General features: G+C 41.8%; 1 protein-coding gene across 1 annotated transcript; it reads left to right on the top strand.

Moving 5' to 3' along the window:
- The first annotated feature begins 616 nt into the window (after nt 1-616).
- NUAK1 (NUAK family kinase 1) lies at nt 617-47,651 on the top strand. Its single transcript, XM_036400897.2, has 7 exons — nt 617-979; nt 23,821-23,941; nt 34,033-34,184; nt 35,499-35,564; nt 41,934-42,053; nt 42,356-42,488; nt 43,564-47,651. Exons 1-7 carry the CDS (start codon nt 683-685, stop codon nt 44,715-44,717), a joined length of 2,043 nt encoding a protein of 680 aa, XP_036256790.1. The 5' UTR covers nt 617-682; the 3' UTR covers nt 44,718-47,651.
- The last annotated feature ends 24,438 nt before the right edge of the window (nt 47,652-72,089 follow it).

The following is a 72,089-nucleotide window of genomic DNA, read 5'->3' on the forward strand; positions in this document are numbered from 1 at the left end:
GGAGCAGGCCAACAGCGCCTGCCCATGCCAAGGACAGGCGGCACCTGGGTGTGACTGAGTTTTTCTGCCAGCTCCACCAACATGGAAACCCGACAGGAAACCCTCGCCCGCTTCGTGAATGGGGAAAATTAGAGGTTTTCTGGAAAAACTTTCCAGACTTGTATTTGGTGTAGGCTTTCTCGAGCCCCTGCCCGTCGTCCCTGCAGGTGCACATACCCCGCGGGGCCGGGGCCGGGGCCGGGGCCGGGGCCGGGGCCGGGGCCGGGGCCGGTGCTCCGCCTCGCCTCAGCCCGGCCCCGCGGGGCCCAGGGGCTCAGCCCGGGGCCGCGGCGGCGCGGGGCTCGGCCCCGCTGAGGCGCCTTCCAGCGGCCCGGGAGAGCCGCGGCGCAACCTCCGTGCCCCCGGCGGCCAAAGCAGTGCCCCTAGCAACAATCCCCGCCGCTGCCACCCCCGCCGCCTCCGCGGCTCTCGGGGCGGAGCGGGGCGGGCCGGGCGGAGGAGCCGCCCCACGCCGATGCCGCCGCCGGGGCGGGCGGCGGGGAAGGGGCGGAGAGCGGGGGCGCCGCCACCGCCCCCCGGCCCGCCCCGCCCGCCGCGCCCCGTGGTGCCGGCGCGGGCGCGGGGCCGAGGCAGAGGCGGTGAGGCCGGCGGCGCGTTCGTACCGCGCCCGCCGCCGCCGGGCATGGAGGGCGCCGAGGCGGCCGCCCGCGCCAGCAGTAGTTCCAGCTCCAGCCCCGCGCAGCCCCCCTGCTCCTCCTGCGGCCCCGGCCCACCCGGTGGCGAGGCGGCTGCGGCGGCCATGGAGGAGCCGGTCCGGGCGGCTCCGTCCCCGGAGGTAACGGCGGCGAGGAAGCAGCAGGGGGTGAAACGGCATCACCACAAGCACAACCTGAAGCATCGCTACGAGCTGCAGGAGACCTTGGGCAAAGGCACCTATGGCAAAGTCAAGCGGGCCATCGAGAGGTTCTCTGGCAGAGTGGTAAGGCAACAGAGCGGCTTCTCTCTGCCTCTTTCTCTTATATATACAGGTGTATATATAAGATCATATTCCAGCGCCGATTTCGAAACAGAGCTGGCCGGGTGCATCCGTCCTGTGTACGGGGCCGGCGGGTGGTGCCAAGGCGGGGACCCGCGCAGCATCCCACCCGTGCCTGCGGTCCGCGGCTTTGTTCAACCCTGCAGAGAGACTTTCATCTGAGAGGAGTGGTAGAGGCATTGTAGTAGCGCATTGGTACATTTTGGAGAGATGTATTATTATTGGAAAATTAGGGTGACTTATTTTTTTTTCTGGGGTTTTTTTCTTGTTTGTTTTGGTTTGGGGTTTTTTTGGGGGTTTTTTTGGGTTTTTTTTTGGTTTTTTTTTTTTTGTTTGGTTGGTTGGTTGGTTTTGTTGTTGTTGGTTTTTTGTTGGTTTTTTGTTTTTTTTAACACGCGTGTCCACTATGAATAGTTTTTTGTCCAGTGGAAATTCACGTTTTGGAGAAACCTGTCACATCCCCTGGCTAACCAGCACTGCTCACAAAGTACTGTCAGAAGGGAAAACGTTTGCTTCTCTGTTAAAAATGCTGTGATTCACTCATACTTCTCTGAGCTGAACTTTGCTGACACCTAAAAAAATTGCAGGGACTGCAGCCCACCCCATTGTTTTTTATGATCCATTTCACCACTCTGGTGCTGGCTGGCTTGAGACTTCAAGCAGCCTGGGGATTGTCCATCAATAACTCAGCTTCAGCATTTCCTCACTGGTGCAGTGCTCTAGCTGGGCGCAGAAATGCAATTGAAGCAATGTACACGTTAGTCAGAATTATTGTCATTTTTCCTTCCCAGAAATACGTAACTATCCACAGAGGGCAGGGGAATGAGAGGTGGGCATTTTTGTGTTAAAGAGATAGGGTTTTTTTTACAGAGGTCTTTGTCCTGAAGTGCACTATATGAGGTTTTCACTGGACTTCATCTAAAAGCGAGGCATTTCCCTGGTGATGTTACATTTACCTTTCCCTTTTGGTTGCTGGGGAGCTCAGCACGAACCCAGAGGCAGAAGGATCTGTAAAAGAAAATGAAATTTCAGATGCTATGACTTTAATAAGGAACACTTTGCAACTGAATATCTTTGTGTCGACAGTGAAAATGAGAGTTCCGGACAAGTTGTAGTCATATCATATATGCTTTCAGTTTATTAGCTCATTTGGAGGCTGGCTAAAGAGAAACCAGAGATGGACATCTCTGCACATGCTCACTCTAAGTCCATGATTTTTAAAGTTTGCTGTCTTGGCTGTTTTAGGACTTCAGGCTTACAAAAGCTTCAGGGCTATATTATATGCTAACTATTATTTTTTAAGTAGATTAGTTTTGAATTGCATTATGTAATGTAGTAAATAAGCAAATAAGTTGAAAACATCTCTTTTCAAGGAGTTGAGAAATAAACAAAAAAAGGGTGGCAGTAATGTACCATGAGATTTGGCTTTGGAAAGAGCTCTCACAGAGGAACGGATGTAGAGTAGATAGATGTGTGTCTCATCTAACTTAACAACACGCTAGGTCTTTCCATATTTTGCTAACTGCCAAGCTCTTCAGCTGCACAGTTAGAGGATACTTTGATGTTGTTGTTAACTGAATTTGTATGGCCCATGCCATCTTGAAATGGAGAGAGTGAAAATCAGAATACCTATGCAATCTTAAATGCAATAAAAATATATCATTTGCTGTATCAGCTGGTATGTAGAAGCTGAACAAGTCCTTACCAGGGTGTGAGTTTTTTACTGGAGTAATGCAAGCCTTGGCGTGTGGCACTCCGTAATTATTGACTAGTCTGCAGGCGAGCTCTGGTGTAACGTGTCTATTTGAACTGTAACATCTGTGAGTGTATGTAAAATATCCAGAGTTTGTCTGCTTGCAGAGTAAAAGCTAGTTGTCAGAAATCCAGCCAGATCTCGGTGAATGGAAAATGCTTCTTGTTTTCTGACAGTTCCCTTGTCTGGCTGTTACTGATCACTGTGAACATTGATTCCTTTCCATGGGTGAGATAAGAGAACTGACTGGAGATGACTGATCAGAGAGGGGCAGTTTTTCTTTGCTTTTTCCACCCCTCTTTCTCTTCCCTTTCCCCTTCTCAATTCTTTTTAGGGGCAGTGTTTGTGTTATCCATGAGCAGGTTGGACCAGCTGCTGCCGTGTCCAGCAGGGGATGCGATGTGGCCGGCACTGTCTGTTGCACCATGTCCAATGCCAATCCTATTGCAACCAGCAGCAAGAGTCCTAAGGGTGCTCTTGTGCAGGCTGTTTGCTTCCTACCTTGTTACTGGTTTAGCTGATCACCACTTTCTTTACTCAGTGGTAAGCAGGTATTTGAAGCTGAATGGTAACAGATTGCAAAGCTGGACCTTGTGTTCCCATTCATCAGTGTTGTTCAAGCAATTCTTCTGTTTAGCCTTTCCACTTCTCTTGTCTGTCAAGAATTTCTTTAGCTGTATGGAATTTAATAAAGAGGTTTACATGAATAGCCAGGCTTTTAATATGGAGCACAATCTTTGAATTTGATGTCATCTGTATAAACAGAGCTCAGAAATGAAATAAACTGTTAGGTTTGGGTAAATAAAGTAAAACCAAGGTGAGAAGACAGTTCAGTGTGAAGTACAGATGTGCTTTAATGCTATGCCATTGGAAATCAGTAGCAGGATTTCTGTTGACTTAAATGAAATTGGTATTTGGCATATGTTAGCAGGTTACAGGTTTATTCAAATTGTTATTCCTCTTAACTTTAACTTTGTTGTCTGTAATGCAGTGGGACATGATCATAAAGTTTCCTGCCATAAAGCTCCAGGGTAGATTGTATGATACATTTGGTTTGTTACTGGAAACAACTTAGGTGAATTTGTGCATTAGTTACCACAGTGACTACAGACAGTATTGCATGCTGCATGGAGCAGTTAAAATATTGCCCAGTATATGATGTATGAGGTGCCTAATTTTGCCAGCAAGGTTTCTTCATTAGTGCTGTCTCAGTATACACAGTTGTAACTTTCGACATTTTAAATTTAAGGCACCTGTTAGCAACACTCATGTTTCTGTGGGTGTTTTTTCCACTTGTCATCTTGCACATGTTAAACCAAAGAACGGAACTTTTGTTAGTGTTATGTATTCAATGTTTGTTAGCCAAGAAATCCAGTTATGCTTATTTCAGCCTTATTTAAGGTGCGTATTGACCACCTCTGGCTGATTCTGTGCATGGTGCATGAAGATGGTAAATGCTGCTGGATTCTTCTTTGGGTAAATGATTCCACTGGAGTAAATAGTCATTAGATTACAGATAGGTGTTTTCTGTTTGCCGTTTGCAAAAGCCAGGAAGTTTGTCTCCCTTTCTCTCCCTAGCCTGCACTTGGGAGGTGATGGGGAGTAGCTGCAGGAGCCTGCCTCCCCTCCTCCTTTATACCTCTCTTTCTGCCTGAGCCACGACATCTTTTCTTCCTCCTCACCAGCAGGTGGAGGAAGCACTATTCTCCTCCAGCCGTTCCGGAAAGGAAATTATTTTGGGAATTGATGACAAGCAGCAGCCCAGCATGAAGAACAGGCACATGGTGCATATTTGGACAGCCATGTTATGTGTGGTGGCTGCCGTGTGTTATTTATCTCTTTTGCATAATAAGTGCAGGTAGAAGGATGTTGCCAAATGAAATTGGTTCCTGGATCAAAATCTTGTAAAAAACCCTCAAACTTCAGAGCAACCAAATTTTTTATTTACAACTGCAGTGCAAATCTTCACTTTGAAACAGGTCTGCTTCTTGACGAGTTTGAAGGGTTGCACAGGGTCTTTGAAACCTGGAACAGCAACAGATTACGTGAAAGGAGGACTTTTGCTTTGCTGATTGTATTTCTCCATATCATGACAAAACCAAAATGTGAATATCAACAATGATGGCTCTGTCATGTCAGTAATTAAGGCCTTGTTGGGCATACAACCATTTTTTTGGAGTGTGGTTTTTAAAAGTTCCTTATAACAGGATAAAAGTGTGCTCATGGGTCACTGAGGGCAGTGAAAACCAGGTGAAACATTTGTTCTCTCACCTATGCTGCCAATATCACAGAAAATGTGAGTATCCCTCTGATGCATGTGATTTTTTTATCTTTAACAATATATTTCCATTTTTTCCCCTGAGAAATTCTTCAGTTAGCACTTGGGTCACTGCTTCATATTGATTTTTATCTTGGTTGCTCGGTTTGCATCTTCTGCAGGATAATGTCCAAATCTGACACAGAATCTGTTTATTTCTTTTGAGGTTCTTTGTTGCTCTTACTAAGACATCTTCCTTTGTGGCAGACACAGGAATAAGTATATACACAATGTTGATGTGATGTGAAGTGTCTGTACAGTACTTTGCTTAGCAGGCTCCTGATTCATGAATGTGGCTTCCACAGCTCTAATAATACACTTCAATTATAGTAACAATAGCTTGTGTTACTACCCCATTTTATGCATGAGAAATGAAAAACTTGCCAATTAAAGCCAAAATCAGCAGAAGTTTCAGCTAGTTTTGAGTGCACAACCAAGTACCTGATTTGTCCAGACACGTAGACCATCTAACATCAAGGTCCTGTGGATGACACCCTCCTCTTGCAGCACTCAGCCTGTCCTGCCTCCTGGCCTCTCTCTTTACCCGGGGCTTTTGTCCCTGTGTGACATCCAGCTTTGGTCTTCATTCCTGGCCCTTTTGTACTCCGCTGCCTCCCACTTTGTTGTGCATGCCAGCGCGATGACCCGCGCAGGGTGTGCGGCTTTGCTCCCTGCCCCCGGCAGCTGCCAGCAGGATCTGTGCAGCCTGTGGTGGCTGCTGTGGGCGCCTCTTCTGCCATGCTCACAGGGGCCAGAGGTTCTTCAGGGCAAAAGGGATTCTTGCAAAATATGTAGCCTAAATCTTATGCATGTACGTATTATTTATTTATTTAAGATGTTCAGCCTGAGTTCCTTTAGGGACTCGTAATGTGACTAAATCTGGACGGTGTTTTCATGGTGCTGAAGGCATGTTAGTGAAACTCGGGTCATCCTCTGCATGCATGGAAATTCTAGATCTGGAATGAATAGAAGTTGGAAAGAGTATATGGGCTTGAAAACAGTTTTGCTGTTAATTTGTTATTTTTTCCGCCCTTAACTATTAGATATGTTCTGAGATTGTGGTTAAAAAAAAAGCAGCAAATGGAAAGAAAACCACTGGAATTATTCTAATGTGATTCACAGTGAATATTGTGGGCTTTGTTACCATAGGAGTTACTACCTGGTTGTATCAAATTGCTGCAGTCTTCATATAAACACTTGGATAATTGAAATGCCAAAGAAGACCTTAACATTAAGGGGTGCAGACAGAAATAACTGATTACAGCATGAAGGTCATCAGGAGAAAGACACTAAAACAGATTACTAGTTTTCTGCACTGAGAATTTCTGTTGGAGAAGCAGATTTGTTCAGGGAAGTATGGGTCAGTGGTATGAAAGTCTGAATTAATGACTAGCCAGTAAGGGGTCATCTGAATATATTAGTTTGTCAAGTATTTTCCTAAATTAAAGAACAGCATGCTCTTTGAGCTTTGAGTAAAGATCAAGTGATATTTTCTCAATGATGTTGCACTTCCTTACAGGTGAAGAAATTAAAAGTTTCTAAGAGACTGTTGCCTTATTTTTTTTCTTCTGGATTTGATTGAGCAATTTTGGGCCGATAATTAACTTCCCTATGTCTCAGTGTATTCCTTTCTGGAAGGGTTAATATGGGAAACTTAGACTAATGAACAGGGCACATTTTGGCTTGATGCATACATAGTGTGATTCCCTCTACATGTGAAATTTCACAACAGAATTTGAGCCAATGTTTTTAATGCAGCTTTCAGCTAAAAACACTATAAAATGCCTAAGTGTTTTTACAAATGGTTTCACAGCACCACGTGCTAGGTAACACAAGAGAATGGAAATTGCTTGTACAAAGTCTTTCATTAAATATTGCTAAAATGTACTGCATTTTTTAGTGGCATGTGTTCTAAAAATTATTATTAGTTTTTTAGGAACCGCAGTGTGGATTTGCCATGTGGAGACAGTTACTGTATATACTGTAGTTCGGGGTCATGCATGTTGAATGAAACTGTGTGGAATGTGCAGTTCCTGTGAACAATTGTTTATTCTTTACAGAACTGTAATTGTAGTTAGTCTGTGTTTTGTCTGGTAAATAAGTAACTGGAGAGCCTCTGCTGGAGTGAGGAATTGGGAGGAGGCACCCAGTGGCCATAGCAGTGCCAAGGAAGAATGACAAATGCATGGGTTGAAAACCAGCTCTGGATATATCAGCCCTGAATACCAGCAGGTGAACATGTGTATAGCCACGATTATCCAAATGTAGAGCCTATGGGACATGTTTTCAAAAGCTGTGTACCAGGCATTTAGAAACTGGTTGATGACCTTTGGTTTGACATGGGCATCTGCCTGGTTCTAGTCTCTCCCTCCTGTATGCACTCATGTACCCTCTATCTACATGAACTGGGATGCTGATGTCAAAGCACCTCCTCTTGCTTGCAACTGTGCTCCTCTCAGCAAGGCATTGTTCTCCTTACTGATGTCATTTATGTTTTCCTCTAAAAAGCGGGACCAAACAATGCTTTCTGCTACAGCTCTGAAGGATTCTCTGAAGCTAGAGGTGCAGGTTTGCCTCCAGGCATGGGGTGGGATAGGAGCATGGATAGCAAAAGCCATTGGTGGCTCCTCAGTGTGCTGGCCAGAGCCTTAGCAGTTCCTGACCTGGGCTAGGCTGGAGGCAACCAGTGTCCATCTCGGGTGTTCTGTGTTGATGGTTTGCACACCATCAGTGATGGGCACATTGGCATGGGAATCTCTGACCTACAAGAGCATGTCCTTCTTGCCTCCTCCCTAAATTGCCCAGGTATGCACCAGACACTTTATAGAAAAACCTCGTCATTAGCACTGATGGGTCGATGCACTTAAGATAGTTGATATGTCAGAGGAAATGTCTCAGATAAAAAGGTCTCCAACTAAATATGTAAATGATATTTGTCAGTGTTTCCCTCAAATATCTTCCAGCAGATGTGAGTACCATGTGTATCCATTTAATAAACTAAACTCAAAATAATTTCCACTTTGCTAGATATATAAAGAATAGCTGGGGAGGGTGGGGAGCAAACTACAAAGCAAGGTAAAAACTGCATATGTGTGTTGTTATATTTGATGACCAATTCATTAAAGCCATAAGTATATCCAGGCTTTCAATAGTGTTCTCCTGCTGTTGCTTCCTGTACTCCCTGGCTACAAAATCAGTCTCTATGGCTGTCATTCGTCTTACCCACATGAAAGACTTTGAGCATCTGCAAGTTATGATTTGAGAAGTATCTGCTTTTAAACAGAATATATTTTATCACCGTGTCTTCACAGGCAGCATTGTATGTTGTATAAATTAGGGGATCCTAGACCTTTGAACACTCAAAGGCTGGGTGAGGTACTCCGTGTGTGTACTGTGTCTGGCCATGCCCCTCAAACATCCTGGACCCACACCAAAAATGCCGCATGTTTAGTAGATGTGGAGGCCCTCCTGTAACCTTTACTGTGTGCTGCAAAGCATGGAGGGGGCAAGGTTGTAACCATCCCTTGATCTTCCATGGTTCTTGTACTCTTATTTGAGCTCCACAATTTCTCTATTTTCAACTACAGACCATGGGCCAATCCTCAATTCAGTCTGTTAAACTATTGCATGGTATAAGCTCATTGTGTCCCTCAGCTCTCCAAAGACGTATGGAACTTCCTTAGCTCTGATGGTTTATGAGCCAGCAGTCCTTAAGGCTGCCATTGGTCCATGATGTGATGGAAGTCCTGGGTCTTGCTCAAGTATGGACTTTTCCAGGCTCTATGCTTACCAGTGTAGGAGATAAAGGAACCACCCCTTGAAATATTTTATTCACTTGAAAAAAACCCAGTCACGGGGCAGCTGTGGGACAATGGGTTAGCATGGCTGGCCTGTGTGAAACCATCCTGGCCAGTTGTAGATGAATGTGAAAATCACAAAATAAATGCATGTCTTGTTTTTTATAAATATTAAGAAAACTGCAGCTGAGATTGCTGAGCTTAACATGCTCCTAATGTAACTCTTACTTTCTGGATTCCTCCTCAGCCTTCCCTTCTCACTGTCAGCATTTCCCACTTCACCTCACCACACCTTCAGCATGGTGCCTGAGAGCGCTTGCTGCTGGGTCCGGCTACCTCTGTGACAAAGCATTGGTGTTTGGCAGGCTGTGCTTCCCCTGTTGCCGCGCCTTCCTGGGGAACATTGGTGATCCCAGAGCCCCTCGGCGACTCTGGTGCAGCAGTCACCTGTGGGATGACTTAAGGCTGGAGCAGTGTCTTTGTTCTGAGGTCTGGCTGCTTGATGGACTTGCAATTATCTTAATGTCTGGCTGGGCCATGGAGCTGAGTCAGCGTGTTTGGCCTTGAGCAGCACTGCTTCAGAATGAAGACACTAGTTAAGGGACATTAGGCTTAAAAAATAATAATTTATTGTTCCTGTGAAAAGATACCAAGTTCAGGGACTAAATTTAGGTATTCCTTGGTAGATCAGAAAAATTGGGGTCCTGCTGTTGCTGGGGTCCTGTCAAAGCTTTCATATCATGATTCCTGTACACAATAAGGCATTTAATCTCTGATGGTATTTCTAATCTCTATTAAATGCCTGATGGTGAAAGATATCTCCTTTTATTTGAGGTACATGTGTTATTTTAAAAATGAGTGTGAATATTTTTTTAATCACGAAAGATAGCAATAGAGGTTGGGTAGAAATACTTCTTTGAGCTGTGTGGTAACTAAGCAAGTGTTTCTTTTTGTTTAACGGTGCTTTGTTGTTGACACAAAAAGGTTAAGTCTTTTGCACACAAGTCTGACAGGGGAAGACAGCAAAGCATTTGTTAAAGAAATAGCTTCCAAGGCATGTGTTCAGAGCTGTCACTTATTTGCATATTTTTGCCACTCTGCACAAATCAAACATTATGGCTACGCCAGCAGAGTACAGCTCAGGAAGGAGGAGCAAAGGTGCCTGGAGATGCCTGGGGACAGCTAGCGCAGTGGATTTGGCAGGGCAGAGCTGAGAGGTGTTGTTTTGGTGTGAGGAAATAAAATAGCCTTTGGGACAAGAAGAGGGGAGAGTGCAACCTTCCCATTTGGTATGTGCTCTAATGCCATGTGGTCTGGAACCTGCAAAATTCCTGTAAATACCTGCTGGAGGCAATGCAGGCTTAGCTGACTTGTGTAGGGATGTAACTGAGAGATGTTCACATTGGCCTCTTGGGAAGATACCTTTTTAATCAGGACTATACATGAGCAATAGCATCCTTCATGCTACTTCCTTTTTCATGTTTTTATTCTCTTCAGGGCACCAAAATGAGGTGAAACAATTAAATAGTGATCTGTGGGTTTAAGCTCCAATTCTTGTAGGAGCCAGCTGTTACAGCCATGCTTTGGGCTTCCAGGAGGGTGAGTGGTTTCCCTGAGGTTCATCCAGAAACTCTGCGGTGGAGCCATGGGGAGAGAGCTGAGGTCAACCACAGCTCCAGCACTGTGCTGAGCCATTCCTTGTGTGGGTATAACCATCTCAGGAAAATTGCTCTTAAAATTAACATCCTCTTCCATGGTTTCAGTCACACTTTGAAGGCATGGTGCCAATTTTTCAAAAACCCACCATCCCTTGTGCCTTGGAGACAGCTCTCACTGTTGATCACCACCTGATACAACTCAGTCGCCATTGTGTCAGCACAGCCTGGGAGGAATGAGGGCCTTTAGGCTGGACTCTGCAGTGCTTTTGCACCCAGGCCAGAGACTAGCCATCCTTTTCAACTATGGGTTTTTTTTTCTGTGTACAGGTTGAGAGTTTTCTACCAGTGTTTCAGTAAAACAAAGTATTCCTCCATTCTGTCTGGCATTGTTTTATGTAAATGTGGTCTAAGGGAACCTGTGATAGGCCTTGTTTTGGGTTATGCATTGCTCACAAGGAATTCATCAGGGAGAAGGATTTCATGCTGTACTTCAACCTCCTTCAAGCCTTTCTTAGATGAAAGGAAAACTCTGCAACCGTGAATGTAACTGGTTATCATTATTGGATGTCATTACTCACTCATTCTGAGCGTAAGCCAAAAAAATTGCATCCCCTGTGATGTATGTGGGTAAAATGCTGCTCTCAGTTGTGTTAACACTTGTAAGCTGAAGAGTAGAGTTTGGCCCTTTGTTTTAATTGAAATATTTGTTTAACACAGGCAAGGACTAAACAATACACTTGAAAGCGATTTGTGTTATTGTCTGTAGAGCAGAGCTTGTATTTTATGAACTGGCTCATCATAAAGACAGCATAAATCATGTAGAGCATTCTCATTTGCCTTTTCTTTCTTTCTTTCTCTTTTTTTTCTTTTAGCAGATGGGGCTTGTAGAGTAGAGTTGCAGTCAAATGTCTGCTCCATGATATTTTAGTTGAACTGTGTGAGTCCATTAAACAAATGTAATGGATTTTTGGAAAGAAGAACTGCATGTTTCAAACCAAATGTTTTACATAGAGAACATCTGGTTAGCTCTGGATGTTTGTATGTAGAGCACATCAGACAGCAGCTGTAGTGAGTTCATCTGGGAGGTTGCCTGGGATGTAGTTGTAGGATATGACAGTTCAGTTGTTATGGGGAATAATTCCTATGAAGTATTGCCATAAATTGAATGCTTGGCACAAACAGCTGTATTTTTGTTTTACTGCACACCCAAGTTATTCTTATCTACCCAGCAAAACTCTAGATGCTGTTTAAATAACCCAGTAAAAGCTGGCACTTCAGAGCTGTATTAGAGCATGCCCAAGGAGGGGAAATGAAGCTTGCTCTGTGTTCAGGGAAGCACTATGGATTTCTGCCGTGGGCAGTGCAGCACGAGTGAGCAATAAATGCAGTATGTGCAAATGGTTTGTGGGGCTGAGTTGGAAACGATCAGTGTTCCACTGGTGTTGTGTGGTGTTTCTTTGAGCAACGTGAATATGCCAAACTGGTGAAATGCATATAATTAGCCTGACATTAGAGTTTATTAGGGCTACTGGAAGAACTTTAACCTGGGTAAATTAATAAGTCTGCTTTTATTTCACAGCATCAGAAATAATATATTTCCAGGAAATGTAGAAAAATGTCTTATTTGGGAGTTGGTTCTTAAATTATTTTTGCAGTTCAACTGAGGAATACGTAGTTCAAATGAGATTAAAGTTGTAATTTCCAGAGCAGCAATGCAGCTTCCCCTTTCAGGATTGTTTAACTAAAAAGTTAAACAAAGTGGGTTAGGCAGTCTCTTGGTCTGGTCCCTTGTGGACAGCAATTCACATTATGCAGCACTGCTTTAATAGTCCTGCTTGGTCTGACATGATTTGTGGTATTTGCTGAGATGAGTTTCTGGATCGAGCAGCATGAAAGGGAATTGCTCCTCACTCTGAGGAAGGGGGTATGTCCAAGTGTGTGCGAAGGTCACTGGCAGGGTGAAGTGGGAAGCCTGGGCTGCTGTTGTTACACTACCTAACAGCTTAGCTTCTGGCAAGGGGATCCCAGAAACATGGGTTCTAACTCTCTCATGTTCAACTGACTCCAGCCAAAACACACGCCAAAAAAGGTGTTTGTGCATGTTGAAGAAGGGAGCAACAGTCTTGGAGCTCATAGGGTCTGGGGGAGTTCTTAGGCAAAGCTTTCCATCCTGAAAAATAATTGCATTGTGCTTTTTCCCCTCCAAAGTTGAGTTTCCTCATAACTGCTTAGAAAAACTGTTTGCAGTTGTGAACTCCTCTTCTAGCAGGGAAAGCTGGAATTATGCATTTAAGGCTACAGAATAGCTAGATGGCCTGCCACTTAATTGTAGGAAAGTGTAATTCATTCCTCACCCTCTCACATTCATTCCAAGCCCAGCTGGCTGCAGGGAGCAAGAGTGTTCCCGTTCCTGTTTTACTCTCTCTCTCCTGAGCCATTAGGGTGGCCCTGGTAATTAACTTTCAATAAACAGAAAGGAACAACAGGAGGTTCCTCTACCTTCAGGGGTGTAAATATTTCTCAGAAATCAGAGACGGATGGGGAAGAAATCTTAGCAAACTCCTTTCCTCCCACTGTAGTAATTCCACCACATTCCGTCATAAATTCTAAGACGATCCCTTCCCAGAAGGAACCATTAAATAGGTAATGTCCAGGCAGAACAATGTAATACTGAAGCAGTGTGTTAACAAAAACAAATTTAATATTGCAAAGCGATCTGTAAGCCCTGGAGCAAAATAATCTGGGTGAGGCTTTGATACATGATTGCCAATCTTTTTGTATTCCAAGAGTATTTTTCCAGATAGGATATGGATTTATGGTTTGTTAGATTCCCACCAGGAAGTGGTGTTTATATTTTGATCCACCTTAGATCAGTTTAGGAAAGTGTACTAGATACAGGTGCTTCTTATATTTCCTTGTCATTAACCCTTCCAACTGTGCTGTTTAAACACATCTGTGCACCCTCCATCATATAATATCTGTGGCCCACGGTCTTTGCATAATGAATTCTTGCTCATCAATGTAAATCAAAAAGACTAAAGTCTATAAATTCAGCTTTAAAAATCTCTTCACACTTAAAAATTCCGTTCTGTTAATTAGGAATCTCAGGTGGTCAAACAGTATGGTTTTTGGCTTTAATGAGTGTTGTGGTGCATGAAAGTACAGACATTTCTTTTAAAAAATACTTTTCCCAAGTTTTTTCCTTGTACTACTGTAATTCTCATGGTGAAACAGCACTTCTCTTTTTTCTCTGAAGGACTGTAGGACCAGAGAGCAAAATCAAAAGATCCCCACAATACCGGCTGACTTCACATTTGTGGTGGAAGAGGCATTGTAAAGATGTGCAAAGCTCTCAGTGGTTCTGAGGTTTCTCTGAACTCACAGAAGCTTCAGTGAACAAGAGAGAATAATCCAAGTTACATTTATTTATCCACAACTTTCTCAAGCAGAATGTACCAATAAATGAAAATGTGCTGTGAGATGGCTTCTTGGGAAAAAATGGTTCTAAGAGTTCAAACAATGTCTAACCCTCTTCCTTGATTAATGTGAATTACAGCCTTGCACTGATGTAGTACCTTTCACCTAAACCTGCAAAATCACTTCAGAGACTCTGGTAACAGCTGAGGTTACCATTATTTAGCAGCACATTGTAACAGTTTGCAGCAGTTGCTTAGAGGGTGTGAATAACCCCATTTCCAATTTAAATTGGAATTTTAATTGGAGGAATTACAGGAGTAATTTTCAAACTGGAACTAGATCCAGGCACCAGGGCTTTATACCTGTCTTCTTAAGAAAATCATAAAGGGCTTTTTTTATGACACAGCCAAGATCTTGGTTTTATGTTTCATCCCCAAATTGATGCCTTGAACAGTGTGCACTCCTACTTTGGAGGATTACTTCTGTGTGGTTCACTGCTTATTCACAATGAAAAAACAACATTGAATTAAAGTTCCTCTCTGCTGCCTCAGGTTAGCATTTTGCATTACATCAGCAGCTGTGGTAGCTGTGAGATCAAGCCCCAAAATTACTGTGAAATCTATCTTCCAGGTTTTGGAGAGTGGATCTGTAATACCCATGTAACACTGAGAATAGTGAACTTGGGGCTTGTGAATTCTTTCAGTCCTCTTTATCCTGACTTGCCAGTAATTTAATTAGTGCTAAACAGTCTGCACACAGACTTGCAGAAATTAAAAGACTGACTGACACAGGATTCTCTTTCAGTGACTTTTCCTCTTGCTTATGTGCTGGATAGAGCTGTGCTGTGTTTGGAAGTTGATCAATAATGATTGCACAATTCTAACCTCATTTAAACTATGATATAAACAGACATGATAGAAACGGATGCTACCAGTTTTTTTCCTACTTAAAAGTGAAGTCAGCTTTTTTTTTTCTGTTTTTTTCCCCCCCTCCTTTTTCCCCCTTTTTGGTTCCAACAAAATTGTAACCTGGAAGAAAAGCAATTAGACTTTGTGAAATCCCAACTCAGTGTAGTATTTGGCTTTGGTAGTTGTGGAAGCCAAAAATAAACATCTGCTTGGCAACTTCACTAGAAGTTAACTGTAAATGCAGTTTTCATCTTTTGAGTGAATGTGGCATTCAGTGCTGGTTAACATCTCTTAAGGAGAATGATCCATAGTTGAGGCTGTAAAGCATTTTTTTTTCTTTTTAATTACAGTTATGAACATCCATTGCCTTGGGGAAATCCCCTACCCCAGTTTCTTTCCAGACCTAATTTCTTATGAGCCAAAGCATGAACTTTGCATGAAAGTTTGAAAGTAGTTGGATGGGATATTTGTGAGTTATTAGACATTGGAAAGGAGATGGTCTTCCATCAATCTGTGCATGATATGGAGTTACATTTAGAAGTGTATTAGAGAAAATGTAAGCAGTCCCACTCTTTTCTCCAGGAGGGTGAAGTCTGCACGTGACAGGGACTCTCCCAGGATGCCACACCAGCCTTAGGCTCCAGTTCTGATAGGACACAGCTGCAAGCATCTTTAATAACCTGGTCATGTAAGGTCTTTGTTTTTCAACAAATCTTCTGCAACCTCTGCTCCTACCACAGCAAATTTGTTGTACTGTGGGTTAGGGAGGATTGAAGTGAATGCAGATTTGTGGTAGCATGCTATTGGGACAGTGGGGAGGGGTGAGAAGGAGCAACTTGAGGCATCACTAAGGGAAACACATCATTATTGTTAGGGATGGTGGTTATTTGTAGGATCTTTCTTCTAGGACTGAACAGTGCTATGACTTAGGACTTCAGTAATGTGGTGTAAAAATCTTCTGGGAAGGGAGAAGTTTTTTGGTATATTTCTGACATACATTTCTTTGAGGCAAGGATTCTCAGCATTAAATGAAGAAAGGTCTGCCAGGGAAATTTGTCAGAGAATGCATGGTGTAAATGTGCCAGACTTTTTAGACATAGCTGAGGGTAGTGGGTACCAGACAATGAAGGGATGCAAATTTCCCAGTTAGGCAGTAGTTACTCAAAAAATGTGCTCACAAATCCTGATAACAAGCACCGTATGTGGGGGTGAGGAAAGAAGTGGAGGAAGGGTGTTGTATATTCCTTCTGTCACCCACTTTATATATGTACAGTATAAGTGTGTTCATCTGATACCTTCTACTGTTCATAAAAACTTGATTCCACAAACATCTTTCTCTGTGAATAAAGGGGGAACTAGAGAGAATATGTAATCCCCTTGCTAAGTGTTCGTGAATAGTTAATTTCTCTTCTCCACTTGGCGAATCATTGTTTATGATATGATAGCAGCAACTATATCCAGCAGAACCTGAAAAGGAAAATTAAACCTGAGGTAATCATACCTTCATTCTCCCAGAGACAGCAGCACATTGTCCCTCAGCTTATGCAAATAGAATTTTTATTTAGCATTTATCACACTGACTCAGGACTTCTAGTGCCTTGGCACAAGAGTGAGTTTCTCTACAAGTAGTGACATCAGCTTTGGTTTTTCGAAATATAATCTGTCTGGTACATTGTGAAGAGGGGAATGAAACAGGGAGACGCTGATGTTTGCTGTATGCTGTTACCATGCACAGTGAGGCAGCTGTAAAAAATACCTTCATGTCCCACAAGCACATGGACCTGAGAGGTGCATCGAAGCACGTGCATCATTGCCCTTTATGTGTGCAGCTGCTGGCTGGCAACAACAGTAATGATGTTTTGTTCTTGGTAACATCCAGGACATGAACAAACATGGTGGAACAAAGTAATGAGCAGAAGCTGAGATTTAAATCAGCAAAGGCTCACTTGGGTGCAGATGGCACCGGTTACTGCTTTGAGCAACTCTCCCAATTACTGCACAGTTTGCCAGCATATCAAACAATGGAGTGGGGCTGCTGATAAATAATTAATAAGGATTTTGTTGAATGCTTGTCTCCCAGGCAGTATCACCATGGAGATGATCTGGCTTTTAGGATGTGAAAACTAACAATCTCTGAAACAATGGCATTGTGTCAACCTTACTCTTTCCCTGAAAGGGAGAGCTCTGAGAGATGTGTTAGCAGATTGCACAACATCAGGCACTAATTTTGCTTACACTCACAGTGGCCTTTTGTCAACTTTTCAGTGACTGCATGAAATGTTTTCTACGACCATGCAGAAGCTTGTTCTTAGAATTACATGTCCTGCATGATGCTTTTTAGTACTGCATCTGGCCCAGGGCTGGAATCTCAAGGTAACTTTTTTTTCAGCAAATGGCCACGGCAAAGGTATGATCATGTGGTAGGAGGATTACAAAAAGAAGTCTTTATAAGTGTACCTTTTCAGAACCCTTTGGATGCTTCGTTTTCCCCTTTTCAGAACCCTTTGGATCCTTCTTCCCACCTGGAAGGTCCAGAGGCCAATTAGACAGTTATTCAGCCCACCCCCTGCCTTTCCTTTTTCTCCTTTGTGCAACCTCTGGAAGTGCCATTTCAATGCAACTGCATTATCAGCATTCCCCTCCTTATCATTTGATTGCAGCCACCTCAGGGACCACATAATTTTGTAGCTTTGTTTCTTTTCCTCTTGGGTTGGTGATGTCTGGGCTAAGAGCCATAGGCACAGGCTCCCCTGGAAAAAACATTATATGGTGCCAGACTTTCTTACTTGGCTCTTTGGAGCTGAAGAAAGAACAATGTACCTTTTCTCTCCCCACCCCTGAACATCCTCTGCTCTCCCTTTCTCTTCCTCCCCTGGTTGATCAACCTATTCTTTACCTCCACACCCCATTGGCACTTGGCACATTGCACTTCCCACCTTCGAATCTCAAAGAAAGGAAGCAGAGCTGTGAAACTGGCTGGCCTCACCCACTTCCTATTGCTGGGTAGGGATGAATTCAGTTCACAGCTTTCAGAAAGAAGAGTTTTATGTGTATTTAACCTTCCCCTCCCTCTTCACCCAAAGAAAATGTTTGTAAATAATTTTCTTTAAGCGTCTTTTCTGACATATTGCTCAGTGGCAACAAGCTGGTTTCCCTTTCTCAGGGAACTTCGCTCTCTGTCCTGATGGTGGTTTATTGACTCTCCATAATAGTATTGCTAGAGCCCATTGGAATTTGTTTGAGCATGGATGGTATGTACAAGTGCTGGAACCAGCTTAAAAGTCACAGCCTCCCTCGGTGGAAAAAACCAGTTCATATCTCACTATGGTCCTAAAAATAGCCTTGGTAGATAATAGAGAGTGGAAGATAGTTTTCAATGGGTCTGAATGTACTGCATGCAGAAATTGCTGTGGAAGGGTCAGTGGTTTGTGGCATTTAAGTAGTCAGGCTCAGCTACAGCACTCACCAACTTAAAAATCTGTGACTGCACTGTGGCTAGTTCTATCTTAATTTATATTCACACAACTCAGCTGGAAATGAGGCAAACTTAGGTTCATTAGACTAAAACAAACACATGAACCAACTTCCCGAAATCAATTAAAACAGATTTTCACTTTGATGAAAACACAGCTTTTTTTTTTGCTCAGCTGTAAATGATGATGCCAGCAGAGACTCAGTGGACATGAGACATGGAGATTTGATATGGAAATGGGCACCTATTGCCATGCCCTTTGCCAGATATTTGGACCTGGAGATACTTTTTTGTACACAGTGGTCTTGATCAGGCTCTGTAAAAATAAATTCTACCTGTTTTGCTCTGCTAAGCAGCCAAGAAGCTTGAAAAGGAAGAAGGACATTTCTCTCACAGATACGACTGAATGTGCAGAAATGTTTGCAACTGTCGTACTTTTGAAGTATTTATAGTTCAATTCCAGTTATTTGTATGAAACAAAAGCAAAGAAGCATGAAGTGTATTGGAAAATACTTTATAATCTCTCTACACCAGTTCAGGGAGTGAGTATAACTCCTCTTTCCAGCAAATGGAAACCAGTAATTTATTGGAGCCTTGAAGAAAACAATTTATTTCTCTACGATTCCTGCCCAGCACACTCTGCAAGCTGACTCATGGAGGGATGGGAAGCCAAAAGTTCTGCTCCCTCTTTTCTATCTGTTTCTGGAAGGCAGAGCAGCAGTGAAGCTGGGGCTGTGCTTGTGCAGAGCAGTTTGGAGGTGCCTGGTTGTATTAGAGGTTCACACCCCCTGCCTGTACCATGCCTGTACCAGATTTTGGGGAGGGTATTCTCTTTACCTCCTTCTGAGCAGAGACTGGTACCAGAACTGGCGGTGCAGGTGGAGGCAGTTTCATCCCATGTCTGATGGTCTTTCTCTCCCCCTGACTCGTGTGTGGGACCATGCAGCCATCAGAGCCGCAGAAGATACTGGGGATGGTTTTGGTGCACACAGCCAGTAATGATCCCCAGAGGGAAACTTTGCATGGCCTAGTTTTGAGCTGTGACCTTGGTGCTCATGCATGTATTTAACTTAGCATGTGTGAGCTGTCCCACAAAAATCAATGGCCTGCTCACATGTGTGAAGTTAGGCATGTGCTAAAGTGTTTTGCCAGATTGGATACTGTGTCTATAGGGGCTTTGGGTGAACTTGAACCTGTTTTGTTGGGGTGAGAGGCTTTAGATTTCATGATTAGGAATCTGATACGTTACTCTCTCTGAGTGCAAGGTCTTGGAGTTATCTGAAATTCTCATTAAGACAAGAAGCTAGGAAAAATACAAATTCCTCCACTAGTAATGTTACTAAAAATACTATAATTAAATTATCTAAGTCTTAAACCCAGTAAAATATATTGAAAAGTGTGGTAGAGGTATAAGTAGAGTGTTTTGAGAGTACCAAAGGGACTAACAGCACTTTCTCTGCAGATATTGAGCAGGAATATTTGGAGTAGTTAATGTAGCTGATGTAAAAAGCGTGTTGCTTTTTCTGTACTCTTGATTCATAGGCTGTAACCCTTAATAAATTTTGATGTTGCTCACAGTGAAGCCACTGCTTTCAGAGAAGCAAGAAAGCAGGCTACAAAGAAAGAAAGAAAGAAAGAAATGAGCCTTAAGAATGAACAAACAAGTTCTTTCATAAGGTATTTTTCAATTTACCTTATTTCCTTTTATGCTGAAGTTATTCAGGTCCATCATGCAGCAGTCTTGTAAGTGGGGTCTAGAAAAATTTGAGCCGGCTCTGTCTGGTATTAAAAGCATAAGCGCTCTTTGAAAATGTATTTTCTGGAATATATTTCTGAAAGAAATAAATTTCATGAGAGAAGTTATATTATTATATATTTTAGAAGTCCTGGAAGGGAGGCTTGTTTTATAGTCCGATACCATAACATACAGCTAGGGGTCTTGTTTTGCTCAGAGATATGAAAACAATGAAACATGTAATAAATACCTGGAATGTGATTGTGATTTGTAATGTTTCCATGAAATACTGAATAAAACCCAACTGGGCTGCTTTCTTGTTTGTGTTGGTTTTTTTTCACATCAGTAGACTTGAGCCCAAGAATTCTTGCTGACGTGGTCTGAGCAGACTGGTGTAGGTGAAAGAATTGACTGGCAGAAATCTGTTTCTTAGAAGGGAAGAGCTGGAATGAATGCTGTCCTGCTCCACTAATCCTGCTCTGGGATGCCACCTCTGACAGTGACAGTCTACTGGCACCAATCACTCACTGTTCGGCCTTTCAGACCAGGTCACCAGCAAGGCTGTGCATGGCTGATAGCCTTTGAAGTGTGGAACCTATCCACTTGGGGATTGTGCAGGCCACCAGGCAGATGGCATGGGGTGAAAAGTATTTTTTGAGATGCCTTTTAACCTTTCACTTTCCTGACACCCTTTTTGAGGAGAAAAATAACAATTGAACATTGGGAAAGGTATCAGAAGTCATCCTTTAATAACAAGATGGTTTGTTGAATAAGGCACTTCTGTGGTGTGTTGTGCAGTTTGGAGGAAGAGGCAGGCAGCAATTTCTGAGATGACACTGCCCTTGTTTCCTTAGCGTCCTTGTTTCCTTTAGGAGTCGTGTCACCTTTCTGTTTTGATTCCCTCACCTTCTGAAAGTGGATAAATTGTGCTGTTTCACCACTTGCTTATCAAGGTTTATCTAATAAATGGCTACAACTTAAGTGCTGTGCAAACAGACAGTGATACTACTTTGTGAGCATGTGAGTAAACCTCTCTTATGTGCGAGTGCTTGTACTGGTAATGTACAAGGGGCACTGCCTCCCACGCAGCGCTCTTGCTGTGTGTCAGGATTGCAGGGGATGGGCTGACCGTGGCCAGGTGGATGCTTAGAGCTGCCCTGGCTCCACTGACACCACTAAAGTAAAGATATTTCACACCTGCTGATTGTCTTTCCTTGTTTCCAAGTGCCGAGTGAGGGAAGTGAAAGTCTTGAATGTTAAAACCCAAGGGATGTGTTCAGCATGTATTCTTTCCTTATATTTGGGATAAGACATTGCAGCCTGGATGTCACTGACAAAATCCCAAGTACTTTAGCTGGGCTGTTGAATTCTACCTCTGCAACTGGGAAGTGATGCTTTCAGGAGAGCTTAAGTACCATCTTTGAAATTTGGGTAAACTTTTAGGAATAGCCTTTATAAATTAAGGTGCCTTAATTTTCAGCATGGCTTGTGAGACTGTAAACTCTCTGGTCCTGTTAAAAAATATGTTTCCAGGCAACACATCTGTTTGCATTAGAATAATGATCCAAATGTATACTTACAAAGTGCTACAACACTTTTCAATCATGTTTGCATTTTTGTATCTAAAAATATGTTTTCTTATATGGAATTATTCTACAGAGGCTAGTGGGTAGATGTGCAAAAGTCCTGTCTGTGAAGCACACAGTCAAGTTATCAGGAGATTGGCATGTCCTCTAGGATGCTGTTATTACTTTACCAGCCGTGAATAGGGAAGAATTTGCTCCCCATTGTATATTTGACAATGAAACCCTTCTTAAATTCTTCTCAGAGCCAAATACAAGGCTGTTTTTTAATAAAAAATGTGTTTTTACCCATGTCTGTATTTATTGCAGGAATGCACATACTGCTCCAAGAGCCACCCACATCCTTCTGTATACAGGGTGTATTTGCATTTGCAATCAGTCCCAGTGCAAACGTGGGAAGGGGAAAAATCCATTGTCATCTTTAGAGTTGGTTGCCTTTTCCATCTCTAGAATTACTTGGAGGCTATCTTGGTCACTCATTCAATTAAGATCTGTTGTATTACCTTTTCTAGAAATATGTGCCATGTAAAGAAGACTACAGCAATATTGTTACTTTAAAAGTCTCTATTCCAAATGTTTGGGTCAAGAGGAAAAAAAGAATTGTTTTGGGTTTAACATGCAAATCGTTTTTGATTTCTTTTTGTTCTACTGTCCCAAAGTAGGGGAGCCCATGAGCAAGAGCTTAATTTTAAGCACGTGCAGCAGTCTTTGGGAATTCAAGGGGATGAGGCATGTGCTTAATGCTTTTTTGAACAATGTTGCTTTTCAGAGTTGAAGGCTTTGTAGGAAACCTGATCCTTTAGAGTGGCTCCTGTTTATGTACATTTCAATTTTATAATATTGTAAGTTTTTCTCTTCTTTCTTCAATATCCTCAATGCTACATCATATAATGAAAACAATACTGGTCATGCCACTTGCAATTACTGAAGTAGGCAGTGATTTTTTTTTCCTAGAGTAACTGAGGAAATAACATAAATCATAGATTTACAAATGTATTTCCAGAAGAAGTCCTCAGTAGTTGGCTGCAAAGAATGACACAAGTTTGGTTTACCCATAAAAGGGTAGTCATCTCAGCAGGTCAGTGATGTTTTTCAAAGACTTATTGTTGATTTTAAGCTAGCTGATAATTTATTCCCTGAACTCTAGCTTAAAAAAACAATGCAGGGTAAATATTGAGTATAATAAAGACCGTGATGCCATTCAGTGTGCACAATGCCCTCACCTTCCCTCTCCCACCAGCTTCTCTGCATTGTTGCTTTCTTCATTTCTCATGAGATTACCTCCACAATTATTTATGGGGGTGTTCAGATAACACACAGGCAACACACATACACATACTCACAAGGACTATTATAATTTGAATTTATATTGCAAGTTCAGCTATCACTTCCTCTGTTCCCACCCTGCCTTTGGAAAGACATCCAGTCACATGATACGCTTGTAAAAAAGCTTGCTGATTGAGGAAGGATGCAGGAAGGATATGGTTTTGCAGTGACTGCATAAGTGTTGTGTAGGACCTGAAGGCTTGGGTTTATATAAGGACAAGTTTAGATGTGAATTTTAAAGATTTATTTATTCTGATTTTTGAATAAGTCACAACTCCTGAACAGTTTGCCTGCTTTAGAGAACCATGGACTAATCTTTATTAATGGGATTGTTTATGTATTAACATGGATATCAATACATAATTGGCACCCTGAATTCCCTGCCACTGTTCTATCAGAGATATCAAAGTTTTTTCAAATAAATTGTCTCAAAAGTTTCTTTTTGAAATTGTCAGATGCAATCATGTCTTAGCAAGTGTGCTTCCCATCAAAATCTCTTGAGGAGTTTTGCCATTTACATAAGGAGAGTGCTTAGGCTAGCACAGAAATCTTTCTGAAGGATGCTGTGTTCCCCCTCAGTAAAGTCCTAAGACCTGAAGAGCCCAAAACTTCATGTCACCCATTACATTGTCATGAGAGTGTATTTATTGTTATATAGTGAGGGAGCTGGAGCATGGAGGTTTGTATTTTAAAGGTTTGTTTTGGTCATTCCATGTTCTGCCAACATCTAACATCTGTATTTATTTTTTAACTCTTCTTAGTGGATTAGATGCATCTGTTCAATTCCAAGAATAACGCTTGATTTCCTGCATTTATAGGTTGCAATAAAATCCATTCGTAAGGACAAAATTAAGGATGAACAAGATATGGTTCACATCAGACGGGAGATTGAGATCATGTCATCCCTCAGCCACCCTCATATCATCACCATATATGAAGGTTAGTGAATGTGATTTTCCTCCCTGACTGCTCTGTTACGTTCTTGCAGACCTGATGTTCATGTTTCTTGAGATCGTGCAACCCTTACTCCTTGTGTAGCCCATCCCTTACCAATGAGACTGCCTTGTGCACTGCCTTCCCTCTGAGCTATCAGTGTTTCACAGATGCATAAAGCTAAAGGAAGAGCTTCTTCTTGTGTGAGTTCATTGTGTCAGTCGCAGGTGGGAGATGGTTGCATGTATCACCTCATGTCCTTGCTCCCACTGTACAGTTCAGTTTCATTTCACCCTCACTCATGAACCAGCCTGATACCTGTTTCTGTTCCCAGCCCCTAGACCAGTCCTTGTTTGCTTTATTTTCCCTGGACTACACAGGACTGCTCTTATCTGCTCTAGGACTTTGGCCCTCCCTTACCAGTCAGTTCAAGTTGCTAATTCTGTCATTGCAGCTTTTCCCCCTGAATCCCAGCATCCACTTCCTGTCCACCGCTGCACACTTTCCTGTCAGTCTGGTGGCTGGCTTATCATTCCTTTTTCCTTATCCTGTCTTCCTCCTCTACCTCCTTTCTTCCTGGGACACAGCTAGGAAGATTTGCCAGTTTGTTTATGTCCCAGCACTAGCTTGGCAGGTCATGTTATGTGCATGCTAAAAGATGCCAGTCAAAAGGCCTGTTGCTGCAGGGAGGGAGGCTGATGTTGGACGTGGGATGTAGACTCCAGAGGTTCAGAGGGACCTGAGTCAGGCAGTCTTATCCCTGGGGATCACCCTTTTTCCTCTGTGAAGAACAGGAAGCTTGAATGTAGTCCTACACATTTCCAGAGCCGTGAGGTAAATGAAGAAGGTGATGAGATGTGTATGGCAGCTCTGCTCTGAGAGTTGATACGACTGATTAAAACAAGGGCTGTCTTGGCGTACTGTTACACTATCTCATATTGAGTTATTCAAAAGCATGTTTTTGTACTTGAAAAGAGATGAGTATCTGTCATTTTATTGAATAAACTAATAAAAGATCTGGGAACAGAAAAGGGGAGGGATGCTGTGTCAGCATGTGGGTTGCAAATGGAACAAAAGTTACTTCAAATATGGATGAACTCAGGAAGAAAAAATATTGAGCATGCTGTGGTTCTTTGACCAGTTGCCCTTCTCATACTTACTTAAAATAGTTTTTACTGAGTTAAAATATTTGTAAAAGTGAAAAAGATTACAGCATTTTTAGGAAGCAGACACTAAGTCCTGGGGGAGTAAAACTTCCCTCTCTGGCCCTGCGGAGACAGGAGCAATGCTTCTGCAGCAAAGCCAGTTGAGCTCCATGATGGAGAATTCATCTTGTCTGAGGAGGATGAGCACCCGTATCAGGTTCTGGTGTGTTTTCCAAGCAGTCAGAGTCAGTATTTGGCCTGTAGCAGCCAATGCTGTAACTTAAGATATGGTAGCACTGGGAAGATGTGTGGTTATGCAGCTGAACCCACAGGAGCTGCCCAGAGGGGTGTGACCTCAGGAGCCCTTGAGTGTGTGCTTCTCTTGAAGCTGAAGAGTACTTGTTGTGAAGTTAAGGGACTACTACATCAAGGGCTGAAGTATTTGTATCCTCTCAAAGTTGGACTTCAAACACAGGTTTTCCTCTTGAGTGATGCATAAAGAATGATAATATTGCTATCCCCTGACACAAAATGTTGAAGTCAGTAAATCCTAAGAGGTGGGCTTAATCTCACTAAAATTAAGCAATCCAACAATTCTGCAGTTGGTGTGTGCTACAAGTCTAGTGTCCCTCTCTAGTCAAGAGAATTCAGCATCTTCCTGGGGTGGTTGGCTCTCTCCTGGGAGACCTTTTTTCAGATAAGTGGGATAAATGACATATTGGAGGCTCCTGTTGGAGTCTAGTTGACTAACTTGGATCAGATTGACTTTAAGACTGAAGCCACCCTAGAGATATTTTACTCCTATCTCACAAATTTTTACTGCAGGTTTCCAGACTGGCACTGCACTCTCTGTAGGTGCCAGGTTGCACAGATGTACCATGGACAATGCTGGATATCCCTGTAATAACCTTTGAAAGCTCTTTGTACTGCATTTGCAAACGTGTTTTCCTTAAGTAGGATCTTGTTTAGGTGTCCTTTTGACCTTCCTGTTAATAGCAATTAACCTCTGAATTTGTCTACTTGATGTAAACACAACCTTATCTTTTTTAATTGATACCAAGCAAATTAAGATGTGTGCAAACTAAGCTTTCCAGTTTAGAGGTACTTCTTTGTAACCTAATCATAAGGCATGTACTTTGCCCATTACTGCCAGGGCAGATGCTTAGTTGTGACTAAAGAAATTACATCCTCTCAGCAGGGCTGTAATTCGCGATCTGTTGAGTGTGGTTATGAGGGAAGTGCTCCTTTAAGTGACTTTAAACTCCTTGAAAGGGACTGGATAAACGAAGTCGGCTTTGCTGGCAGTGTTCTGATTTCAGCACATAAATTTTAGTTTATAGAATAATGCCTCTGTCCATTCATCTGTCTGTCTCTCCCCTGCCACTCACCCTTCCTTTGCCCTATTCCTTTTTTTTTGCCTGGAAAACTCCAGGATTTTGTAATAAAGCCTTTGAGAGCGAACATATTTTTCCAGGGGTAGCTTGAGTGCAAAATCTGCCTCATCTGGCAATACTTTATAAGAGTTAAACCAGGGAAGGAACATTCTGCGAACATTTAAACACATGTTGGGCCAATCATGAGGGTGAAGTTACACTTGATACATTTAGGAGTGAGCTCTTGAGTCTTTGTAGTGTGAAGTACAGTTGTCTGCATGACTGTTTCTGTGCTGAAAGAGTTGTCCTTGGTCAGCATAACCATACAGAAAAGTCTGCCCTTTTGCAAAATGTACTTAAAGGTTAACAGACTATTAGCTAACATGTCCATAGAAATGGTTTACTGAAGATCTTCCCTGGAGAATGAATAAACATTAGGATCAAAATTTGGTGCTTGTGGAACATGATCACATTAATGTAAATGAGTAACTGAAGGAAAGTGTGTGCTGAAGTGCTCTGCTGAATTGGGGCCAGGATGCTTATAAGAGTGCTGCACACTTTGCATTAACAAGGCACAAAATACGGATCTCCCAAGTGCTTGAGGTAGGTTGCATGCTTAATCAGGAGACTGGTTCAGCTCTACTTTCAAACCTCAAAGGCCACAGGAGATAATCTGACAGTGTGTAACAGCAGTGGCATAGTATTCCAGGATACTCACTGCACTTGCCAAATACATGTTCAATCTCACGTTTTGTGCCAGACTTCATGCAGCAAAGCATAAACACACTTGGTGTTTCACAGACACATAGGCCTGTCTCCAGTGTGGGAAGCTGTGTCAGTCAAGTCATCATATCATCAGCAAAACCAGCTGCATTGTCAGAAATCTGCCTATGTGGCAGCTGTTAAAGGTGTGTGGACACAAGCCATTGCTGAGGAACTGCATCCCTGCAGCAGTGCTGGCTCAGACAAGTGTCTCCTGCCATCAGCTGTATGTGGACCTCAGGGTGGGACTGCAGCCAGGGGCCAGGGTGGCAAAACAGTCACCTATCTCCGGCTGTGACAGTTGAGAGCAATCCCAGCCCCTGTCCAAGCCTTTGCTATCTCCTGGTTTTCAGACATAATCAAAACAAACTTTGTTGCCTAATGACCCCACCCCTTCTGTGTGCAAAACACCTGGAAAAGCCACAAGTCCCTTTGAGCATCATGTGGATGATTGGGCTTTAATCAAGAATGTTGGAAGTTGGAAAGCTGAAATTATTCTTTTTTTTGGCCAAGAGAAAGTGCTTCAGTAGTGATACTGTTTAACCACATTTCTAATTGATTTCCTCTAATTATGTAGGCTTTTGAGTTTTGACTGCTTTATTATCATTGTTTTCAGTTGATAATATCCAAGAACATCAAGTAATATTTCAAGTGTCTGGAGATATTAATGAAACAAGAATAAACAAACTTAACTCTTTAGTTACCATACCCCAGCTTATGAATTTCTTGCCATTCAGGGTGATCACTTAAACAGACTTCATCGGACATGATATAAACTCAAATGTGTGAGATCACAGGCAGGTCCAGTTTAAATGTCAAACTGCCAGCAGCAATGAAATTTATTTTGATCTTCCCATTTACACAGTCCTAGCATAGTAATGTAAATATTTGCTTCTCTGAAGTTCCTCGACAGTTTAAATAATATTTAAATAAAGGGGAGTTAGTGCTTGTATTCTTTGCCGAAACAAAGACAATTAGTGTAACGTGTTATTGTGGCCAAATTAGTAACTGTCATCTTTCCTTCCTTCTAAAGAGCAAACCATCATAATCTGCATATCCTCAGTCTTGCTCTGTGAGAAACAACTTCACCAAGGATAATAGTTCCCATTCTGATTTTATCTCCTCACTGGGGAGGAGTAAATTATAGCATGCTGTATGATTTAAAAAGATTATTGCAGGATCTTAACAACATTCCTTTAATTTAAAAGGAGATTCAATTTGGCTGAATAAGGCCATAATTTAGAAAAAATAATTTAACACAAGTTTAGCATTAAAACACATACTTTATATCTTGATGTCTTCAATTATAGTTAAGCATATGCATAAATTTATGTGTATGCATATACGTGATTTTCTCATTGGATCTGGGATATTTTCTTGTCTGCTATATGCTCTGTTAAAAACAGTAATAAACTAATACTGCTACTAAAAACCAGCTAAATTAACATTATGCCAGGGGGCTGTAAAACAGTCAAAACCACAAAAGCTGAATCAGGCTGAATTTCCAAGGTAAAAGACAGTTTTCAATACTTGCATAACTTTTTGAAGAATAATTCAAGGCTTATTACACAAGTGAGGTAAGGTACATGAATTTTCTGAATGAAAAGGTTGTTCTAGTCTGCATCTCCAAAATTAAAAACAAACTTACTTGTTCTTTTGATTTGGCTGACCTTTAATAAAAGAGCATTTTGTAGCAGTGGAAAGGTACTTCTGTCTGCGGCTGTTAGGAGAGTAATAAAAATACCACTGAATGGAAAGACACCAGATGGAAGGAATGTCAACATACTGGAACTAATTTAGGAGATTGCTCTGATAGAGAGCAAAGGCATGAGGAGAATTCAAATGGTTCCAGCGCAAAGAGATTGGCTGCCCCTCTTAAACTAACAAACTAAAATCCTTACCCCAGGGTTACATGTAAACCAAATGGAATCAGCCCACAAGGAGATAGTCCAAGAATCCTCCACCCTCAGCACTCACTCTGACTTTAGTATTCTTTGAGCTTGGAGGAAGGACAAAAGCCTCCTGCCTTTTTATTATTTTGGTAGTAAGTCTGTCCAAAGTGAACTGTCCTAATAGAGAGGTATACAGTGTACTATTAAAACTTTCTGACTGATGTTTGCAAAACCGTGCCCATCTGGGCTTTCAACAATTTTATGGTGAAGCACATCTTAGCAGAGAAGAAATATAGTGAGTGTGTTCATTTGGTGTCTTGTCCCATGAGTTTCAGAGGAGGTGACTTTGGTGTAGCTAGAGGGACGAATTTGGCAGTAGGGTTGAAAAGGAGAATGCTGATGAGCAAGAGGTCAACCAGTGCTATTTGGAAAATGGTAGGCTGTAGATAGAAGCTGAGTTCATAATTTCACAGCCTCTAACTATAAATAAGTGGAGAGATTTTATGCAAGAGCTATTACTGTAGTAGAACAGCCTGTGAAAGAGGGACAGATTATTCATGTTACAAAATGTACTTTGTCTCAGATATCTCTTTGATAGTGAAAAATGAAATTCTTTCCCAATTTCACATTTATGTTCTTCAAGGAACTTTGAAGTCAGCAGATGTGGTTTCAATTATGAGCCTGGAGGTATAGACTTTTTCTCTGTCACTTTTAAAAAAGAAACAAACATGTTAGAGTTAAGTAAGAAATCTTTGACCCACTGTATGTTAAGCACCCTTTGCTGCTTAGGTTCACAAGGCTTTTGGAAACCAAAACCAAGTGGTTTTTACCAGACCAAGCCCAAGCAAACTTGCAGCCCCTGGAAAATGCTGCTTCTCTGCGTTGCTGTGGCCAATGTTCCTCTCCTGGGGATACAATCACATTTTTCCTTACACCATGAGGTTCATGCTGTTCCTGCTCCTGCTTCCTGATGTGCTCTCACTCTGCTGTCCCTGCTTTCTCCCCTGTGGCCATAAAGTGCAGTCATCTCCACAGTCAATCCTTCAGCTGGCAGGCTCTGTCTGCTAAGGAGTAGTAGTGATTTGCAAGCACTACTCTGCAGCAGCACTTGACCACTATGGCTGAGGCAGTGCAGCAGCTCTCCCGCCACATCAAGGTCTTGTTGCAGCTCTCAGAGTAACTCAGAGTGGTGCAAATAAACACAGACGCTCAGAAATAGATGACACGCAGCCTGTAGCAAGCATTTCTCCTGCTGCTGTCCCCTCTAATAGATGAAGCTTGTGCCTAGTATCTAAGCAACCCCACTATCTTGATTCTTAATTGACAGACCATCTCCCCTGCTATCCATGTATGGGTGTTGGTATTGACAGTTCTCTGCTTATCTAATTTGGCTAGCCATTTACAGAGTATTGATGGTTTGAAAGAAGCTAAAGCAGCCCCACCTTACTCATACATGGTCTCCATCCCTTGACCTTGCTCAGGGCTGAGGAGCAGGCTTATATGACATGGCTGTTCCAGAAGCAGCAAGATTTGGGAAGTTCCTGGGGTTCAGCACCCTGCCAAAGCCATGCTTCTCTGCTGGCAGTAGGTGCAGCCAGGGTTCAGGCACACTTCTAGGTGAGGATGAGTTTCAGAATGAATATGCAGTAGGATGGCAGGTAATAAATCATTTGTAGCAAAAACAAAGAGTGAACCGAGCAGTCCCCAAAGCTATATGGAGACAACCCGTCCATCATCAGCCCACAAGTTACAGTCCAGGTGCTAACAGGGCATTATATTTATTACCTCATTATTCTTTGCAGTAAGTCAATCCAGCTTTAATTAATGCCCTCTTCTCTTCCTCCAGCCATTGGCCACGAGGCTTTCTTGAGCATTTGTTTATAAAACTACATGCTGTGCTCAGAAGGGAAATTCAGAAGTGCCTGTGTGAAACCTGCCTGACATCCTAAATACTACTGGGAAAATTCATGGTGTACTTGGCTGATGGTGTGAGACTTGCCAGAATACCACCTTTTCATCTGCCTGATAGTCTTGACCACTAAATTCCTCTTTAAGGCTATGTGTGTGTGTATAGACATAAATCCCACTGCCTTTCAACCTCCTCTTCCTTCAGCTGCAGCTCTCATTTTAGATTCTTCTGTCTGCTGTTCAGTTCCCTCTCTGCAGAAGATAGCTCCGTGCCCACTCCTGAGGTTCAGCTGATACTGTGGAGGTGCTCTGATGTGAAATGACACAGTTGTAAAAAAATACCTCCCTATTCACCTCTGCTCCTGGGTGGAGAAACAATTTGCTGTTTAATTCTGTAATTGTCCAGCTATGATGATGGTGAGGAGGCCTCTGTAATGTCACCTAAGTTCGAGGATAGTTTCCCTCTTAAAATTTTCCCTCGTGAAAAAAAGTGTGCTGGTAAACTGAAAACCAAATATGAGTTTCTGGAACAATTCTGTTTCCATTCTAGTATGGCTTTGTGACGAAAATTTGAAATTTGGAACAGGGATTTATGCTTTCCTAAATTCAGCTTGATGGTATTATCTCAGTTTCCTAGAGGGTGTAAGAGAACATTTGAAATGGAAAGTGCCTTTGAATGCACATTCCTCCAAACCAAATGCTTTCCTCCTCATTTCTGTAGAAGTGTTGGAAAATACATCTGGATCAGGCCTTGTATTAATATGGCAAATTTGAGTCCAAAAGAATTACATTTTAGGATTTAAAACTTCAGAACATCAAGGACGATTTGAGAAGACTCTTAGAACTGAGTAATCAAGGCAAAACTTTCATAAAAACACTGCCTGGAAGAATGCTCTATCGTGGCAGGACTGTTGTTGCTGTTACTGTCACCAGGAGCACTGAACACCTGGTGGGGCATCAGCTTTTGGGGGAGTGGGGCAAGAAGAGCCAAGGGCAAATATGCCTCTGAGCTGAGGGTGGTCCTCAGTTGGAACTGCCTGGATATGTATTTCCATGAAAGTACACTGAGATCATCTCTGCCATGTGTCACCTTCACCTACATGTGCGTGATACATGTGTGTGCATGATACAATAACCCTTAAATCATGGAATCAGCTGGGGTTTCGGGTAATTTTGTTGTTGTTGTTGTGTGGTTTATGTGTTTGTTTTAAATCATATCTCTTATATGAGGGCATTTTCAGTGATTTGTCTCAGCTTGCTATTTCTTTTTGCCTTCTTAAAAAAGCCTGTACCTAACAAGCCTTTCCAAGCTTAGAGAAGCGAATGTGCGCATTACTGTTTTATTGGTAGCACATCACAGCACTTCCCTGTATGACATGGGGCATGTTCAGTTTTTCCCAGACAGTATCAGTCTGTCTTTCTTGGAGAGGATTCTGTATGTATAATCCATCCAGAGACGGCTTTCCCAGTTTCCGAAGTTTATTGCTAATGAGGATGCACATAGGATGTAATCACTGGCAGAGGCCTCTGCTTCGGGGTACAGTGAGGCCAGCAGACAAGTAAGCAGCCAATTTTATCTGGCTGTTTGCTCTCTCTTTTATCAGAGCTGTTTGGCTGGGATTCAGGGGTGTTAGAGTGAACTGCAGAGGCTTTGGCTTGTAGATTTGAGTGACAGAGTGTGAGAGGACATGAGACAAGGCCTAAGAGAAGTAAATATCTGTGTGTTAAGAGAGGCAGCTTCACATTTCACTGCAAAAGCTGAAGCTTAATTCTGTTTTTTTTTAATCACCAAAGACGACTGGCTGAGCTTTGATAAAGAGATACAGGAAGGCATCATTACAGTTGAGCTTGTCAAAACTAGCATCTATCTGTAATAGATCCTTTAACCTGATTAATTTGTATTTGCCTTGCTGCCAGTGTGACCAGGGCTGCCACAGATAAAAAGAAAGGAAAAATCACCATGTTTTCATATAGCAGTGGTTACTTATGGCAGGTGCAGGAAGTTTCCTGTGGGTTGCAATGGATTTTCAGTGAAAAAGAGAAGAGCTATTTAGCAGCCAGGAAATTACAGCAATTCCAGACTATTAACAGCCTGCTTTACTAGATTAAATATTAGTTATCTGCCACTCACAGCGAAGTCCTTGACAGCATGTGACACAGCATACTCTCAGCCCCGAAGAACAGTCAGGCTGTGACGTGGATGAGATGATTTTCCTTGCTCTGCTTACGCTGGCGTTGTGCATTGCTGCCGGCTCTGCACAAGTGACAGAGGATTACAGCATTCAGTCTGTGACATGCAGTGGGACGTATGGTAGTGGCAGGAAATAAGGACGCTTGAGGAAGAACTGTTTGCATGAGACGAGGTACAGAGCCACACTGACAAGAGCTGTACTGTTCTGGAGGTGCTGCAGCCATAGCAAGCTCAGGTGTCTATGCCCGCTATGCTGTCACAGAGAGTTGGGATGGAGGAGGGCACATCCATCAGTTGGATACTTCTTGGATTTGGGTGGTAGGTGAAAGACAACCAACAGTCATTGTAAGCCAAATGGCAATCCTGTTTCAGTTACTGAAGACAAGAATGTATTATGCCTTCTATGAGCCCTTTCCAAACCCTTTCCTGTCTGCTTGTCCTCTCGCCTCAAGTGGGCTACTTGTACAAGGAATTCTGTGCTGGAGCAGGAGCTGGTATTCATATATTACTGGCACAAGTGTCCACCTCACCTCACTCTTTGCCACCTTGTGACCCCATATTATTTGAGACAGAGAGGTTCATGTAGCCATATGAAAGAAAGGATAAACTCAATTTCCTTCTCTTGGTCTGAGGTGTTGTAATCTTCCTCTGGTAAAAAGTAGCTTTGGAACTTGCTTTTTGCAGTGGGATTTGTTAGTACGTCTTTCCAGGCCTCAGTGGTGGTCTAGGATGTGATCAGACATCCCAAGTCTTCTTCACTCTTTCAAGTGTCAATTTTAAAATGTATTAAATCAACTGTGGTGTTTTTTTCTTTTCTTCTGTGCAGTGTTTGAAAATAAAGATAAGATTGTGATCATCATGGAGTATGCAAGTAAAGGAGAGTTGTACGATTACATCAGTGAGAGGCGGCGATTAAGCGAAAGAGAGACAAGACACTTCTTCCGACAAATAGTCTCTGCTGTGCATTACTGCCACAAGGTGAGCAAAGGATTTAATGGTAAAAAATGCTGTTTCAAGGCTGATTACTGGCATATATTTCAAAGCATGTCTGAGGCAACAGCATTCATTATTAAGTATCAGAATACATGATTTTATCAGTACAACAGAAGATCCTCATTAAAAGCACTACACTGAACTAGTGCCTTTTTAAAGACTAATGATGTTTTCCTGTGCTATGACAGATACCAGACACACCCTTAGTTTAGGCAAACCTTGCATTTTTGCCTTTAAAATATTTCTCCTGACATTTAAAAACTCAAAAATTACAACATCAACTAAAGAAGGCATCCCATATAACCTCTACAGCATTAATATTAATGCATTCAAACAAGTGTTAGTTTGCAATTTGAATACACTAGTAAACAACTTTAGAATAGGAGATATAATATATGAAAGAAAAAGCTAAGAGAAAGCTATGAGGTTCATGCATGAGCTTTAGTACATACTCATTCTGGATAAGTAAAAGTAACTTTACCAGATATAGCAGGAAAGATACCATTTGCTAATGACCTTACCCATCATGGTATCCACTTGGAATAACAAATCAAGCAATTAAACCCAAGGTAGCTGACTGGCTGTCATCATGGACCTTTTATTCCTGTTTATGAAACAACTGCATAGAGCCAAAACTTGTATGAGGCTAAAGGCAATGAGCAGCTAACACAATTTTAATTTGAATTCTTAAAACACTTAAGTCTCTACTTGAATTCTGATAAAAAATGGGATTTGTCGAAGTCCTCACTGTATAGTGCTGAAAAGCTGCAGTGCCATTCCTGATGCATTTAATTTTCTCAAGTTTCTGTAAAGAAGGCTCTGACCTAGACCCAGTCTGTTTGCTTCCATATCTAACATTTACAGTCCTTTGGGATTATAACTCCCCTGATCCATGATCCACATGGCTACTCATTGGAGGAATGGGGCTTTTATAGGGGCTAACGTCATTGACAGATATTGGTTTCTCGTGCCTGGGAAGAATATCCTGCTTTCACACAGTGGGGGCAGGATCCAGGATGAAATTAAGTTCTGAGGATACATCCCCCAGCCCTCTGCCCCCTCCCCCGCCCCCACCCCCTGATGTTTCAGAGTGTCTGTGGGAGGACAGATTCCAGTCATTCTTCCCTTAACCACACACCAAGTGACTAATACAGCGCCTGCCACTAGTCACTGGGCCATGAGTGTTATGACAGTGAAATCAGCCCTGAAATGTAGATGTAAAGACCACCCTGCCAGCTCACCTTTAATTTTTCTAATATTTTCTCACGCTCTTCCCCATTTTTTTCTTCCTTGTTTCAGAATGGTGTTGTCCACAGGGACCTAAAATTGGAAAACATTCTTCTTGATGACAATTTTAATATTAAGGTAAGATTCTTTTTCTCGATTTCTCAGAATGGATTTGCATGTTTTATAACATTTTTACCCAAGGCATTAGAAGAGCCATTGTTATGGTAACAGCTACTAAGCAACAGCATCTAGCAAGAGGCTGGAGGCTGGAGGTTGGGGGAAGACACCACTGATTGCCAGTAATACACACTAGATGAAGTTTTGCATACTTTGGAGGTGAAAGCCCTGTCCTGCCACACAAAGGCCACGATTCTAAATGCAGTATCTACCCACTGGTAGAAAACAGCAGAGCATTTCGTGCAGTCGGGCTTATTGTACAAATGATATTATTACTGGCTGCTTCTGGGGCTAGGAAAAAACTGTTCTGGTCTACAGGGTTCAAGTGCCTCCTACAGAACAGTCTGAATGTTCTTTTGATCATGGCTGGAAAATAAGCAAATAGAGTTTCAAAATAAACCTAGTAAAGCGCATGTGGTTCATTAGGAAATGGCCTTGGAACTTCAGACACAAACGTATACTTTGGGTAGTGATGTCAGTGATGTCATTTCCATGCCATTTCTCCCCAGTGAAAGCATGAGAGTGACTTTTTTTCCTGTCTTTTTCTTCTATTGTTTATAGCTGTAGCACAAAGCTAAATAATGCAGAGATTTAATTTCCAGAGTAATTTCCTATATATATATATCCTATCTGTATTCCTCTATAAAATAAGTGTAATTTCCAGGTGGCTGAACCTGTTTCACTTTCAACTTTTTTCCTTCTTGGGTAGCTGGATGTGAGAGTGGCTGGATGTGCTCATCCATGGACAAACAAGCAGAGGGAGGAACACCAAAGAGTTTCTGCTGATGCTTGAGCATCCTTATTTAATTAAACAAGTAATCAAGGAGCTACTTGTGTAGCCCAGTACCTAAATAGCCTGGGTCTTCCTTTTGTCTCTCCTGAAAGCCCTGGGACTGTAGGCACTGCCTTCTGTGCTTCACAGTGGAGAGATTGCCTTCATTTTGAGCTGATGTGCAATGGAAGTGGAAAGTAACATGTGGTAGTTGCCATCTGTGTAATGCTGATGACAGAAGCTAACTTGGATCAGCTAGTGGATTAAAGGCACATAAATACGTGGTTTCCAAAAATAGTCTTTTACAGAAGGCCCATCCAAGGCAATATTTGGGTGTTTTGCTGTTAGCATCCAGTGTTGGAGCAGACCTCCCCTCTCCTGTTCCAACAGGGACACTGTCTGCAGCAGCCAGAGCCGTTCTCAGCAGTGCTGAAAACAAAAAGTAGCCTTTCGAGGACATTGTATACAAATCAGGCTTCCGCAGGCAGGATGAGCTTTCTTTTCACATTACATGCCAAACTATCTTCCCAGCTAATCAGAGAATTCTTGAGAGAAATGAGGAATTTGTGGAATTTGCTAACTGTGGAGGGCTGGATCTCTGCACTGTGGTCCTCATATGCAAAACCAATCATTTCCTCAAGCCTCTGGGGAGCTGAGCTTTGTCAGACAGCTCTGCTCCTGCCCCTCTGTCCTTTGTGGGAGTTGTTCTCCTGTGGGTAGAGCAGAAGGATGGGGCAAGGACAGGTGGCTTTGTATGGTCTGCACTTGGAGCTGACCCAAGGGCTTCAGAACCACAGATGCATTTCAGCTGCCATAGCGAGTGGCACTGCTGTGGAAGAAATTCAGGTGGCTCTGCCTCCTCACATACCTTCCAGTCATTTGGACATGCTTTTCTTGAGGGTTTCCCTTTCCTGACTTGTATTGTGTTTAAACTGCTGTAGGTGTTTTTCATATTTCCAGCCTTTCCTCAGCTACATCTCTTCACTGTTAAGGCTTCTGAGCAGGCAAGGCTGCCTTGGCATGGGGAGGTGGCTTCTTGGCTGTCCCCTAGTCACTACTTGTGCAAAGGGTCTCATGAAACTGAAAAACAGACTGAACTCAGGAAGGTATTGGTATTTCATACATCTTACAGTCAATATGTTTGAATTTGGATTGCTTCAAGAGATGCATAATGGTATGGTTTTTCTTTTTCTCTCTGCTCTCTTTTTCTGAACCTTGTGACTAAGGTCAGCTTTGAATACTTGATGGTAAACATACAGCCACTATTTCCCTGATGCTGAGGTTTTCAATATGTTGCTGTGGTTTCTGTGTTACTTGCACAGAATTTTACTTCCCACTTTTTCTTTGTTTCACTAAACAGTAACTGTTGGCAAGGAAACACATATGGAACCATAAATTATTTATTAGGAGTAAATTTATCAGGTCCGCATTCTGAAAGTACTTACACGTGGTTTGTTCAGGCAGAAAAAAAATGCAGGAGTTTGGTATTGACTGAAGGCTTCAAATACTCAGGGGAAGGCATTTTCTAGAAATGGATTGATAGTCTTATCTGTACTTTCCTAGTATTTATATTTCATTCAGTGGATTACAAACACAAAATTGGCAGTTTGATTTTAAGAATGAGAAAATTAAAGGAATCTCTTTGTTCTTGGGTGCAATGTGCAATTAAATACATGTTTCTGATGAAGCCAGTGATCTATGCATTATGATTTAAAAAACATGTCATAATAATGTGAAGAAAAAATATAATGTTGTAAAAATGGATCCCTGTATAGCAGCTAAATAATACTTTTAAAACAGGGAATAAAGAGGACAAATAATCCATTAGAAATTATTATCCAACCTAAAAGGGTCCCAAGCCATCTTACTTGTTACTACACTAGCTTGGAAACCATTCTTAAGCTTTAGATAATTAAATGAAGGTCATAAAGGAGTGTGGAGACATAAGAAGGAGTTTGTTTTGTTTTTAAGAGCTGTGATGGTGAGTAAAAATCTCTGGAAGCAGAGTCATGTTAGAATACAGCAACAAGGAAACACCAGTGTCTGGAAGCACAAAAAGTACATATTTTGAAGAGTTCTGCATATCCACAGGCCAGTGATGGAGTGCAATGAGAGGAAAAAGTGATCCAATCTGTGGTGTATTACTGAGTTTTTTATGGACTTGTATGCAGTACTATTTCCTGCAGACTTTTACTGAAAACAACTAAATGCAGCAGACATAAATGAATCAAATGAGCTTTAAACGCTTGTGAGACTGAACATCCTTGTTCACAGTAGGGATGAGAACGGTTCCTAGGCTGGGAATTGCAGCTAAAAGAGTTATCTAGCAGAGGTTGACATAACTGTATGATCAACCCCAAAGTGACAGAAGAGTAGAACAATGCAAGTATAACAGTAACATAATCCTGCTAACTGCTCATTCTCTTGGGCTGGTAAGGGGACACCAGTCAGACTAACCACTAAAAACCCCCAAGGGTTTTGTATATACAGACTAAATGTATGGAATTGGGATTTACTTTGCTGGAAGTCTCACCAACTGCCCATATATTTCATTTGCTTTAAGAGACGTAATTATTTCTCTATCTGCACTACAGAGAGACAGATTCTTAAGTGTCATAAAGCTGACAATTTCCATGAGTGTAAACTTCGTGGAATTTACATTCCACACTTCAACAATAACTTACATCTGATTTAACATAGCTATCAATAAATATGAAACATATACTCCTGAAGCAAGAGGAATGGAAGTCCACTTTTCTGCTCCTCCCAGTTTAGGAAGTTTTTTTGACTTTTTTGACTTAGTTCCATTTAAGTGCCAAGAACATGAAGTAATGTTGGCTTCTATTAATCTTGTTTTGGGGGGCATGACAATTTTAATGGGAAAAGCTGATAAACATCAGTCTGTGAGCATGGGAGTGGATTGTAACATAAATACTCTTTTCCTGAATGGTCAAAATGAAAGCACGAATGCCCAAGTCTGAGAGTTTCTTAGAGTGAACAATGGCATGTATCCCTATATGTGTGTGTGTGTGTATATATATATATATAAATATATTATATATAAATATATTTTATATATATATATATATATATATATATATATATTCATGCACATCCGTATGCATTTTATACATTCCATGGTGTTAAGGAAATGTATTTTCATAAGGAATCACACTGTGCAGTGTTTGTCCTTGGCTTAGCTGCATCCTGAACTAAAAAATCAATGACCAGCACGAATTTTTAACACTGAAATGATCCCATTCTTCCCCTGATTGACAGGGCAGACTTCATAAGGCTTAAAACTAACTTCCTGCTAGCCAGGCAGAGTGACTTGATAAGAAAGTGGAATTTAAGGCAATTAAGTGCAATCTGAGCCATGAGAATATGTTTGCAGACTGCAATTCTACACCAGCTGTTTTCAATGACATTCCAACCATACAATGAAGATTTTACAAACAGCATGTATTTAAGGGTTGAATTTTCTGCTGTTGGTTGATAATACGCTGTCTGAGGGACTGAGTGGATTCAATCTATGAATGAACATGTTGAGATGAATTAAAATTAATGAACAGAAATCAGCTGCTCTTTGATCAGGATGAATATAGATTGTCAGTGAAACACCTGCACAAGCAGAACAACAAAATAGGGAAGAGTGAAGCACGAAATCTCGTATCTGACTTGTGACTTTAAAAATTGTGTAAAAAGGATATATAAAAAGTTTGTATTTCTAACATGAAAGTATCTAACAACTATATATCTATTTCTGCCTGTTCGTAAAGCATATATGTGTTCCTGTTTTCATCTCAACTGTGTCTTCTGTAACTTCTGACACAGTTACAGTGTAACTGTACTAGTTGAGGTAGTAGAGACAAACACTTAACCTTTTCCAAGAGTTCACTGAACAATGTAATTCAACAGGTATTAGAGGCATAGATGATACACGTTTTAGAAAACCAAGAGTGAATGATGGTGCTGGCGAGTCCTTTTCTTTCCCACTCACTTTGTGTTTTCATGAATTTTCTCTGGTGAAAATTCCTGGGATTTAATTTCTGTCTGGTAGAAAAGACATTAATAAGGTGAAGAAAACCCAGAGAAAACTCCCATCTTTTATATCTACAATACTTTTTTTATGCCTGTGCTTTATGGCTTTTATGTAGGCATTATGTTGATTGTGGGCAGTAATACAAGTATCTCTGGGAAGCAGAAACATTTTGGGTTTTAAACAAGATGAAAATGAGATGTGTTGCCTTGTGCTATGTTGTATTTTCAGGGATCCCCAACGAGGGAAGGAATGATAAATCTGACTCCATGTTCTTAGAAGGCTAATTTATTATTTTATGATCTATATTATATTAAAGAATACTAAACTCTAAACTATACTAAACTATACTAAAGAATACAGAAAGGATACAGACAGAAGGCTAAAAGCATACTAATGAAAACTCGTGATTCCTTCCAGAGTCCTGACACAGCTTGGCACTGATCGGTCATTAAGTAAAAACAAATCACACGAAACCAATGAAACAACCACCTGTGGGTAAACAATGTCCAAACACATTCCAAAGCAGCAAAACACAGGAGAAGCAAATCAAATAATTATTGTTTTCATTTTTCTCTGAGGCTTCTCATCTTCCCAGGAGAAAATCCTGGGCAAAGAGATTTTTCAGAAAATCTGACAGTGACAGTGTAGAGAAACAAAGAAAATGCAGAGGTTGTGGGAGTATTTAGTGTTGCTGTCCTCAGCCTTTGTTTTGTAAGAACAAGAACAGAGAATTGAAGTAAATAAAATATTTGGACCTGATCCTGCACTTTTCTGGAATATTTCTGGAATATTTGGCAATATTCCAAACAGTCTCGAGGGAAGTTTTGTTTGTGTTGGGCAAGCAGGATTTGGGCCTCTTGTTTCCAGTTAGGAACCAGACTTGTGTTTATTATCTCATGATAGACATCTCGTGATAGACATCTCGTGGGCTTAACAGCTTAGATTCCTCAGCCCCATGTCCCTGAATTTGGAGGAGTGAGTGACTGCCTTGCTTTGCCTCTTGTTCAGGCATAGCTGCATTCCAGATGATTTAAAAAATCACTTTCTTCAGTAATGCTCTAGCTTCCTGCAACACTCCTGCCTCCCTCCTCCTGTTGAATTTAAAGGTCGTGGCTTTTGGCTTGCATGTGTGTGATAAGAAGGGTGGTACTTTCTGCTTGCTTTCCTCTTGTATTAATGACTATACAAGATGAAGAGCAGTCATTGGACAGCAGGCTTCCCAGTATGAGATTGTCTTTGCAGGCATACGCAATTCATCCAGGATAAAATTACCAGCTGATGGTTGTGCAGTTGGTGGCCTCTCTGTGAATGGACCCAAAGCATCCTTGTTCCTAATCAGGAGGCCTTAACCTGGGGACCCTTCTTCTCTGAGGGATCTTTAGAGAGAAAAGTAAAACCCACATCGAGTTTTCCCTATGGCAGAGACAAATACAGCTAAGTCTTTCCCGATAAAGGATTTTTTGTTACTTTAAGAAATCATTAATATTACAAATGCCTTATGCAATTCTGTTTACAGATTGCTGATTTTGGACTCTCCAACCTTTATCATAAAGACAAGTTTCTGCAGACCTTTTGTGGAAGCCCACTGTATGCTTCCCCTGAAATAGTTAATGGACGGCCTTACAGAGGCCCAGAGGTAAGAAGGGTCAGTTTTTCTGTGGTGGTATGGGGATGTCTTTGATGATAATGTTCTTGAGAGGGAGTCTTAATGAAAATGTTACTGTACATGTGAGTTCACTTGGGTCTGTCCCGTATTTGAAGTTCTTAAGCTGCTTCACTTTTGTTTACATTGCCTGTGGGTGGTTAGTGAAATTTAGATACCATTTTGCCCAGCAGTAGGTGCAGCTGGACATGATGCTGCTCTTGTGGTGCTAATGGCATTGAGAAGGGCAGGGATCAACTTTCCTGGGCCTCACACCTGTTGTGTCTGTATTTCAGGTTGACAGCTGGGCCCTTGGTGTATTGCTTTACACTCTGGTTTATGGAACGATGCCCTTTGATGGCTTTGATCACAAAAATCTCATCAGGCAGATCAGCAGTGGAGAATATCGTGAGCCAACACAGACCTCAGGTATGAAAAAGGAGGGAGAGCCACGTACTGAGCTGACAGCAGTTCAGAATGGAGCATTTTGTTTGGCCCCTTCCAACATGTTACAGTGTCATTTTAGAATGATGTACACCCCAAAAAAAATCTCATTCTCCTACTGAGTTCATCTGCTATAAATTCCATCTGGGTGCAGCACTTTTCAAAAGCTCTTTTGAAATTTAAGTTTTGTAGCAGATAGATTTTGTTTCCTTGGGGAGCTGTAATGGACTCTTTTAAGTAGATCTATGACAGTGGAAGGTTTGTTAGCTATTGCAAGTGGAATTGCTCAGACAAGCTGTAAACTTGTACAACATACTGGAACAGATCAGTCCTCTCACTACACTGTGGGCTACCACAAGCAGCGAGAAGGTGAATGGCCAGAGCAACACAGTCTCTTATTAAAGAAGGCAGGCCAAAATCTATATTAATGCCTCTGTGTTCACATTGGCTTCAAGGATAGCCCATTAAGTAGTCATCTGACAGAAGAGTAGCAGCTAAGTCTGGCTTATGGATTATAATGACTCCTTCCAGCCTTAAATATCTATCTAAACATTATATTTAAATTAATATTTATCTTGTTTTGGTTGTTTGCCATTCCTTTCAATTTTCTGTCTTCTCGCTCTCTATATGGAAATAAACCTTTACAATACACAGAAGACTACATTGTTTATGGAAAAAGTAAATACAGAAGCAATAATGTGTAGATAATTTAAAATACCCCAATTTTGTTTTCTTTTCCTCTAAGTTTTGTCATTAGAGTCAATAGGTTGGTGAATTCCTTCAGTAATATGGAATTATTAACTGTTTAATACAGTATAAACATTAATTTATTGGATAGCCCAGAGTACATTTTCCAGAGTGAATCATATTCTTCTGATAAAATAGTGCTCAGAGGCATTTTCCATCATTGACTGACAGTCAAAGCCTTGTTCCTTTTCACTTTCTCTGTAGTATGGAGCATTATTTTTGCTCATTTGATTGTCCTCACACTTCCATTTAAACTGACAAACCTAAGAATGCCCATGTTCTAAAAATGTTACATGCCATTCTTCACCCATAGATGCTCGTGGTCTTATCAGGTGGATGTTGATGGTGAACCCTGAACGCCGAGCAACCATTGAAGATATTGCCAACCACTGGTGGGTTAACTGGGGCTACAAGAGCAGTGTCTGTGACTGTGATGCCATGAGGGACTCTGAGTCCCCACTGCTGGCAAGGTTCATTGATTGGCATCACCGTTCTACTGGCCTCCAACCAGAGACTGATACCAAAATCAAGTGCCTTTCTAAGCCCAAAGGTCCTGAAGTCACACTAGAGAGACAAAGGTCTCTGAAAAAATCGAAAAAGGAAAATGACATTTCACAGTCCATCCAGGAAGGAGGAGCTGAAAATGCAACCAAACCGACCTCCAAGAGACCCAAAGGCATCCTGAAGAAAAGGAGCAACAGTGAACATCGCTCTCACAGTGCAGGTTTCATTGAAGGAGTTGTCAGCCCAGTGTTACCCTCTGCTTTTAAGATGGAGCAAGAGTTGTGTAGGACTGGTGTGGCCATTAAAAGTGTTGTAGAGGGAGAGGTAGCTGGCAAATATGGCACTAAGCAGTCTTCACTAATGCCAAAAAAAGGAATCCTAAAGAAAACTCAGCAGAGGGAGTCTGGCTATTACTCCTCTCCAGAAAGAAGTGAATCTTCTGAACTCTTGGACAATAATAAAGAGACAGTAAACAGTGACACTTCTCCAGGGGTCACAGAGCCATCCAGAAATGGGTCTTACAGCCATTCCTGCAGGCGTAAGGGCATCTTGAAACATAACAGCAAGTATTCTACCAACAGCATTGAACCTGCTTTGATTAGCCCTGACACACCAACGCTGGAGGCCATGGAAGAAATGGTCTTGCCTGTGGACGCGTTACCTCGAAGTTACAGTCGCCCTTCCAGCGTAATTAGTGATGACAGTATTTTGTCCAGTGACTCATTTGATTTGCTGGATTTGCAAGAGAACAGGCCAAACGGGCAGAGAATACGGAGCTGTGTCTCTGCTGAAAATTTCCTCCAGATCCAAGACTTTGAAGGACTTCAGAACCGCCCACGGCCACAGTATCTAAAGCGTTACCGCAACCGTCTGGGGGACAGCAGTTTTTCTCTTCTCACAGACATGGATGATGTGACTCAGGTCTACAAGAAAGCCCTAGAGATCTGCAACAAGCTCAACTAGCAGAGGGAAGATGGAATAGGGAGGGAAGGGAGTTACTTCTGTACCTTTATGATGGAGTAAGCCAGGTCACTGATTTGCTGACAATGGTGGGTTTTGATTCAAAGGAGCTGACTGTACCTAGTTAGCTGAACTCCAAGTAAAGTTACCCCAAAGCCATCTCACACTTCTCTAATTTTGTGTCCTCAAAATATTACCTACCTGACCAGAGAAAAACCTTTGGTCTTTGTATCTGTGATGAAAGCACATCAGGAGCTAGCAGACAAAAGCATCAAGACTTGATGGCTCAAAGTCAAAGCTAGACAGAATTAAAACTGGAAATGAGGGACACACATTTTGAGAGGTTTGTAATTAATATTAGATAAGCTTTTTGAAGAGATGAGCTGAATTCTTTAAGTCAGATTTGGATGCCTTTTAGAACAAGAGGCTTTATTTCCCTCTGAAGTTACTTGTCTGCGTACAGTGATTGCTCAGTGGGAATCTTTGGCTTGCATTATGCAGGACACCAGGTGAAGTGGTCATCATGGTCCCTTCCAGCAGAGTGACTTGAGAGGTTCTGAACATGTTCTAAGATAATTTGAGAGACTTGCCCAAGAAAAACCTCATGAGGTGTTTGTGGACAAGCAATGGAGCAGGCATTCATATCTAGACCTTCCACAGTGACCAGACCCATTGCTCTTCAGTGGGTAGAAAGTTCTAAAATTGTTTCCAACTACCAGCAAAAACAGAGCCACAGAAATGATAATGGCAACTGGAAGGAATGGATGTTATCAGCAGCTAAATGACCTTTTAAGGCATTTCAATCCATATGTTCAATCTGTGACTCTTTCAAAATGGCCAGCCAGATGAATGCCCAGAAAAAGATGGATCTGACAAAGGGTCCCAAGGGTTAACTGACCCTCCACTCTAGAGTCACTATCAGCAAATTGTGCCACCTTGCTGCTAGCTTGTAGTATTTGGGGGTGACAGTAGTTTGCAACCAGAATGTTAGGTAATGAAAAGGTTGTAGAATGTAGGAAATGGATAGAGGTCGGAAAGTTAATGGGAAGATGCCTTTCTGCAAATGAAAATGTGTCTAGGTTGGTGTTAACAGAGCAGAAAGAATTGAATGATGAAATGGTAACGATAGATTTAATAACAGAGTTAGCATAAAGTTGTGGGCCTGCCTCTATCTAGTGTAGCTGGTACTGAGCGTGCAATGATACTAGTTTGAAAAAAAAGAAAGGATATGCATTTGTGTTCTCAGACATATCCAGCTATCCAGACTGTAGGCTTCAACTCCCATAAAGGTACCATGTGGGTCTACTGGATTACCTGAATGTAAGCCTATGTCAGAAAGGCACTGTGTGTTTGACAGGCCTGGGCAAACTGGAATCTTCAGGCCCATTTCAGTCTCATTTCCATGAGCACATAGCCCCTGGCTTTCTTGGAGGTGCACTGGTGTGATTAAATCACAGGTTTCAGCTGATGATGTCAAATGATCCAGAGCTGCAAAACTTGTATCCTCATACCCAGAGCAGGGGGGCATGGGACAAGTTCTGATCTCACTCCTGCCCTGTAACTGGAACTGAAAGCAGAGTTTGACCCACTGTGTCCCAAATTGTAGAGATGGTGCAGAAACCGAATAGAGTTCCTCTGGGGCTTCCTTGGGAATTGGGGATAATTCCATATATCAATGGCATCTGGGACCAGGAGCTATTTCACTTGCAGATTCCTCTTATTCAGTGTGTCATGGTACTTAAGTCTGCTGGTTCCTCCTAAAAATCAAGTGGGCTACCTAGCATAAAGATGAACCAGCTTGAGTTTCCTAAATCAGTTAATCTGTGGAGAACCTTTACCTTTTACTTTTCCACTTACACTGGACCAAATGTAGGAAATGGATAGAGGTCTGAATGATGAAATTTGACTCTGAAATAAACAGCATCAAAACCATGAAATCTCTGAGAGATGTACTCTCAGGTGGTCAAGTGAATCTGGCCCACTGTCATTTGCTCAGGAAGGGCAACTGCAGGTCACAGATGTGTACCTCTCTGTATGATATTCAGACATCTCATCTTCTTTCACAAGCCCTGCATGTGCTTTTTTACCCCATCCCAAACCAGCACCATTTTGCAGTGGTGGTTTGATTTAACAGGTTTGCTGTGGTGCATTTTAAAAACAACACAGCCTCCATGGCCTTTCTGAAAAAAGGGTGGATGTGCCTTGCAGCCACAGCTTTTAACTCATGCCCTGGGATGTAAGAGCTGCATCCTCAGCTGGTGTGAGTCAGTGCTCTCCCATGCAGTGCTGTCCAATGCATCACGCCTTCCATGCACATCTAGCACTAAACTTTGAGTGGAGTTATAGAGATTTCAGGATGAAGGGAAGGGAGCTCAGCTGGCGGTGGTAGGGAAGTGAGGAGCATCCTGAAGGCTCCTATCTCCGAGGCTTTTGCCCAGGCCTGCTTCCTTGTGTACAAATGTGAATGAGTGAGTGACTGCTTGCTGCCAAACTGGAAATGTTACGTAGGGATTTACTGGCATGTTACTGGCATGTTACATGTTTACTGGCATGTTATCATTCCTAGAAGAGAAGAAAAAAACTTGACTGCACATTGTTACTATTAGTGTTGTGATTCTTATTTAATTTTTTTTTGTAATACAAAGTCAACTTTTTTATTTGAATTTGTCTTTTTTTTATTTATTGGTCTGAAAGCCATTTCAAAGTTATAATAATATATTTGGTGTAATTTAATTGGTGCAACATTATTTTACAGCTCCAGCCAAAATTGTTTGGTGTTATTTTTGGGGTTTTTTTTGTTTTTTTTCTCCCAATCCTTGGTTGGTTTGAGCTCTTCAAGGCACACAGGGAAAAACGCTGGATAATCACCCAAAGTGTTTGTATTTTTAATCTGATACTGTTTTTTATTAAATAAAATGAAATTACTGTAACTGTGAATTGTCTCTCTGTCTCCCTTTTATTTTTCACTGTATATCAGCATGAGCCAATGCCAAATGGTAATGAACTTGTCATGCAGAAATACAGCAGCATCTCAGCACTTTGTACCAAGTTGTTTATGCAAACCTCCTTGGCTCATTTGTGCATTTGAATGTAATGTGGGTGGCCACAGAGACTCTCTTCCTCTGAAGTACTTGGCACTGCAAAGCACACAGAGCTTTCAGCTCTAGAAAAGTTTGGTGGAGAACAGGTGGCTGGGGGTTTTCTGTTGAAAATAAATGAGGTTGATGGGCCAGGTGTGCTGTAGGTGAGACAGAGCTGGCTGAGCAGACAGAGCACAACTCATTTGTAGCTCAGAGACAGATGATCATGGTCCTTCCTCCTCCCTGTCTGGGAAGGGGCAGTTTATTGACAATGTTTTTGTTGGTAAAATTTAGGTGGTTTGAGCAGTAATTTGATCAAAAAAGACTGATGGCCATTCACTGCTGTCAAGTGTGAATTTGGTCAGATGGCTTTGAACAGACGGAATAATCAGCTAGTGAGAGGGTAAAAAGGGGAGTCAGTTTTCATTTTTTGGAATCTCTGCGATCACTAGAAGGTTTTAGATTTTTTTTCTTGGAAAACAAGTGGACATCATAAGGGAAGCTGGGTGTTAGGTATGCTGTGTGTGCTGGGGACTTGTTAAAATAAAGGAAATGGTTGGCAATGTCTTTGTATTGGCTCCGAGCAAGACACCATTAAGCTTCACCCTTGATGCAGCCAGCCAAGATACCTGTGGTGTATTTTCTGCTTTTTTTTAATTATAGGCAGTTTGGATTAGGATCCAAGGTATGGATATTATGAAAAAAGAAGACGGCTTTAATTGTTCTAATTCATTTTATCTCTCTTGAGCTTTTTAAAACAAGAAGCCATGGCTGTAGCTGCTAGATTACAACCACTTAAAACCCAGTGGGAATAAAGGGAAGAAGCCAATGATACAGAAGGGTAGGCAGATGTTAATACATTACAAAAGGAATTATTATCTGCTGTGTCCTAATTGAGTCAGGAATTATGAGGTGTATAGTCAAAGTCAGCACGCCTGTTCTTGCACCTGAGGTGAATAAGGTCTAATTGTGCTAGTGGTGGAAAATATACTGCAAGTCTCTTCTGTAACAGCAATTATGAAACAACTTCTTTTTTCTTTTTAACACATTAGTTAAAAAATTGAAGCTGAGGGCAAACTCTTTGTTTAATTTTAAAAATAATGACTTTTAGAAAGTTCTGGATGGCTGGGCATGATGCATATTTGTGGCAAGCTCTGAGGTGTAATTATGTACATGTTTGTACAGCTCTGAGTGCACAGCTCTAGGGTGGGGTGGGAACTCAGAGTTTTAATTTTCCTATTTATTACAGAAGATAAGTGCAGAGCCATATGCCGTAGCTGAAGTTACATAATAAATCTGTAGACAGACTTGGTCTTCCTTTATGTTTACTGCATAGGCATTCCAGTGGTTCTCAGAAAATGTTGAGTTTTATGGTTTGGGCAAGGCAGAAGCAAGGAAGCAAGAGAGGAGCATTTTTAGTTACTGCAGACAAATGAATTTGCAGATGAATTTGTTACTGACTCCATAAGCATGTACAGTAAAACAGTAGAGCCTCAGTTATAGCTACAGGGTAAGTTGTAACCAGCCTAATGAAGGGAGATGTCTGATACTCATGTAAATTTGGTATATATAAGAAGCTTATCAGTTTGATTCGACATTTATCTCTGTGATTCACAGCTCATTTTAATGAGCTGCTTCTGGAGACAAATCTGCAGGAATGCTTTTGTGGAAACAGAGTTATAGAAACTCTGATTTTTGCTAGCATCAGCCCAAGGCCTCTGGTACCTGTTCGAGGGTTACTCATTTCAGGGTTTCAACTGAAAGTTTTACCACAGCAGAGAACAAGCTGGGTTTCCATTGCCATTATTGGTATTTAGAATTCAACTGGAGCCTTTTTTTATTGTCTGGTGGAACTGTTTTTTCCTCCCTGTCAAACCAAGACATCTTTCTCATAAAGGACTGAGTAATTTGGCTGGAGAAGCAACTTTTTTGGATAGATGATCTGAGCATTTTTGTTTCTAGCTATCTCTATTCTTTACTCTCTGCCCTATATTTCCTGGAATTTCATCAGTGCAGAAAACCCTTTGATTTGTGTGTCATCTGGCCATACAAAGCCCTGAATTTTTAAGGAAATGATATTTATTTGCACTAATGCTTAATTGTTCCTTGGAAAAGCATTTTACAAGACAATTCTACGAATCTCCAGAAGACTCCTCATATCAGCTCAAGTTCACACTGAGTTTTGCACCAGGCCCAGGGCCACAAAGGAGTTATGTAGGTGACTGCTATCAAAATAAGGAAATCAGCTGTGGGTGCTGGCTATAGGTGCACTTCTGGGTCAGGATATCACCCGACTTTTTCATTCAGCAAAGCATCTTGACTGCTAGTGTGAACTCAGGTTTTTTTGACACTGAGCACCTCTGAAAATCAGTACCCAATCTGTCACACAATAAGCGCCCTGCGCTGAAGCCTTTACTGTCAGAGACCATGTGGGAATGTTGGCATTGACCTGCCTTGACATTTTCTTTTTTGCCTTTTCCCCTTCCACTTTATCCTATTTACTTAACACAAATAAAGTGTGTCTCTCTCTCACGTAGTCCAAATCCTGCTTGCTGTCCTGTTTAGCTTTGCTCCATAGGCTGCATAAATCTCCTGCCAGGACAATGGGTTGAGCTTTGTTCCCAAGGTCTTTCTGCAGCTCTAACCCTGGCTGTGGCATCGTTTGGTCTCGGAGGCCATTGAGATCCATCTCTGCAGTGGTAGCTCCAGCACTGGTCCTTTGCAGCAGGCAGCTTTTCTGCCAGGATGCAGAAACTGTGGATGGAACGCTGACCTAGGAGCAGGAAGCTCTCTGAAACAGGCACCAAGCTGCAGGACAATTACAAAGCTGGGCTGCCAGAACAAATGGGTTAGACTGACCCAATATAAATCCCTGGAAGTTACTGGTGAGATTATACCCTTCCCAGCAGGAATCCCACTAAGAAAACTGTTCTCCTTTCATAGGCTGGGGAGATGCTAATGCATTTAGAAATACAAGAAAAAAAAACTGTAGAAGGACTGTCTGAAAAGCTGTGGAGGAGGGAGAATATTTCTTGTGGCTCTGCAGTACATATAGTTTATTAAGAAACCCTTCCAAATTTCAGCCTCAGAGATAACAGGACAAGACATACTTTAAATAGAACCTAAGGGAAAACAAATTAATAACAGATGTTAGGAAATATGTAAATATATATTTTTATTTGCATACAAAGCCCTAGCCCTCGCTTGCCAGGCAAGAATGCTAGGACCAGAGTGTGTGTCATCATCCCAGCTGCCCTGGGAATTGTAAAAAATATTTCTTTAAATGTTCCTTCAAACTCTGTTCTCTTTAGCTGCACGTCCCACAGCTTGATGATATAATCAGAAGATTTCTTGAGACAAGGGATCTGCTGCCTGAGAAGAGATCTTTACTAAATTCCCATACAACTGTGTGCCACAAGGAATGTTCAGTTAGCTCCAGCCCTTAGAAACCCCAAGGTAGTTAAGACCCTTGCATTCGCAGGACAAAATTGTGTCAGGGTGGAAAGAGGCAATGGGTAACAATCAAGTATCCCCACATGGTGCAAACTGATGGTGACCCACCGTGGACTGTTGCAGTGTGATGTAATATCCTGTTTCAGCTATCCCAGTCCTTTCCCAGGTGTGCCAATACCCTCTCCCTTCCCCTCCCCTTGCCTCCTGCTGAGAGCTGTCCATCAATCTCAGCATGCCAGCAAGGGCGTTGTGTGATTGGCACAAGTTCAAAAGATGCCCCTCAGCCCTGGGGTCATTGGGCCATCCAGGTGTCACTTGTCCCCTGAGCCTTCCCCCCCTCCTACCTGGTTGGTGGCACACCTACCCCTTCCCTCCCCCTCTCCCCAGGGTTCAAAGACACGGCAACCACACGGTCCAGTATTCTGTTGGAGCTGTTACAAGATTCAGAGACCTGTGACCCTAGAATAAAGCTCTGGATTAAACCCTCTGGCAGAATCTGTCTTTTCTCCTTCACCATCGCCTAAAGCCTTTCCATCAGAGGTAAACTGAGTTCCTGCTTGCCTGGACTTGTTCCAAGTGCTAGCTGCCACTTCCAGCCAGCCAAAGGTGTCTCTGAGGTGAAATACCTCAGTTGCCACCTCTGGTCCAGCAGCAAGGGTCAGACGAGCCCAGGCATGTTCCACCTGATAATATTGAGATCATATTCCAATAGTGGACAAGCATCCAGCCTTAAAAACCAAATTCCAAGCATTGTGAAACTGTGACTGGATTGAGTGGGAATGGCTTCCAGCCACACGTGCTCATGATTTGATCTCTCCATATGAGGACTTGTACTTTGTACTTTCAAAAGTAGTGTTAGACATACCTGTTTCTGAGAAGCCAATTTCAGCTGCCTACACGTGAATTTTTGAAACTGATGGCCGCCATCTACTCTCTGTGAATTCAGCCTGAGCTGTGGTCCTGTGTGCTTACAAGGATAAGGCTTACTGGACCTCAGGCTGGACATTTCAAAACAGAGATACTCAGAAATCTTGAGTCTTTCCTTAGCTCTTCAGAGTCTTTCTAAATATTGACATCCCAGGGCATTGTAGACTTTTGGGGAAATTGTACAATTCCTCAGCTGAATAGGAATTTTATCATTAGTGTGATTTTTTTAGGAAATCAAAATGTTCTTAATTTCTCAGGAGTGTATGACTGCGAGTACTGCATAGAAGACAGGAAGCTTCAGCCCCTTGGAAAAACAAGACACTTGCAAAGCTTTCAATATCCCAGAACTTGAGTGTTACAGTTCAATAAACCTGTCCTTTCCTAAGGGAAATGATGCTTTGGTCAAGTTTCTAGTGTGGTCTTATCCCGGGGTATCCCACCAGACTAGTCTGAATGGGCATGGAAATTGTCCTATTTTGACATTAATAGAGAAGTCACAAAAAGCCCAGATGAGTAGCACGTGAACAACATCACATGGCCTATGAAGAAGTAACTGCAGTTGCTTTTTACTAGAGCCAGAGTGTTGCTTTCTGAGAAGTTCCAAATTATTATCCTTATCTAGCAATGACTTAGGCAGGTAACTCTGGAACAAACAAAACTATTGATGATTACAGAAAACATGGCAGAGTAAGGGCAACATTTTTTCTTGGTGAGAGAAGAGAGGAACAATCTTCTCTTGCACTGGATACGAGTGAATAAATTAATTTCCTCCTAGTGTTCTAAGTTGAATTTGGGGCAGATTTACTAGACCCTCCTTTATTTCTTTTCCCAGGGCAAGTACAAGTAGTTAGGTTTGCTCACAAGAGATGCAGATTTGTCCCTTGTCACCATTTGCAGTGGGATCACAGTTTCACTGAGATTGGGATCCTGCTGGCTGACATGCTGAGGGAGAGCCCTTAGAGCCCTGCCCAGGAACCCTGGGACAAAGACTACTTTAGCGTTAGAGAGGGATCAGAGCCCTCAATGCACTTTAATGGGGCTGGCAGGGACAGCTTTTGTTGAAGTTCTGCCATGCAAACAAAGGAAGATTTGCATATTTTCCCCTCTGACATCAACATGCTCCCGAACACCTGCAAAAGCACCCTAGCCACAGAGGGCATCTCTAAAAATATTTCAGAAAATACATGTGTTGAGAGCAGACCTGATTGCTTCAAACAGCACAAAAGCCTTTTTTTGTCAACACACTCAATAAACCTTAATTAAAGCTGTACTGTTCCACCACAAAGTTATTTGGCTTTTCTTCTGCCAAAGCTGGCACTACTGAGACAGGAATTCCTGTATTAGGTTATCTGCCTTCTCCCTTCAAACCTTTTCTTCTCAAGAAGCCTTGGTCAAAAACTGAAGCAACATCCTCCAGTTATAGAAGCTAAGCTCAAGTCAGTTTGAGGAATGGAACAAAAGTGACATCAGTTTTGACCAGTCAAAGCTTGTCCACACTGCCTGCATGAACATTCCATGTCTAGTGCCAAATTCCCAGAAATACTGCGAGGCCATACTGACTAACTGCCCACTAAATGAAAGTGTGTTGGAAGCATCAGAAGGCTGTAAATTAATTTAGCCCCCTGCCCTGGTATATACAGTCCTCAGCACACGCAAACAGTTGGTTGGTTTTTGAGAGGACAGTAGAAAGCCTGCAAAGCTCAAAGGAGAGATTTGGCTTTTCACTGCTAAACCATCCATACTCTCCTTTCTCATGCATGTGCATAGAAAGCCTTTGTTCAAATCAAGCCACAAAGAAACAAACTGTTGTTGAAAGGTCATTTCAGCTTGTTTCGAGGGGTGAGGAAGAACTAGAAAAAATAAACAAATGTAGGTCTTCTTACCAGTGATTACAAATATTGTCTTTCATGAGAACAGGCAAGGTTTTGTTAGAAATATCTCTTTTTGTGTTGGACTAATTCATTGTAGCTTCAGGCTAGAGGTTTTATAAAAGCTTTAGCTATCATGGTTCCTGAGTGTCCCACTTGAGGCATCCTGGGGAAGTTTGATTTTTAGAGAATGAGTGGTTCCTATGAGGACACAGCAAGTGTAGGCGCTCTTCTGCCTTGCAGGTCTTGGTGATTGCTTCTTTGAGTGGTGCCTGTCAGCATTCAGGAAACTATGAATTCAGCTAGGTGTTAGCAGAGGAAATAGCCATTAATCTGTTCTCTATTGATATCTCGAGGCTTTGCTTAGATTTCATACTCCATCATAACGTGAATCTACCACCCTGTTGGTAAGCAACCATGTTAAGTCTGTCTTCCCACAAAGTACTACCACTTTTATTAGGAAGAGTTTTGCTGCAACTAATGAATTCATTTTAAAAGGAAGGTAGGGAGAGGGCCCATGTTACATTTCAAATGTAACTTTGCCAGGATTTCCTTTAGTTTAGCCTTTTTATTAAAATTTTCCCCCTTATCTCTCTCCTATGAACCCTGATTCACTAAATTACTCCTATAAATTAGTTTCACATGTTTAAAGGTAGGTCTGCCTGTACCTTGCTGACTCAGGGCCATGGCTTTCTATCTGATAGTGAAATGCTACCCAGGAAAATCCCCAAAGATCACTTTTCAGTATTATTTTTTAACATGAACTCAAAAAGATTGGCAAAAATGCTTCAGTAGGTTTTCCTGAAAAAACTGAGCAATATTATATATCTGTCTTTCTGCAAATATGAAGCTTTGGTACAAACCACAGCTTACCTGGCTGTGTCCTGTTTTCTTCTTCCATTTTGAGTATTTATTTCTGCAGATAAATGGCTTGCAGTACTCTTGACTTGCAGTCATACAAATGGTCATTAACAAATCAAAGCTGGAATTTTCAAAAACAGTCAGCATAAGCCTAGCTCTACTCTTGTTCAAGTTACTGGCAAAACCCCTAGAGAGGTTATTTTTCTTTTTCTACAGATAGCCCCTCATAAGCCTATCCTATACCCAGAAGAGTATTTCCCCATTTCTGGTAGAATCATTATAGGAGTTATTGCATAAGGAATGAACATTTTTGATCTTCTTTTATATAATTACGGATTCAGAAGGAATTAAATCAGCAAGTTTAGTAATGAAGACAAAAACTGAAGAGGCTGTTTCAGTACATCCAGAGTCACTGTTATATTCGATTTTGTAGCCCATAAAATCTTCCCTGCTGTAGTGGATGCCTAAAATGACTGGCTTTATGTGCTGATTTTTCCTTCCCAAATGGCACAGGTAGGCTCCTTAGGCTATGGTTTAAACTTCTTTAAAAACCCAAGAAAAATAATAAAGCTGACCTTTAACCTGCTTGATTTCTTTTTAAGTACCAGAACAAAGTGAACAGTCTTTGAAGGAAAGAAGATGCAAAGTCAAAGCTCAAAGCAAATGGATATTGTAAGGAGTCTTTCCCCACCTCTTTTTGTACTGGGTTTCCCTGACACCCCATGGGCTGTGTAGCACCGACACAGGCTGGGCACATCAGCAGCAGCCTCCCTGCAAACTCACACTTTGCTCCAAAAGTGCCATCACACCCAGGAAACCTCCAGGATCCCTGTTGTGTTGTCCCTTGCAAATATCCTCTGGACCTGGACCACACACACCATGAGCTGAATTACTTCAGGGATCCCCTGAAGGGTGTTTTTGTACCCACTTCCACCACTGTTTTGGTTTTTTTCCCCTTGAAGCTTGGCCTGCTGCTGCTCATTGCTACTCAAGGGCCAGGGTGCCTGTACCATGTGTTTCCCTCTAGTTTGTTCAAGCTAATTTGATTTGTGGATTTGCAGAGACAACATCAGAGACTGATTCTTAACTGGTCATCCCAACCCAAAGTTCCTTCCCCTTAGATAAGGCTAATTCACACCTCCTGCTGGCACAGACAATTTACTTTAAAAGTAAATAACCAAGCTCAGGAAGGAAAGATTGGCTGGGGAAACTGGAGCAGTTGGTTTCTGTGCTGGGAATCCCTGTCAGGCTGAACAAAATCTCTCCTGCTTGCTGAGAAAGAAAGGAGAGTCGCTTTGTGTGCCTCAGACCTTCACTAACCTTCAGAGTTTGTAGGCTCTGCCTTGACTACTGCATCCAGGTAGACTTCACTCAGTCGAGCGTCTGCTCCTGGCTGTTCATTCAGCTTTTTTCCAGTAAGTAAAAACAAGTAATGTTATTTTTATTTTAAATAATATGAACTAAAAAATCAAGCTGCAGGCTGCATCTCTCATGCTGTTTGATTGCTGCTGTGTGGGGCACACTGCAATACCTTGCAGGAGTACAACACATACACAGCTATGCCATTTTTATGTGCATGTATCCCACAGTCCTTCGCTGAGCACAACGATGTCATAATCGTTGATCACTGATGTCATAATTACTCATGTCAGATGTCTCATGGTGGCTTTCAGGCCTTTTGTTCCACTTTCATGATGACTGTAGGGAGATCTTGCAAAAGTACCATCATCAGGAAACAAAATGAAAATCAGCAAGGATTTTGGCTTGTCAGTGAGCAAAATCTGCAGCTCAGGAAATTTTGAGCTATTGTTATAACAAAAGCAGCTCCCTGTCTTTTAATTTTCATTTGCTTGGACTTGGATCTTTCTCTCAGCTTTTCCACAATTGAATTCCTTATAAATTTACTGTAAGCTAAACCAGAGAAACTGGAGACCTACATAACACAATCACTGTCTCAGTGATTTTGGGTACAGAAACATTTTCATAGGAAAAGTTGTGAAAACACTATAAGATACTGAAAAAAATAATTTTTTTCCCCAGCTTCCCTTCAATTTATAATTAGAGCACTTAATATAAATTTCAAAATACCACAAACTTCAAGCAGCCCTGTGGATCAGTCATTCTGCAATTGTATTTAGAGGAGACTTGAGAATTTGTACATAAGAGGCCTGAAGAACAAAGACATCTGCCTACAGGAAGGATATTAATATTGAAGGAGGCCTACATTTGAGCATGCTTCTATCCCTGCTTCAGGGGATTTTCTTCCAGCAGGAATTTTCCTGCTTCAGTTGCTAATTTCCCTGAAGGCATTTTGACAAGTAAGATGCCTCTTTACACTTTTTGTCATAGCTATGGTATTTGAGGGAACCGAAGTGAAAATCTATAAATCTGCATGTATACAACAGAGGAAGGAGGTGTTAGTATATGCTTAAGGGCAGACAAAGGATTATATTCTAATCTGCTCATTTTGCTAAACAGTTGTACAGATTTACCAGGTATTACCTGTGTCTGTTTAAATTACAACTTATCTTTTAAAAAATAACCAGCCTTGGTACAAGCATTCCAGTGGATGAAGAATTGATCGCATTCCTTGGGGAATTGTTTTAACCATTTACTACTAATACATGAAGTTGAGATTTTCAGAATCACCTTGAGAAGTGAGCAAACCAAGACCTGGCGGCAGTTCATCTTTAAACTTTCCATATGGTGGAATTTCTTCAGCATTTTGATAGTGTACCTCTGGAGCCTAGCTGATATTAAAGTGCTATTAAGTCCCTGAAGACTTTTAATCTCAGTTCATATTTGCTGTGTGCATTTAATTCCGTCCCTTTCTTCCCAAAGGTTGCATATATACATACCTACATACCTATAAGCATATTTATATGCATATATGCATATACATACACACACACACACACACATACATATAGATGTATAAATAATGACTGAATGAGTAAATAGAAACTGCCAGTGTCCAGAATCAGTAAGTGCAAAACAATGCTCTGGTTAGGCTTCCATAGAGTCCTGTGGTATGCATATGATGGGAAGTGCTTCCCTGTTGTTTACATAGATCTGAAAAATGAGGTTTTGGCCTCCTGTAGCAAATGCTTAGGGAATGTGTGCTGGGATATTAGAACACTTGTTTCACTAGTGCCAAACAAACAAAAAACCCCCTCAAAATTCCTGGATAATATTTTCTAATTGTTTTTGGAAAAAAACTTAATTTTTTCCACATCAGTTAACACATTGTCATGACAATTAAATTTATTTTCCAGCAGTGTTCCAAGTCTACCCATAGAATGTGCACAAAATACCTAATTAATCTCTTACAGCAATTTGCTTTTAAAGTACTCTACAGTGTTTGAATTTTGTGAATATTGACTGATAGAAAAATTCAAAGGAAACCCTCAATTATTTGACAGTGGAGCGTGGCCTGTGTTACAAAAACCAAAATAATTGACCTGGACTAGAAACCATCCCTGACCTACTGTCTGATTTTCTGATGCCTCTTCCTTCTGGTATCAGTGATAGCATGTGAAAAGTAACCACAAAATATGTAGCTTCATCATACCAAAAAGACACGTAAGTAGGAGAAGGGGACTGGATTTCAAGAAAGCAAGCTAGATTTATGGAGGAAGATTAAAAAAGCTAATTATGTTTAACTTGGCTGACAGACAGCTAAAAAAGGGGATATGATAACTGCCTACAAATATTTGAAAGATGCATAATACACCAAGGAAAGAGGGAAATAGTTTGAGACAAAATCTGGTAAAGCAAAATTTAGGCTGGGTAGAATGCTAATGAGACCTGTCAGACTGCAGAAAAATTTCCCAAGGGAATTAGTCAACACCTCATTAAAAAAAATACCTTGGACAACATGCACTGAGGGGGATTGCAGGGAATAATCCTTCAGCGAGAAAGTCAGGGACCAGGGAGCTTCACAGGCCACATTCTCTCCATTATTGCTACTGTTGTCAATGGCATATGATTGTAAAGATTTTCCCAACAACGTTTTTGAGCCACAAGACTTTTATTTCCTCCCAGCCAAACAGTAGATGGAGGGAAATTCTCTTTGAGGGAAATTACTCTTTTTATGGAAAAAATTGAAACATCAAGAGAAAAGTCACCGTATTTGGAATGGGAGCAGTGGAACACAGAGATGGTGTCGTGCCAACTTCCCTGTCCCCAGGAAAGTTTCAGTGCAGCTGACAGGAGTGCCCTCATTGGAGTACCATGGGATTGGAGACAATCTGGCTTTTGGATCATGTATGTAGCTCCTGTTCAAAATAAGCTCTGTGCTGGACTTGCAGTTTAGCAGCTATCCTGTGTCAAAAGCCAATCTGCCTTGAATCTGGTTTTTTTCTTCTAAATCAGCTAATTTGATTTTGTCTGCCCAGGTCCAGAGCACGTTATTTTTTTTTTGCAATCTATACCTGCCTTCACTATTAAGGGTTGCATTTCTATGCCAGAAATACCAGCCCATATTTTTCCCCAGGACTGGATCCCCTGCATGATCTACCACAGCTGAGACTTAACATAGCTGGAGTGGAGCAACTGTGAATCTACTTAGCATCAATGTTATGAAAGTCAGTGGAAACAGCTGATCCCTTAAAATGAAAAGGGAACCAGTGTTTCACTGCACATTTATGCCGATGTAACTCCTCTGCCTTATACTAGGATAAGCTGAAGCTAGGCAGCAATGAGTCAGACCTAATATGCTTAGTACTTGTATAATAAATTTATGAGGCACCCAGTGACATTTGCCTTATGTATAATGGTAGCACTCCCAGCAGGATGATCTAATCATTCATGAGGAATTATGGTACAATGTTGGAGTTTATTTAATGCTTAATGTTCACAACAACCTCCAGCGTTGATTTTAATCTGGTTACTGCTCACATTGTGAAACAGATCTCGGCGGAGCAGCAGCAGCAGAAGAGATCAACCACATCCTGTGCAGCATGGCATATATCAGCAATACAAGGCTGCACTGTTTTTCTGACAGGCAGAGGAAGCAGAGTTGATTCACACACCAGAACAATTCCTCTCACCAAGACACTTAGGAATGCATCAAAGGAAACATTTCTGCAGGCTTCCTGTGAGCAATGGTCTTACTGGAAATCAAAGGCTAAAAAAATAGCACTTTTAAAAAATGGTGCCCTTGACAAATGGAGCAGGAAAACCTGTGAAAATTTGGATGCAGCAGAATGACTTTTCAAGGAGTGCATGCCAAGGTGTTAATTTTGCAGTACTTTCTTGGAGTGGCACATTTTCCTGCTTCTAACATCGTATTCCCTCCATGAGGAGACCGAGGCCAAGAAAGGTTTGCCACCTCCAGAAGATAGACTGTCCCTTAAAAAGAACCAATAATAGAGGAAAAAAGGAGGAAAGAGAACTTCCATCCAAGTTGGTTTCTCAATTTCTTAGGAAAATGTTCCAAAAAAGTGAATGAGCCTTTTATAACAAAAATCTCCTTCTGGAGTCCCCCCAGCTTGGTTCATGTTCCCTTCAAGTCATTTTAACAGCAAATATTTCCTGAGCAGGAAGGGCAAATTGTTCTCCTAGTGGAATTTAGTCAAAAGGTTTTAGGGAAATAAAATTAATATTCACAGCTGTTGTGTCAGTGTCACGGAGAAGAAGCAGATTCACGAGGATGGCTGGTTTGTATCCTGTCCAGCCTTCATCTAAGACTGGAGAGGTAATTTTACTAATTTTACCCTGGAGAGATCACTATTCTATCCCCCCAATGACTTCTTGAACTACTTGCTTAAGAGATGTATTCTAGTGGCATCTGTTTGCGTGATTGATTGTTCTTATGACTTGTTGCTTGTTAGCGGCTTAAATATTACATTAAAAAAAATTAAAAAAAGAAGCATAAAAAATGTCTTCCTAGTAAGTTAAAGTTACATCAAGGAGGTTGTCACATTTAACAGTCCTGCAACCACATGTGACAACATGGTGAGCAACTGAACCCATCCAACTTCTTTGCTTGGGCTGTCAGGGAAACAAATGACTGTGGACTTTTCTTAAAGAAGCTTATAGTAGCATTTTAAATGTCATGGGTCAACAGACAAGGATCTTGTATTCTCCAGAAAAAAACACACCACGTGTGAGTACTACCAACACAGATCCTGCTTTCTGGTTTGGAGGAAAAGCTACAACACCGCACCTCCCACAGCAACAGAAACAGCTGGCAGTGCACAGCCTCATATGAATCTTCTTCCCATCTGCCCCACATTTGCAGCACAGTGTCCCTGCTGCCCCCTGCATGTTGCTTTGCTCAGTGAAATGACCCTCAGCATGACACTTCTAGGCAGGTCTCTGTGTGTGCCCAGCCCAAGGATGCTTTGAGGTAGGGGACATGAGCCCTCGGCCCAGCATAGGGTGCTAAATGCCCACCATGAACTCTCCTGAGCAAGAGTCCAGACTGCAGCTGTGTGCTGGGTTTTATCGTGGAGGAATAGGGACATCAGAATGAGACAGAGAAGGTAATATGCCCGGTTACATTATAGACCCAGTTAACAAGAGGCGGGGGGGGGGGGAAATTCCTACATTGTGAAAAGGACTCTTTTCTCCCTCCCTGTTGTTTAGAACTTTGCCACTGTTTAAATTTAAGCAGATTTGCTATCCCAACATCTGCAGTTTGATTATTTGACTATTGCCTGGCTCAGGGTCAAACCACAGCAGAATACACTAGTCTGTGATTTACAGCCTGGGCTGTGATTATAATGGTTTTATTTTAGTTGGACCACTATTTACAAGCTCATTTGTATTAGTGCAGTGTTGTAATAACAATGGTAGAATTATTAGGTCTCGAAGAAACAATCACACATAGTAAATGGCTGCAGCTCAGGGGGTGCTGCTTAAGTGCTCCAGCAGCCTGGTGATGTCTGCAGCACAGAGGCTGCCATTTTAATAGCAAGGTGGGGAGGAGAGTGAGGAGAGGGCCGGAGAGGGGGAAGAAACCAGGGAGAAACATGGTTGTTATTCATTCTTTTCTAAGTAAATAGAAAGGACGTGTGTTTCCTGGGTTAGCCACTGAAAGCAAATGCTGAGAGGGGAAAGAGCTGGTGTTTCCCTCAGCAGGGTTAAATAAGGTACCCCGCCTTGGCACTGACGGCCAACAGATGCTAGGAGGCACTCTGCATGCCATGAGGGACCCCACAAGGCCCTGCCAAGGGGCACTTGTGGCAGTGGGAGGCCCGGGGGCCTTACCTGGCAGCAGGTGGGTGGGAAGACGATGTGGGCCTGGGGGTTTCGTGGCACCTGCTGAGGCTGGCCCAGAAGGACTGGGCCGAAATAGCGTGAGCCATTGTCAGGGCGACCTGTCACCATGCAGGGCTGGTGCTACTACTCCACAGGCATTTTCAGGGCTTGCCTTGGGACCCTATGTTGTCTCTTTTTTCTCCTTGTGAAAAGAGGAAGGCTACTCAGGGTTTTTCCTGGTACACCACAGTGCCAACCCGACAAGGCTGGAGCCAACCACTGCTGCAGGCCTCAAATTTGACCTGCCAGTGTGAGGAGCACTGGGAGCTCCTGCTGAAGACTGCAGGTGTCAGGCAGTTCTGAAAATTAGGTTTTTTATGTGATTGGTGGCCCTGGGGGGTCAGTGGCAGGGTAGACAGCATGGAGAGGAAGCCAGGTTTCAGGCCCTGCCACTCTCCTGCTCTCCCTGAGGGGAGCAGGGAAAGGACAGCTTATCCATTCTCTGGCAGTGCTGTCCAAGGACTTCCACCTCCTGCCCCACCACTGGCTGAAAAGTAAATATAAAATAATGATGATTATCTAGTCTCAGGCAGGAGAAAAGCATCTTCAAAATCAAATAGAAAAAAAATCAAAGGAAGAGTAGTATCAAGAGTTTATTATCATTCATTGTGAAGAATGTAAGACAAGGAAACAGCCCTGTCCTGATTCACAGGGCTTAAGTCCTTTCTCTGATGTGACTCCCTCGTCCATCACCTGAGTCTGCACATGAAGAGCAGGTGAGCTGAATCACCCTCTCTCCTGACTATGAAAGGATCATAGGCCAAAAAAGCACTTCATATGGATGTTTCAGATAAATTACTCAAGATGCCTGAGATTAAATCAGATTTAAGATATCCTATTTACGATAATGGTTATAAAATTGTGTGTCCTTGAGGCCTGTCCTGTGCTTAGCTGCCCTTCCTCTTACAGATGTTGTTCGGTATTGCTGACCCGCTCTGTTCAAGGGTAAAATTCTTCAAAGCTAAGAGAAAAAGTAGTATTTCTTTCTCTGTCTGACCTCTGTGTGTGTATCTCTCTCTGTTTAAAAGCTGCTGGTTTCCTGGGTGTTTTGGCCTTTTAGAAAAGAACCTTCTGACTAGAATTCTGTATAGTGAGAATTTTTAGGGATTTCTGCAGTCCTTTTGTACTAATTGATTCCCCAGTGCATTAGCATCACCAAAGCTAGATTAATCTTCTTTTCATTTTGGTGCTGAGATCAGTGATAGTTTATTGAGCCTGGTACAGTTTTACTACTTGCATTTATCTCCTCTAAGATGGCTTTCCTCTTAAGTATGTCCTGAGAAAGATCCCACTTAAATACTCTCTCTGGCCAAGCTGCCAAGCAGAACTGGTCTCCTGTGGGGTACAATCTAGTGCCAAAATTCCTCCTGCTTCATCACAGATGCAGAATTTCCCAGCAGCTGGCATGTCATCCTGTAACTTTAGGAATTAAGCTGTATCTTTTTGTCAGAGAGAAATTAGGATGGACTCCTCTGCTAAAGGGAAGGACTAGTAGGAGATTGGTTGACACATAGGCTATGCTGCCTGGCTCTTCTCATGGATGTAACACAACAGTTCTGCAGTACAAAACTTGCTTTCTGATGGAGTCAGATACCTTCCTTGTATTTTTCAGGAGCCACTGAAAAATCAGGCTGAGAGCTAATTCCTATATAATTACCCAGCCCTATAAAAGAGACTGCAGAGAAGAGGATTTATAGATGGTCTTGCCTGAGCTCATTTATATCATGCCATGATAATGTGGGAAAAACAATCTTTCTGCTGGTTTTTGTGGATGGCACAGACAGCAAAGGGTCTAGCTCTGCCCTTAGCACTGTGCCTGCTGAAGCTGAAATTGGTGCTGAATTGCCATCAACTCCAGTGGCAGATGCATGTGATCCCCTTCAAATTGTGTTTGCACTGTTTTCTCTTCTCTTGGCTTAAATAAAGATCAGTTCTTGCAAGCTTTCTGTGCATCAACTGCTTCCACCAACTTCAAGGATCTATTTGAGAGGATGAAGATTATTTCATTATATGTGGCTTACAAGATTAGAGTCAAAGATGCACAAATCTTGCCTAAGAGGGCTGAAACAGAGCTTAGCTTGCTCATCTGCTTCTGTCACATGCAGTGAACCTGACTTGTAGCTCTGCTCTGACTTCAGCATGGTGCTAAATACTTTGCAGCACAGTGCTTCCCAAAAAAGTTGGGAACCCTACATCTGCAGGGAAAATCAAACAGATTGGAGAAATTATTTGTAGAGTTCCCACACACAGCTCTGCATTTAAAGTGAGTGCAAACAAATAGGTCTGATAAGCTGGGCTACTTGAAAAAGAAGTGAGCAGTGCAAACCAGTGAAAAATACATTTGCATTGGTGATATTTTAATCACTTATACTTTCATTAAACAAAATACTTAAGTAGATCTTATGCTTCAATGAAGTTGAAGGGACTTGAGTATACTCTTTAAATCCTGTAAGTGCTTAAAAGTGCTGCCAAGCAAGGATGCAAGTCCTCAAAGTGCTTGGACTGAGAGTATACTTAAGTGTTTTGCTGAATCAGATCCATGGTGTCACAGAGACTCAAAGTGAGCTCAGAGGTTTCAGCCAAGATGAAGGCTAAAGCCAAACAGCATAACAGGAAACTCTCAGGATTTTCCAGAGTCTAGTACATAATTAGATTAATTGCACAATCCCATTTTAGGATTATTAGTGGGTTTGGGGGTTTTTAGACCATTAAAAAGAGAAGGAGTCTTCCTTTGCAGACATGCACAAAATCTATCAGGTAACTTTTCCTATGCTTTCCTAGTATGTGGCATTTCAAAATTAAACAAATGTCAGTGACACTGCATTTAGTTCTGAGTAATTAAAAACATCCAGCTTGTGAAAACAATTTATTCTCCTGTGTTCAGCTAGGTAGCAATAAATTATTTCCCAAGTTTTCCCTGGGAAACTAAGTGGAATGTAATAGTATTGCAAGTAGAACATAACACTGCCATAGCAATTACATATAAGCATTGCTAACCATACATTTTAGCAAGAAATTCTTAATTATATACTTTATGGCACACAAGCATGTTTAATATAAATATTTAATTTACAGATTTTAAATGTTTCCTCTACCTCTGATCTGCATTAGCCACTTCTATTGCCTGCAGAAATGCATTAAGCAAAGCAGATAGAACAGTTCTGTCCCACTGCTTCATGTCTTCATTTCCCTTAAAATTCTATCCTATTACTTGGCCACAGCCCGACCATGATCTTCAGCACTACTGAATTTCAAAGAGGTGATAACTGCTTTGAAATTGATGGAAAGAGCCATAAATGAGACTAAAGACATAAAAAGGAGTCTGTTACCTTCATGCTGACTTTGTCTGCAACTGCTATGTGATTCCTTTCCATTGTTTGAATTTATTCAGTTATCCCAGAACAAGTCCCGAAACTGTACACTCTGTTGAGCAAAATTTAATTGGTTTCAACAGACAATGCACCTCTGAGGAGCACTGGACAATCTCTTGCACTTATCTATGCTAATCTTATGCTTCATTCATCCTGTTTGCTGGTATTCTGTAACCTCCCCAGTTCAGGGCCAGGGCCTTTGGGGCAGCAATGTCTGCCAGCCCCTGTTGGCTGGGCTCAGATAGTCCCAAATGCTGGTAACCTGCCAGGAGCTGAGCTTGAATGACCCAGGCTGATTACTTGCAGTGACACTGGGGTGTCTGCACCACATGTCTTGGGTAGCAGATTTTCCCTTTTCTGGGATATCTCAGCAGTCCCCCATCACCTTCCTCCCTCCCAAGAGCTGGGTGGGGAGTAGTGCCCACCCCAGAACTTAATGTGCCCTGATGTCTAGAGTTGGGATCACAGACCAGACTTGACAGTGCTTTAGCAAAAATGAAAGCAACCCCAGTTGTAAAAACGGCTTCATTTCCCAGATGTTGTTGGGTTCCTTTGCCTTTCATACTCCCTGTATATCTGACTTTAAAGTGGGTTAGCAGCAAGGCTTAGCATCCAGAAGTTATGAAGATATATGAGGGTTTGATTCCCCATGGGCTCTCCTTCTCCCGCTATGGCTCCTCCAGGATGTCAGAGCAGATCTGTGCAATGTAGCCCAGCCTTAGATTGAGCACCCTTTATCCAGCATGTGCAACCTGTGTCAAGGGCCCTCCTTGGGGGTTACAAGCTGGTGCTCTGTCCCAGCTCCTGTCCGCTCTGCACACAGTTGTGTAGATACCACACATGTCCTTTCTCTTAGGCTTCAGCTCCACAGTGCAGTAGCCAAGTGCAGAGAAAGCCAAAAGTTACTGTTTTCTCCCCTCAGCAAATTACTACAGAGATGAACCCAAAAGGACGTGTGGAGGCAGGCACAGAACAGCACTTGCATGGTGCTTGGTTGCTGCTGACTGCTGCTCCAAAGGGGACAAAACCTAGGCATTGACTTCCCATATGCATTTTAAAAGGCTGACTATCATTACTTTTAAAAAATGCCATTATATCACAATGGATAATAATCTGCCACATCAGCTTTAAAATCTACTGAATGCAGGATCAGTCAAGATCTAGACCTCCTGTGAGTGATAGGGTCCTTAGTAATAAGGAAATGAATAGCTGGAGGATAAAGGTGCCAAGGAAAATGTACCAAACAGACTTTTCAAAAGCAGTTGAGAAAATATCATTGAGATTGCTCAATTAAATATGGATATTGTTTAAAATGAATGGGTGGAGGCAGCAACAGGCAAGGAACAGCTGTGCCTGTTGAATCCTATCCCTTTGTTTGACCAACAGCACAAATCCCCACACATGTGGGATCTTTTTTATTATCTTTGCCCCCACCCCACATATACTTATCATTATTTATAGGATCTCTAACAGCATCTCAGATTGTAACCTTGATTTATAATACTGGAAATGATGGCACCACATTTTGTTTGTGTGGAAGTGAGCTAGGTGGACTGCATAGCTGTGCTGTAATGTTGCTGTGAAGAATAGCAGATATTTAGCTGTTTTCATTTCCACTCCTCAGTGGACAATCAACAAGGTCTGATAACTTTTCTTGCTTGCTGTGGGGTGGCCCAGAAATCTAAGTGGGGGTCTGGCCAGAGAATAACACACTGTTGGATCAGCAGAATACATCCATCAGCGTTTACATAGGCAATGACAATAGATAGCTCAGTAACTGGGGCATTGTTTAGAGCTTTTCTTGTACCTCTGATTGCCCTGTGTCACCAAGCTTTTTGGGGGTTGTTTTGCATATATGACACTGTCCTCTTTTGGGACTTCCCGCAGGAGGTCAGGCACCTTTCTTATCTCTTTTCAGGAACTGAAAGTACAGATGAGAAACATTTTCCCCCAGTAAATATTTTCACTAAAACAGAGACACCTTTATATAACTGCATTTCCTGTAAACTCTTAATGAGAAACCTCCTGCTTTTTGGAGGAAAACAAACAGGCAAGCAAAATCCTCAGGCCACCCTTGTGCTCAGCAAGTTCCTCCAGGAAAGAATCTAGCCATGTCTGCATAAACTGTGTTGTGTAATGCCAAGGAAATGCAAGAAACCAACAAACACTCTCGTTCATCCCTCAGCCAAGCTTTCTTTCCACTCTTTTCCACTTGTTTTAAACTAATACTGTCTAGTGACTGCAGGGGAGCTTCTATCCAGGGAAGTCATAGCTGCATGATGCAGGGCCTGTGTCACCCAAGCAATGATTTGCACTTGTACAAATAAGCTCAGCTTCTCTCATTACTCTTGATTGATCAGATGCATTGGAGCCTCACTGAATTGTAAACCAGTTGAGTCAATCCAATATCAAAGCTGAATCATGATGAATGAGTGTAGATTGATCTAAAATGACCCAAGAAATGTGGCTACTTGAAAGGGTGTTAACCAATGTCAAGGGAGTTACTCTTGTTTTATGCCACTATAAACAAGAGCACTGCTAAGCTGTGAGTCATAACCCATTTCTCTTTTGCTGCTTCTATTTTCAGAGCAGATCTACTAGCTTTGCTGCTAGATGAGGTTGCAGAGATGCTTTTTGGATTTTCTTGCTGGTTAAACAGGGGTACACTTTGTTCTCTGTGGGAGAGCAGAGAGAATCAGGATGTTATGACCTGGGAAAGACTGAAACCCAAAGGTTCACACAGTATTTTTAGTAGTATTATAAAATACCAGTGCCCCAAACCGTATGTTTTATCTCAGCTGGTAACAAGCATTTGAGGGCAGTCATTCTGTGGCCATACTGGGTTCCCAAAAAAAATGCTTGTCCCCAAGCAATTAAAATAGAGGTTCCAGGAGAAAATGATTATGATATTATTTGGACCTGAAGAAAGATGCCTGAGGGGTATAGTTGCTTTGAACCCCTGAACTGTCTTTGCATTGTCATATGATCAGAAGGTCTTTCTTGTAGGGATAGCTATTTTCAAACTCACTCTTCTGACACAGGCATGCACAGGCAGGATGCATCCGTTTTCTAAGGCAGGTGATGTAGCAGTCTGTCAGCTGAGAAACATCTGAAAAAGGGTGGCTTTCCTCAAAAGGAAAATGGCTAAAGAAAGCATGTGCTTTCAGAGGAGAAATACTTTATTATTATTATTATTAAATAATCCAGTCCCCAAAACATTTTTAGTCTGACATTTAGCATTTGAACTGTACCATGTGGTCCAGCACTGTTGTTATTAAAATCACGTGTTTGCACTTACCAGCCAGCAAGTAATTCTGTGGCCCAGGTGCTGTGTTCATATCTTCCTTTTCCACCTAAGCTGTCCTTAGCTGTCTGGTCTTGGCTTCCATAAACCACTCATTGCTTTCACCAGGACTGAAAAAAAGATGTGGTAGGAGCCATCATAAATTAACAGATCCTCTTTGCCCAGATAGATACCATGACCACAGAAGCTAAAGAGAGTCATGTCTTCCATGCTCACATTGCTTTTGAGTACAGTTTGTCCTGAAGAATGCCATGCTGGCAAAGATCTGCAAACTAGGATGAAACTCTCCCCTGTGTAGGCAGCTAGAATGGGGTACGTGCTTTACCCCAGTATCCTTTGAGCTTTATTTTGACAATGCAGTAATATATAGCCATTCTGTTGGTCCTCTGAAAACAAGTGAATTCCAGTCTCAGAACTTAACTGGTGTCATATTGTTATGAATCACCACTTAAATATTTCAGTGCTCCTTGGAAGAAATAGAAAACTCAAGCAAAAGCAGAAGAGCTAAATAGGAATTTAGTCCTTGCATCAGGAGCCATAAAAATTACTCCTGTTAGAGCCCTGTAAGTCTTGATATAGAATATTCTGACTAGAGTTGCCTATTTTTTTCTTTCAGGCTACATTTTCCTTAAGTTTCAATCAAGCTGAGTTGGGCTGATTTGTGTTTCTGTGCTGCAGCCCAGCAATCTAACAAAAGAACATACCATGCTAGCAAATATAAAGAGAGCTTGTGGACTGCAAGCTCCACTCTGGCGTGTGTGCAGGCATCTGTAGATATTCTGCCTCAGAAGAAGCTGGAAGAGATCCTCCTACCACTAGGATGGGTTGTGCTGCTATTGTGCCCAGGCATTTTCTGTGCAAACCTGTTGACCTTGGTGGAGTTATTCCATCCACATGACAAGAATCCCTAAAACAGAACTTGGACTATGGGAAGTCAGTGGGAGCTATGCCACATCCATTGGCTTCAGGAGGAACAGGGATATTATTTGCTTAAGATTAAAATCAAAATCAGCTTTCAATTTTTATTTCTGGCTTAGGAGAGAAGTATCTAAAGAGGAAAATGGATAGAGAGAAACATTGATTTAAAACGTTTGAAAGCAACACCATTATGCTTTCTCAGAATAACAGGAACACAAGACATCTCCAGAAAAAAGTAGGCTGAAGTCGAATTGCAGGATTTGTATTTTTTTCCTTAGGAAAAATGCTGTGGTGAAAAATGCTAATGATTTTTAAATAATGCTCCATTTTGCAGAGAACAGTTTTCCAAGCAGTCTTTGTCTCCAAAGCAATTGCTGACCATTTCATGGCATAGTAAGTATCTAATACTGGAAGTAAGTCCATGTGGTAAGGACCATATAATCACAAAGTAAGTTCACCGGTATTTTTGCCTTAAAAACCAGCACAAGTGTTAAATGATATTTTTGGGTCTACTGAGTATAATTACCAAGCATTGTACACTTTGGGAATATGTAATTATATGTATACTCCTCACACAAGGAGTATACAATTACTCCCTGGGCATCTCTTGGATGCTATGACTATCCTGCCTGAAGGGCCAAGCATAAGCCCAAATATGGACTCTTAGTGACCTGGACTTTGAGGACTGTCACATAAATAGCCAAGTCAACATCTCACCCTGTTATGGTTTCCTCAAGAATACTTTGGGAGAGGCCAAGACCTGAAACAACTGCTGCAAAGAACTGCAGGCTTGGTTTAGTTACTTTAGCTTTATCACAAAGATGCTTCATTTGCCTGTGTCTTCCTCTTGCCACTGCATTACTGCACTGAACAATGCTGTGCCCACCATCAAAAGGAGCTAGAAAGTTTAAAAAGAGGTGCAGGAAGAAGAATGACACTGTGGCTGGAAAAAATGCCTAACATGCAGACACTTCAGGCATCAACAGGAAGTTCAAAGGCATGACTGGAGAAAACATTGAGTACAAAGTCAGCTAAAAGCACAACAAAATGGGCGCAGGCACATTGTGGCAGGGTGACCCCCAGCCGGAGAATAAAGAGCCTTGACTCTATGATTTCAGAAGGCTGAACAAATGCTTTATTAAGCTATACTATATTATACTACATACTACACTAATACTATATTATACTAAAGAAAAACCGGTGACCCTTACAGACAGTCATGACACAACTTTGACCTAATTGGTGAATCAATCAAAACCACCATCACCAGTGTCCAGTTTAGGAAACTACCTTTTGGTAAACAATCTCCATAACACATTCCACATGTGCCAAACAACAGATGCCGCAAGTGAAGATAAGAATTCTTTATCATTCCCTTCTCTGAGCTTTCTCACAGCTCCTCAGGAAAATCCTGGAAGAGAATTAAGTCTCTCTCTCTCTCTCTGTTCAATGGTAGGAGAATATGTTCAAAGAATATGTGAATACCACACAGGCAGATTGTCTTGATGTATCTGCTTGAGGCTTAACTTCTCAGACCCTCAACCTGGGCAGATAATCCATTACCTGGAAGGAGAGTGGTAAAACCACCAGTCATGCAATCACTGGAGTCTTAGAGGGAAGAGACTGAGAGCCAACTCCTGGGCTGAACAATTGAATGAATCCCTCAGGGATGCTGCTTGGTGCTGTGGATGTGATTGCCAGTGTCAGAATTTCACAAGAGAGAGAAAACCAGAGCTATAGCCAGACACGATATCACACCAGGTTTCCAGAGAATGCACAGAATAATTAGCTAGAATAAAGTATTTTGCCAGAAAACTGCCAGTTCTAGAAAGCAATTTTCTGTTGACTGCAAATCTCTAAAGACCAGTAAATCACCTTGGTGAGGAAGAAGAATCCCTTTTATTTGTAAGAGACAGAACTAGCTGATTTTCATCTGACATCTTTCAGTCCTGGGAGTGTTCACTGAACTTTTTTCCAGCCAAGTTCCCAAAGCACTGAGTGAAAATATTCTATTTTTCTTTTGGGTTCCCGCTCTGAGATGTTTTTCTTCCTGTGGTCAGTAGCTGACAAGAGGCCACTTGTCATTTGAGGAAAGGAAGAATATCGCTTGAGCAGGTGAAAGTAACCATAGGACTATAAACCCAAGTCACTAACACTCTGCTATCCCTTCCTGTGACTCAAAGATCCTGGTACATCTGAGGCATGTCCTGGCGCCCCCTTATCATTGTCTCAACAAGTACTTGATGCCTGAGTTTGAGAAACCTTTATTAGTCAGAGCTGTGTTGTATTGTTGGAGGTAGATAAGGGCTCCAGGTCACTGCAATTCA

Source organism: Molothrus ater, chromosome 5, assembly GCF_012460135.2.
Source record: "Molothrus ater isolate BHLD 08-10-18 breed brown headed cowbird chromosome 5, BPBGC_Mater_1.1, whole genome shotgun sequence".
Lineage (NCBI taxonomy): Eukaryota > Metazoa > Chordata > Aves > Passeriformes > Icteridae > Molothrus > Molothrus ater.

Bases quoted from the DNA above. Each gene is read 5' to 3' on its own strand.
- NUAK1 (XM_036400897.2), top strand. From the start codon at position 683: ATGGAGGGCGCCGAGGCGGCCGCCCGCGCCAGCAGTAGTTCCAGCTCC. The intron at 23,942-34,032 runs GTTAGTGAATGT...TCTTCTGTGCAG, and splicing joins TATCATCACCATATATGAAG to TGTTTGAAAATAAAGATAAG. The intron at 35,565-41,933 runs GTAAGATTCTTT...TTCTGTTTACAG, and splicing joins ATGACAATTTTAATATTAAG to ATTGCTGATTTTGGACTCTC.